This window comes from Aegilops tauschii, chromosome 1 (genome assembly GCF_002575655.3).
Source record: "Aegilops tauschii subsp. strangulata cultivar AL8/78 chromosome 1, Aet v6.0, whole genome shotgun sequence".
In the NCBI taxonomy this organism is placed as follows: Eukaryota; Viridiplantae; Streptophyta; class Magnoliopsida; order Poales; family Poaceae; genus Aegilops; species Aegilops tauschii.
In genome coordinates, this window is record NC_053035.3 from 265,611,123 (window position 1) to 265,683,211 (window position 72,089).

Genomic DNA, 72,089 nt, shown 5'->3' on the forward strand with positions numbered 1-72,089 from the left:
CCTGTCAGGCTAAGCCATGTTCCCACGACCGCCTGTCGGTACGGCCCGAAGACGGCGGGCCCTGCGGGTCAGCGAGAGCCCGGAAGACGGCGGGGCCCTCACCAGTCAGACCCGAGGGAGGCCGGCTCCCAGCAGTCGGCCCGTTCCTTCCTCGGGGCCCCACGCACCATTAACCAGATAAGACGCAGAGTGGCTACAGTGATCTCCCGCCAGGCGGCGGGACTGTAGCCACGCTCCCCTGACCAAGCAAGCGTCATTAGCGTCACAGCTAGAGTAATCAGCACCCGTCAAGACCCGCGAGCGGCGGGAGCGGCCTGTCGGCTCCGTACCAGACCAGTCGGCGGGGTCCACCAGGCGGCGAGCCCCAGCAGTTGACGGAGCAGCCGGCGACCTGAGAGACTGACAACTGGGTCCTACACCTAGCCAGATTACCATTGTACCCTTGGGGGTAGGCCTATATAAACCCCCCAGGGCAGCCATGCAAAGGGTTCCAACCTGTTAGAATTAGACTCACACCTAGGGGAGAGGAGAGCAAGCCTTGCCTTCTTCTACCTCTAGCATACAGCTCGAGGAGCGCCATTGTACTCACCAGTGCCTTAGTGATCATGCGGAGACCCCGCAGAGCAGGACTAGGGGTGTTATCTCCTAGGAGAGCCCCGAATTTGAGTAAACTGCGCCGGCGTTCGTGTCTACGCCTCGTCCCACTTCCAGGCACCGGCGACGTTCTACTCGCTCCCACCATGATAAGACATCGATTGGCATATGTCGCACCCAACCCCCGAAAACTGCTGAAACAGGCTTCCATAATTTAGCGCTCAAATCTGTTTGCTGAATTAGCTTTAAATATATTTTGTTACTTAGATCTGCTCGTCCAAATATCTTTCCATAGCTTTAGACATCGACCTAGGTATTTTTTTGGACTTCATAAAAAACCATATATGTTTTTCCTGTAATATCTAGTAGAAGAACTAATTTGTATGTCTAACAGATGGACATGACTTGGATAACTTCTGCTCGAAGATTCTCCACTGCATATGTCGAGGGGGTTGAAAACTTCATGAACTTTATTAGAGCTGAGTACGGTGGTCCGAAATCAGATGTGCTCTGCCCGTGTAGCAGTTGTATGAATTCAGTTACAAGACCCCAGTCAACTGTGCAAAATCATCTACACTTGTATGGGATGTCGGTCACATATACTAGGTGGGTTCATCATGGTGAAGTTGTGAATGTCAATGTTACTGAGTATGTGGAAGCAGCAGATCACCATCTTGATCTGCCAGATGCTCAGGTGGAAGAGGAGGAGGAGGTATTGGTGGCGGAACCAGTGAGTTTGACCAACATTGAAACAATGCTATGAAATGCTCGTGCATTTCATGAACTTTCACCTGCAGAAGAAAAATGGTGGGCCCGCATGTTGGAACAATGCAACCTGGCTGTCACCCGAGAAAATAAGCTGTCAGTATTCTCAGCTATGGTCACCTTTCTTCAGGTGAAGACATCTGAGTGGATGATCAACAAATCATTCGATGCAATGTTGGCTGCTTTTCGCAAAGCTTTCCCAGATGCGTCTGAGCTGCCACACACCTACAGTAAAATGAAGAATTTCCTTCGTGCAGTTGGAATTGGATATGATATGATCCATATTTGTAAGAATAATTGTGTTCTATTTTGGAAGGATTATGCCAACTTAAGTGAATGCCCGAAATGCAAATCATCAAGATGGAAAGTTGGCGATGCTGTCAAGAGGATTCCTCATAATGTTCTGAGACATTTTCCAATTACACCAAGATTGCAGAGGTTGTTTCATGATGCTGAAACAAGAGAGGATGTACTGTGGCATTCTAGGAACCAGGAGTACAGAGATCAGAATGTAATGATCCATCCATCACATGGTAGTGAGTGGAAAAGAGTCAATCAGAAACACAAAAAGTTTGCTGCTGACCCGAGAAACATTAGACTTGGCTTAGCTTCAGATGGATTTAACCAATTTGGCCACCAGAGTGCCACATATAGCATGTGGCCAGTGCTTGTTAGCCCTTACAACATGCCTCCAAATGTCTGCACCAAAGAATCAAACTACATGATGGCCTTGCTTATCCCAGGTCCAAAAAGTCTTGGAAAAGATTTTGATTTATTCATGGAGCCTCTTGTGGAGGAACTTCAACAACTATGGAAGGGTGTTCTCACTCGAGACCTATATAGCAGCCCACCAACTGATTTCTTTTTGCGTGCTGTTATAATTTGGTGCATCCATTATTATCCGTCTTTAGGCACTATGTCAGGGTGAACGACACATGGTTACAATGCATGTGTTCGCTGTGACAGGAATCTGCTGTCATGCGCAATACTTAGCAAGATTTGTTACATTGGACACTACCGTTTCCTTGCCAAGGACAAGCCGCGTCCTACAAAATACCGAAGACATGTGTTCAATGCACAGCATGAAAACCGTGATGCGCCAAAGAGGCTCGCCGCCGATGAGTTGCAAGTGGAATTAGAGAAGGCCAGGCATATTACACCAGGAAACCATCCTGGTAATGGTAGCGGGAAAAGGAAGCATGGCAGGGCAGAAGGGAGATTATTGTTTACCCGCAGGTCCACTTTGTGGGACTTGGAGTATTGGAAAGATTTGGATCTGCGGCATAATCTTGATGTGATGCACATCGAGAAAAATATATGTGACAACATTATTGGCTCACTTCTTAATATTGAAGGCAAGACGAAAGATACCTTAAAATCTAGGATTGATTTGACACACCTGGGTATGTGAAAGGATTTGCAGGTAGAAGATGAAGGTAAACCACGGGATATGGCACCAGCTGTGTACGTCTTGAACAAGGTAAAAAGAAAATAATTCTGCGAGGTCCTGCCACATGTGAGATTCCCACATGGATTTGCTTCCAACCCTGAAAGGAGAGTCAGTGCAGATGGAAACAAGGTAAAAGGGTTGAAAACTCATGACTGCCATGTCCTACTTCAAAGGGTTTTACCTGTTATCCTTAGAGGATTGGGCCGCCCTGACTTATATAGAGCAGTTGTAGAGTTGGGACAATTCTTCAGGGAACTCTGCAGTAGAAATATCAGGGTAGATGCTTTGGAGTGTCTTAGAGACAAGATACCAGCTATCCTATGCGACCTTGAGAAGATATATCCTCCAGCCTTCTTTGATGTGATGGTGCATTTGGCTGTTCATCTACCTGATGAGGCACTACGTAGAGGTCCAGTACAGTATGGCTGGATGTACCCTATTGAAAGGTGGCTAGGCACTTTCAAGGGCTATGTTAGGAACAGAGCTAGACCCGAGGGTTCCATTGCAGAGGCCTACATTGCTATAGAAGCGTTGACATTCTGCTCAAAATACATTGAAACAGCTGATTAGCTTAGCAAAGAGGTGGGTGAAGACAATCCCGGGCTCAATGTTTTCGATTATTCTATTTGAGTTAGAAGGAAGAGTCGACAAGAGGACAAACCTAAAGATTTGGACAAAGTGGTTTGGTATGTGTTGAATAATTGTCCTGAGATACTACCTTGTATCAAGTAAGTGCTAAATATTGCAGCTTATACATCGTAATCTACTAAACTTGCAGCACATTCTTATATATTTAGATGTTTGACGCGATCACTATGTTGTGCAGCATCTAAAAAAAGGAGTTACTGCCACAAAATCCAAGAAACATTGACAGACTGGTTATGGCAGGATTTGCGAAATGGTTCAAGAGCCATGTAAGCTTTTTAATTGCACTGTCATTTTTTTAATATATTGAGTACATAAGATGATCAGCTTGTCTATTTTCTAACCATAGGTTAAGAAGATGCGGGAGGATGGACAGGCAGTTGATGATGCCCTTTACGCACTAGCAATGGGTCCTGATACTCGGGTAAGACATTATGAATCTTGCGTTGTTGGAGATGTGCGCTACAACACCCTTGCACGCGACGAAGGCAGGAAGACACAAAATAGTGCCATCATGAGCACGGATACGTACGACGGAGAGACAACTGAAATGTATGCTAACATAACAAACATTGTTCAGTTGCAGTATATCTCCAGTTTCGAGGATCATCGGTGTGTGGTTCTGTTGTGCTGTCGTTGGTATAACCTGTTTTCTAGGATCGCAAAACCTAGAGCTGATAATTATTTCAAATCCATCAATGTCAAGACGGCGTACCAGACCAACGAGCCTTTTATTTTGGCAAATCAAGCAACACAAATATTTTTCTTGGAAGACACATTGGCACGTACGATGACTGGAGAGTATTGCAAAGGTTTGAGCAAAGGAATTCATTTAATGAAGTTGCACAACAAGATGATGCTTACACTGCTCCTGATGTACAAGATTCCACAGATGTTCCTAATATCTTTGAGAACCATCACGTCAATGACGCTGGCGAAAAGATTGACTGTCGTGCTGTGGACATACAAGAGTTGATCAAGAAGAAGCCAACGTTCGAGGACATTGAGGATGAAGAAGAAGATGACACTCTGGGGAATTATGATTCAGACTGATACACATGGCGAAGATGTTGACGCTGCTGCTGCGGATGATGATTAGATTGCTTTTGTCATATTTGCCTGTCAGAAGACGTTTTTGATGTACTATGTGAAATTGTGTTTGCTATGACAACTGAAACCTCATGAACGTGTTGTTTAGAATTTTACTATGAGAACATCACTTGTTATGTATGTTCATTTGTGTTTGGTGATTGTATGACGACTAAAACATGATGACATTGTTGTTATGTTGTACTCATATTTGGCTGTGAAACTTGAATTTGATGACATAGTTTGCTGTTGGACTACAATTTGCTCGACGTCTTCGAATGGGAACAAAGCTGACCCGACAAGGCCTCTGCTAATTTATTTATTTATTACCAAAAGGGCCTATGCTATTTATTTATTTATGAGCAAAATGGGATACCCCCCAATTTCTGTTAATAGAAATCATTAGATGTTCACAACACTACGCCCAGCCTGCTACACAGGTTTCATTCATTACTAGTTTCAGCAAAGTGCTGATGTCATAGCCACTGAATACATCACGAGTGCTACATACACTGCAAATAAAGAGACAATCATCCTACAGAGCACATTGATTTTGCCCATTATCTTCACAAGCTCTTTCATCTCCTCATTGCTGTCAAGGCCGTTCAGCAGCTGTTGCTTGGCCATGATCGGACGAACTGCATCTTTAACCTTCTGCTCTGCATCTTCCACTTGTGTCGTTCCTTCAGTTACTTTTCCAACACCCCAACCTACTGGTATTGGGATTCCTCGGCTAACCAAATAATCAGCGTAGTTGCGTTCCCCAACATCAGCAACTTCCCAGAAATACAAATCACATGAATCTTCCCTTTTCTGCACGAATAAAATTGGAATATCATCAACCAAACTATTAAAAAAATCAGCAACTGAAAGCAGCAGAACAACACTTAAACATATTATTACCCCATGATTCGGGCATTTGTAGAAGACTCGGCCAGGGTTGAGGATTGTGGTTGGGACGCGACGGATGACTCTGCGTGATTTGCAGCAGTGGCACCACACCAACGGCAGCGGGTTGCGATGAGCAACCGGCTACGGTGCGTGTGCCGGCGGGGGTGTGATGAGACCCACATGCGATGGTACGGGTGGCGACTTGGCGCATATCTGGTTGTTGCCTAATGAAGAGCAGGTGGACGAGCAGCCAGCGGACATGGTTGCTGCGGCCAGAGCTTCTAATGCTAGGCAGAGTAAGTAGAGAAGAGGAGAAGCGAACGTTGGACATGTCAGTTTCATTACTTGCAGAGTAGCATAACACCATATATAGTCATAGTCTAGGTTTGGATTCGAACCAGCTACAGGAGCACGTCTCTCTTTTTTCTAAAACTCAGCAACGTCACTTTACTGGTACACTAGCTTGTTCTGTACCCCTTCTAAAGTATTTGATTTTCTTTCTTTTTTTGCAAGGAAGGAAGGAGGACAAAATTGAGAGTTCCTGGGACTCGAACCCAAGACCTCTCGGTTGAAAACCAAGGGTGCTAGTCACTTATGTGGCGACATGCATTTTCCTCGCAGTTTTAGTTGCGACGCAAGATCAAACGGTTGCAGTTTCGGGAATGTTATCAGGCAAACGAGCTCAGTTTTTCTTTTGTTCCTATATATATAAAAAGTATGCTACTTGTTGTCAGCTTAGGCAACAAACGATTGTGCCAACCTTGACCATTGGATTGACATTCAACGTCTGTCGTGTTTCTTCAGTCTCTTCTTCCTCCAGCCGCCAAAGCCAAACCAGTGCCGGCGGGACCGCCTGCTCCCGCCTCCCACGGCTGGCTGTGCTGCCGCGCACGCATCATGGCCACATCGCACCCTAAAACTCTGCGCATCTTCCCAGGCTCCTGTTCATTGCCGTCCGAGGCCTCACCATCGTCCTGCGCCTTGCTTCGCTCGCCGCGGCGCCGCCCTCCGGTGTTGTCAACATGGTCAACAACCGAGAGGAATAAGGAGATGAATGTACATGGTGAGGATGACAGTAGGGACCCAGTAGCGCGCGCAGTAATTTTGTTTTTTCGGGACAGAGAGGGGTATCAACTGGGCTGTTCGGGAGCTGTGGCCCGTCTAGCACATGACCAGCCTAGTTTTTATTTCCTTTCTGGTAATGGCTAGCCCAGCTATTTTGTTTTTTGCAGAATAACCAACGTAGGCCTACTTGTTTTTCTACGCCCTGCTGGGCCGGAAATCTTTCAAGACGAGGAGGGATGCATTTTGCCCAGAAAATGGGCTATAAGTAATAAGAAATGGGTTATAATTATATTAAATGGGCTGGAAAATGAAAAAATACAGCAAACATGCAATTAGTTCCAAAATACTTTTTTCTTTCGGATTTTGATATTTTAAATTTCATTGTTTTTGTGCGAGTAAAATTTCATTGGATTTAAATTAAGGTATGTTTAGTTTTTAAATTAATTTTAAAATGGCTAGAAATTTCGGGCCATATGCTGTTTGGGACAGATTTGGAGGCTGACTTGTGGGTCTACTAGGTTGACGTGTACGAAAGCCTTTGTCAACTTAGTCCGCAAACGATGCTAGCAGCAGTGACCATTGGATGTTAATCCAACGGCCGTGCTGCTTCATCAATATCTGATCTTCTTGCTCCAGCCGCCCAAACCAGCACCGGTTGGACTGCCTGCTCCCGCCTCCCATGGCCGGCTGTGCTGCCGCACAGGCCGCACCGCCCCACTCTACCCCATTGTTGGCCAGGCCATTCCTCTACTCACCCACACCTCCTGTTATTTTCCGGCGACGGTAGCCGGACCAGTAAACCCTCGTACTCCCCACCACGTGGGAAACCACTGCAGAGTCTTCCCCGGCTCCGTGTCGTTCCCTTCCTAGGCCTCGCCGTCGTCCACCGCTCTGGTGCTCTCGGCGCGCCGTGGTCAACGTGGTCAATGAACGACATCCATCGAACATGGACCGTACGTGCAGAGGCTGACAGCTGGGTCCACGGCCACACACAAGGAAATGCCTCCTTATTACGCGCAAAATAATGATTCCTCCACCTGACATCTGGGACCCACTGGAAGGGCCTCTGTATTTCGCAAAAAAAAATTGTTCCCCTCGCTGACAGGTCAGACCCACCAGATATATCTTCGCACGCAAGGAAGTTCCTCCTTATTACGCACAAAAAAATGAATACTCCCCCTGCTAGCTGGGACCCTGCATAGTTGGAGGCTGACATGTGGGCCTACTAAGTTGACGGGGATGGAGGGCTTTGTCAAATTAGTCAATATGAACGATTCTAGCTCCGGTGACCGTACGATGTCCATCCAACGGCCGTAGTGCTTTTTCAACCTCTGGTCTTCTTGCTCCAGCCGCCCAAAGCAGCGCCGGTCGTGTCGCCTGCTCCTGCCTCCCGTGGCTGGCTGTGCTACCGCGGAGGCCTCACTGCCCCGTACTACTCCCACCGCTGGCTAGGCCCTGCGGCGATGGCAGCCTCACACCGCAACCGAACCAGTGAACCCTCGTACTCCTCTCCGCGTGGGCATCCATTGCCGCGTCTTCCCCGGCTCCGCGTCATCCCCTTCCTAGGCCTCGCCGTCGTCCACCGCCTTGGTGCTCTCGGCGCGGCGTGGTCAATGTGGTCAACAAACGACTTCCATCAGAAGAGTACTGTACGTCGAGAGGCTGTCAGCTAGGTCCACGGCCGTAGCAAGGAAGTGCCTCCTAATTACGCGGAAAATAATGATTCCTCCACCTGACAGCAGGGACCCACCGGACGAGCCACCGTATTTCACGAAAAAACGTTTCCCCCTGACTGCTGGGACCCACCAGCTATATCTTCGCACGCTAGGAAGTGCGTCCATATTACGGGCAAAACAAATGATTCGCCCCTGACTATTGGGACCCACCAGCTACATCTTCGCACGGAAGGAAGTGCCTGACAGTCGAGACCCACTTGGTCGAAGCGTACGTAGCGTTGTCATTCTGGTCGCGAACATGTACGTACATACTGGTCGATGTAGAGGCGCGCACGTAGCATGTACACGTACGTACAGCGGCCAGGGTGCAAGAAAGTATATACGGGCACGTACGTACATATGGGTGGGGTCTCGAATGCCTACTCGCGCATACGTATGGCCAGGGCTCGTGTACATGGCTGGGTCGGAACAGAGAAACTGCATCATTGTCGTGTTCATGGGGAGGCAACGGAGTGCGTCGTGTTCATCGGGAGGCAACGGAACACGTGCTGTTCATTGGGAGCCAGCCGGCTTGGACGGAACAGGCGATGGAAACGAGGCATGGCGTACCGCAGAACGGAGGAAATAGCCTTGTGTTTGACCGGCCACGGTCGAAACAGGGTCGTATTCATCGGGAGGGGTCTGGCGTACCGCAAAATGGAGGAAATAGACCTCCTACGGTCGAAACGGGGTCCTGTTGATCGGGAGGGGTGTGGCGTACCGCAAAACGGAGGAAACGGACTTGTGCTGGAGCGCTACGGTCGAAACGGGGGTCCTGTTCATCGAGAGGTGTGTGGCGTACCGCAAAACGGGACTCCACGGGATACTATTCATCTCCACCGTCGACTGCCTCCACGGGCTACTGTTCATCCACCGTCGACCTCCTCCAGCCTCCACCTGCGACTGTTCATCCACGGGCTCCTGTTCATCCAGCCTCCACCGCGTGCGCGCTCCTCCACCGGCTACTGTTCAGCGAGCCCTCTCCACGGGGTCCTGTTCAACCACCCCTCCACGGGCTACTGTTCATCCAGCCCTCCACCAGCTACTGTTCAACCAGCCCTCCACGGGGTCGTCCTGTTCATCCAGCCCTCCACGGGGTCCTGTTCGTCCACCGACTCGATCGCTCAGGGTACTGTTCATCCAGCGGCAACGGCCTCTACTACCACGGGGTCCTGTTCATCCAACCCGCCACCGGGAACTGTTCATCCAAACCCCCCAACAACACTCACTGTTCATCCAGAGGCAGCATCGATCGGCTTCAGTTAGCAGCAGTAGCGAAGGAATCGCTCGAGTTCAGTTAACAGCAAGGGATCGATCGCTCGGGGTAAGTAACGCGTAGCCTGTAGTGCAATCGCTCGGGTTCAGTTAGAGCCCAATGCCTCGCACACACGAGCATACGTACGAGAGAAACGCGCATCGCTCGGCCCCCGACCACCCACCGTAACCGGGAACTCCCCGATATTTTCCTCGCCCTCGCTTCTACCACGGTTTTTTCCGTCATGGACGGCCCAAAGAATGTCATGCAGCTGTGTCTCCGGCCCGCCCAGGACGAAAAGCCCATTTTCTGTCATGATTTTTTGTCATAGAAGTAGGACCCCACCACATCTATGATGATACCGGGTTTTGTCACAATTATCGTCATAGAAGTGTCATAAGTATGACATAATTTTTTTCGTTCGGCCCAAAACGTCACGTATGTGTCTTTTTTGTAGTGGTTCCTACTGCTTATATTGAGAAACCACCTTTCCCTGTTAGGACAAAGGAACATGCTAAAGTTTCAACTATGGTTAACACAAGTTATATTAGAACACCTAAATCTGATGAACAAATCAAAGTAGAACCTAGTGTTGCTATGGTTAAGGATCTCCTGGAAGAAAATATAGATGGGCATGTTATTTACTTCTGTAACGAAGCTACTAGAATTGTTAAACCTGATAAAACGGATAATCATAGACCCGTTTTTGGCATGCCCGTTGTCTCAGTTAAAATAGGAGATCACTATTATCATGGTTTATGCGACATAGGTGCTAGCGTGAGTGCTATTCCTTTTACCTTATATCAAGAAATTATGAATGACATAGCACCCGCAGAGATAGAAGACATAGATGTTACTATTAAACTTGCTAATAGAAATACTATTTCACCAATTGGGATTGTTAGAGATGTTGAAGTCTTGTGTGGGAAAATAAAATACCGTACTGATTTTCTTGTTCTTGGTTCCCCACAAGATGATTTTTGTCCCATTATCTTTGCCAGACCTTTCTTGAACACTGTTAATGCTAAAATAGATTGTGAGAAACAAACTGTCGGCGTTAGTTTTGGTGATGAGTCTCACGAGTTTAATTTTTTCATGTTTAGTAGAAAACCTCATAAAGAGGAATTGCCTAGTAAGGATGAAGTAATTGGTCTTGCTTCTATTGCTGTGCCTCCTATTGATCCTCTAGAACAATATCTGCTAGACCATGAAAATGAATGAAAGAAATGAAATAGATAAGATCTTCTTTGAACAATGTCCTCTGCTTAAACACAATTTGCCTATTGAAACTCTAGGAGGTCCTCCTCCACCTAAAGGTGATCATGTGTTTGAATTAAAATAATTGCTAGACACTTTGAAATATGCTTATCTTGATGAGAAGAAGATATATTTTTAATCCTGTTATTATTAGTGCTAACCTTTCAAAACTTGAAGAAGAAAGATCATTGAAAATTCTAAGGAAGCACCGAGCTGCTATTGGAAATACTCTTGATGATTTAAAGGGCATTAGTCCTACTTACTGTCAGCACAAGATTAATATGGAACCTGATGCTAAACCCGTTCTTGATCACCAACATCGGTTAAATCCTAAGATGAAAGAAGTGGTAAGACGGAAATATTAAAACTTCTGGAAGCAGGTATAATCTATCCTATAGCTGATAGTAGATGGGTAAGTCCTGTTCATTGTGTCCCTAAGAAAGGAGGGATTGCTGTTGTTCCTAATGATAAGAATGAACTTATTCCACAGAGAATTGTTACAGGCTATAGAATGGTAATTGATTTTAGAAAATTAAACAAAGCAACTAGAAAATATCATTACCCTCTGCATTTTATTGATCAAATGCTAGAAAGATTATCTAAGCACACACATTTTTGCTTCCTTGATGGATATTCTGGCTTTTCACAAATACATGTTTCTCAACCTGATCAAGAAAAGACCACTTTCACTTGTCCCTTTGGAACTTATGCTTATAGATGTATGCCTTTTGGTTTATGCAATGCACCTGCTACCTTTCAAAGATGTATGACTGCTACATTCTCTGACTTTTTTGAAAAGATTGTTGAGGTTTTTATGGATGACTTTTCCGTTTATGGGAAGTCCTTTGATGATTGTTTAAGCAATCTTGATCGAGTTTTGCAGAGATGTGAGCAAACAAATCTTGTCTTGAATTGGGAGAAGTGCCACTTTATGGTTAATGAAGGTCTTTTTGTGGGCCATAAAATTTCTGAAAGAGGTATTGAGGTGGACAAAGCTAAGGTTGATGGAATTGAGAAAATGCTATGTCCTAAAGATATCAAAGGTATTTGTAGTTTCTTAGGTCATGCTGGTTTCTATAGGAGATTTATCAAAGACTTTTCTAAAATTTCTAGGCCCCTTATAAATCTTTTGCAAAAGGATATTCCTTCTGTTTTTTATGATGATTGTTTAGAAGCCTTTGAAACACTCAAGAAAGCCTTAATTTCTGCACCTATTGTTCAACCACCTGACTGGAACTTGCCTTTTGAAATTATGTGTGATGCTAGTGATTATGTTGTTGGTGCTGTTCTAGGATATAGAGTTGATAGGAAACTAAATGCTATTCATTATGCTAGTAAAACTCTAGATAGTGCACAACGAAATTATGCTGCTAGTGAAAAAGAATTTCTACCAGTGGTGTTTGCTTGTGATAAACTTAGATCTTACATTATCGACTCTAAAGTTATCATTCACACCGACCATGCTGCTATTAAATATCTTATGGAAAAGAAAGATGCTAAACCTAGACTTATTCGTTGGGTTCTCTTGCTACAAGAATTTGATTTACATATCACTGATAGAAAAGGAGCAGAGAACCCCGTAGCTGATAACTTATCTAGGCTTGAAAATGTCCTTGATGACTCACTAACTATTGATGATAGTTTTCCTGATGAGTGGTTAGCTGCAATAAATGTTTCTCATAACACTCCTTGGTATGATGATTATGCTAATCACATTGCTGCTAAATATTTACCACCTAGCTTTACATACCAACAAAAGAAAAAATTCTTCTATGATTTAAGACATTACTCTGGGATGACCCACATCTTTATAAAGGAGTAGATGGTATTATTAGACGTTGTGTACCCGAGCATGAACAGGGACAAATCCTACGGAAATGTCACTTCAAAGCTTATGGAGGACATCATGCGAGAGACAGAACTGCTCACAAGGTATTGCAATCTGGGTTTTATTGGCCTACTCTCTTCAAGGATGCTCGTAAGTTTGTCTCATCTTGTGATGAATGTCAAAGAATAGGTAATATCAGTAAGCGTCAAGAAATACCTATGAATTATTCACTTGTTGTTTAACCTTTTGATGTTTGGGGATTTGATTACATGGGACCTTTTCCTTCCTCTAATGGATATACTCATATTTTGGTTGCTATTGATTATGTTACTAAGTGGGTAGAAGCTATTCCAACTAGTAGTGTTGATCACAACACCTCTATTAAAATGCTTAAGGAAGTTATTTTCCCAAGGTTTGGAGTCTCTAGATATTTAATGACTGATGGTGGTTCACACTTTATTCATGGCGCTTTCCGTAAAATGCTTGTCAAGTATGATGTTAACCATAGAATTGCATCACCCTATCATCCTCAGTCTAGTGGTCAAGTTGAACTTAGAAATAGAGAAATAAAATTAATTTTGCAAAAGACTGTCAATAGGTCCCGGAAGAATTGGTCTAACAAATTAGATGATGCACTTTGGGCTTATAGAACAGCATATAAAATCCTTTGGGTATGTCTCCTTATAAAATGGTTTATGGAAAATCTTGTCATTTGCCTCTTGAGTTAGAACATAAAGCATATTGGGCAATTAAAGAACTCAACTATGATTTCAAACTTGCCGGTGAAAAGAGGTTATTTGATATTAGCTCACTAGATGAATGGAGAACCCAAGCTTATGAAAATGCCAAGTTATTTAAAGAAAAAGTTAAAAGATGGCATGATAAAAGAATCCAAAAGCGTGAGTTTAAAGTTGGAGAATATGTTCTTTTGTACAACTCTCGTTTCAGATTCTTTGCAGGAAAACTCCTCTCCAAATGGGAAGGACCCTATGTTATCGAGGAGGTTTATCGATCTGGAGCTATCAAAATAAATAATGCCGAAGGTACTAACCCGAATGTTGTTAATGGGCAACGAATAAAACATTATATCTCAGGTACGCTCATTAATGTTGAAAGTAATATTATCCAAACTATGACAACGGAAGGACACATAAAAGAGACCTTCCAGAACACTGCAGAATCGTGAAAAAGAGGAGGTACATGATACGGTAAGTAAACGGACTCCGAAAAATCCGCATAAATATTTTCTGTCAGTTTTGGAATATTTAGAAAAATAGGAAAATAAGAAACAACCAGGAAGGTCACCCTGGTGGGCACAAGACACCAGAGCGCGCCCAGGTGGGTTGTGCCCACCTCGGGTACCTTCCGGACTCCATTTTTCTTTCGTTTGCTTGTTTCCCAAGAAAAAAATCTTTATATACCCCCCGAACCTATTGACCACCATATCGCGGAGAAATCTTATGTCTTCTTTTCTTGCTATTTTCTGTCAGATCTGTCAGGCCAAGTACCATGGATTCTCCCCTCTCCAACCATGAAGAAGGCGGTGCTTGGTTGCTACCGGGGGGACTAAGGAGAGAAGGAGTTGAGGAGGTTGCCATGGAGGAGGATGAAGAAAACTCTTCTGGAGTACACTCTCCGGCTTCCGAGAGGGGCACCTTGGCTGGTATCTCCACTTGTCCTAACCTTCACCTCGCCATACGATCATCAAACAGTCAAGAGAACCTGGAAGTTCAAGAAGAGCTCCCACCAAGGAGGCCTTTACACGGGTTACATTGTAACAATTTTCACAATTTGATTCACAATTATGGGTTCGAAAATACTCCTCGTGTGCACATACCATCCAATTGGGACATATCTCGTCCAAGAGAAAGTGATGCAGGATCAAGTTCTTGGGGACCAGAGAATAAGCATATTATGGCTGAAGTGAAGAAAAACACTACGTTGCTTCATAAAGCCCTTCGTGAGATTCAAGGCATGAAGGGGACGCTCATGGAAATATTGGGAGCTGTATCACCACCACCTCCTTCTTCATCACCAAAAGAAAAACTGAGTATCGGGTATGGGCACTCCCCTTGGCTTCCGCCAAGCTTGGGGGAGGTGCCCCAGTATCGTATCAACCCTACTATCTTTTGCCTTTACTTATTTTAGTTCGATCTTTTGCTTTAGATGAATAAAAGTTTAGTTCGATCCTTTCTTTTTGAGAGTTCGCTTAGTGATCTATCCTTGTAACCGTGTGCGAGATATATAATAAAGTTTAGTTTGAGTTTTTGCTTTCTTTACTTTCATGTTCCAATAAAAAGAAAGGGAACAAATGGAAAAGATCATATGCTAATCTTATGGTAGGTGATGACACCACATAAGAAAAAGTATAAGTAGAAAATTATATTGGAGATTGACAAACATGGCATTGGTCAATGATGCAACTCATGAAAGAATTAATAAGGGAAGAGAAGATTCACATATAAATACACAATCATGGAAATCTTTTGTGATTGTGAGCCCCCATCAAAATATTATATGCCAAAATTGTTGACGTTGGACAAGAAAGACAACTTAATGGTTCATGGTTGTTCATATTCACATAGAAGTTATACTGTCATAGATCCTTCAACATGTGGTGCTTGCCCCCCATCTTTGCTAGCCAAAAATTCGGCACTAAGTAGAGATACTACTTGTGCATCCAAAAACCCTTAAACCCAAATCTTATTTTCAAGAGTCCACCATACCTACCTATGGATTGAGTAAGATCCTTCAAGTAAGTTTTCATCGGTGCAATAAGGCAATAAAAATTGCTTCTACAAGTGTAAGATCATTTAGTGTAAGAGAAAATTGAGCGTTGTACGAACTTGTGATGGTAAAGAAATAAAAGCAACAGACTGCATAATAAAGGTTACCATCACAAGGGGCAATATAACATGATGTTCTTTTGCACTAAGGGGTTGAGCATACAAACAAATAAGCGCATGGCAACCTCTGCTTCCCTCTGTGGAAGGGCCTATGTTTTACTTTTATGTATTTATGCAAGAGTCAAAGTTCTTCTCTCTATTCCTTTTTATTTTTCTCCTTTGGCAAGCATCATGTGGTGAGGAAAGATCTAGGCACATATGTCCAATTGAATATGGGTAGCATGAGTTATTATTGTTGACATCACCCTTGAGGTGAATACGTTCGGAGGCAAAATTATAAGCCCCTATCTTTCTACGTGTCCGGTTGAAACGTTTTTCTCACGTGTATGCGGTGAGTGTTAGCAATCATAGAATACTATATGATGGTTGAGTATGTGGACCTGCCTAAAGGCTCCGATACGTGACCCTTCCTGAAAAGATGATGAATTGTAGTTGCAAAATTGACTGAAAACATAGGTCGTTGGTTTCCAATAGAGTTTATGCTTTATACTTCAATAGTGTGATGAATTGTTACTTATTCATGAGAAGTCTATGATAAAAGTTCTATGATAAAAGTTTTATGTTAAAGTTTGTTGCTGTTATAATAATTCATATGATGCTTCTATGTCCGTATTTTTTTTATCGACACCTCTCTCTCTAAGCATGTGGACATGTTTTTCGATTTTAGTTTTCGCTTAAGGACAAGTGAGGTCTAAGCTTGGGGGAGTTGATACGTCCACTTTCCATCATGTTTACCTACTGTTATTTATGATGTTTTATGCATAATAATGTTTTTTGGAGTAATTCTAATGCATTTTCTATCATAATATGCAAGGTACACACAAAGAGGGAGAATTCCGGCAGCTGGAAATCTGGACCTGAAAAAGCTACATCAGGCCATCTATTATGCACAACTCCAAATGAGCTGAAACCTCACGGTGATTTTTTATGGAATATATGAGAACTATTGGAGCCAATAAGTACTAGAGGGGGCCCACCAGGTGGGCACAACCCACCTGGGCGTGCCAGGGAGCCCAGGCGCGCCCTGGTGGGTGATAACCCACAACTATAGGGGATCGTAACAGTTTTTGAGGGTAGAGTATTCAACCCGAATTTATAGATTCGACACAAGGGGAGCCAAAGAATATTTGAAGGTATTAGCAGCTGAGTTGTCAATTCAACCACACCTGGAGATTAATTATCTGCAGCAGGTAATCAGTAGCAAAGTAGTATGATAGTTTTGAAAATAGTAGCAGTAGTAACGGTAACAGTAACAGTGATAGCAGTATTTTGTAGCAAGTGCAACAGCGATGATAGCAGTAGTTACTTAGCAGAAACAATATAAGATAAATTTGTAAGCATTGGATCGCTGACTTTTTGGATGATATTCATCATGTTACAGTTATAACCTAGGGCGATACGGCACTAGCTCCAATTCATCGATATAATGTAGGCATGTATTCCGTAAGTAGTCATACATGCTTTATTAAAAGAACTTGCATGACATCTTTTTTCCTACCCTCCCGTGGCAGCGGGGTCCATATTGGAAACTAAGGGATATTAAGGCCTCCTTTTAATAGAGAACCGGAACAAAGCATTAACACATAGTGAATACATGAACTCCTCAAACTACGGTCATCACCGGGAGTGGGCTCGGTTGTTGTCACTCCGGGGTTGCCGGATCATAACACGTAGTAGGTGACTATAACTTGCAAGATCGGATCTAGATCTGCCCTCCCGAGGAAGAACAGGGCTTGGCGGCGGTTCCGTCTTGTGGATCGCGATAATTCTTTCTCCCTGATTTTTTTCTGGAAAAGTAGGTATTTATGGAATTGGAATCAGGGTCTGCGGGGCCACCCGGTGGGGACAACCCACCTGGGCATGCCAGGAGAGGGGGGCGCGCCCTGGTGGGTTGTGCCGACCCAGGTGCCCCTCTCTGGCAGGTCTTGGCTCCAGAAGTTCTTGTTATTGATATAAAAAATCCTCGCAAAGTTTTGTTCCATTCCGAGAACTTTTATTTCTGCAGAAAAACAACACCATGGTAGTTCTGCTAAAAACAGCATCAGTCCGGGGTTAGTTTCATTCAAATCATGCAAATTAGAGTCCAAAACAAGAGGAAAAGCGTTAGGAAAAGTAGATACGTTGGAGACATATCAACTCCCCTAAGCTTAAACCTTTGCTTATCCTCAAGCAATTCAGTTGATAAACTGAAAGTGAAAAAGAAAAACTTTTACGAACTCTTTTGCTCTTATTTGCATAAATAGGCTTAAACAACACCCAGGTTTTCAGCCACATTATAAATAACCATGCCGACAATAACTCTTAAAGATTACAATGACTCATATCAATGACATAATCAGCTAGCGAGCAATAATAAGATATCTCAAACGGCAACACTTTGTGAAAACAACCATGATATAATATGACAATAGTGGTATCTCGCTAGCCCTTTCTAAGACCGCAAAACATAAATGCAGAGCACCTCCAAAGTTCAAGCAGCGACTAAACATTGTAATTCATGGTAGAAAGGATCCAGTCATGATGCACCCAACATTATCTACACACAATGCATAGATCATGACAGTTGTGCTCCCTCAGTTTCTAGCGCTTGTTTTAGAAGGTGATGACACAACATAAAAGTAAATAGATAGTCCCTTCGCAGAGGGAAGCAGTAATTTGCAGAGGTGCCAGAGCTTAGTTTTTAAAATAGAGGTAAATGATATTTTAAGGCATGCACCCTTCTCATTCACTTCACGACCATCAGTTATCAACATCTTCCATGCTAAGCATGCTAGTGGCGGTTCCCAAGCGATAAAAGTAAAGGTTTTGACTCCATTGGGAGTTTTTGTTTGATTATTTAAGAGATTAACTCTTTTTCATGTTTTCAGTTTGGGACTGGGCATCCCTATTACCGCCCTTTTCTCGTGCGATGGCGAATGAATAAACACTCGACCTGAGAATAACCCGCTTAGCATGGAAGATACCGACCACCTCCTGTCGTTCCATGAACGATCCAGGCACACAAAACGGATATTTTTTTAGAAGTTTTTAGTGGTGGCACATGCAAATTTACTTAGGATGGCAGGGTAATACCGTATATAGGTAGGTATGGTGGACTCATCTGGAATAACTTTGGGTTCAAGGTTTTTTATGTACAAGCAGAGTTCCCACTTAGTACATGCGAAGGCTAGCAATTAGATTGAGAAGCGGCCAGCCAGAGAGCAACAATAGTCATAACCATGCATTATGCATAAGTAACATTGGACAGTGGCATGAGTAGGATATGAACACCATGAACATAAATATCATAGAGACTATGTTGGTTTTGATTCAACTACATGCATGAACATGTGCCAAGTCAAGCCACTCGAACATTCAGAGGAGTACTACATCACAATCATTTTAACGCAATGTTGATATGCAAGATAAATCATTATCAACTCCCAGCTACTTATGCATGGCATGCGAAACTATAATCTCTAATTGTCATTGCAAACATGTTTAATCATAAGGGGCTGAATCATGGGCACTAGGTTAAACATATTTATACAAAAAGAACAAATCGAGTTCATACCAGTTTCTCTCTGCCACGGCCGGTTCATCGAATGTCATCATTATTGCCTTTCACTTGCACGACCAAGCGATATGAAAATAATAAAAGTGCAAGAGTGCTGTGGACTGAGCTAGAATCTGCAAACATTTTATTCAACAGGACAAGACAAGGTAAAATGTGCTCTTTATTAGTTCAACAATTATTCATATGAGAGCCACTCAACATTTTCATCGTGGTCTTCTCCTCGGTACAACTCGAATAAAAAGAAAAGAAATTCAGAGAAACACACTAAAATATTTTTGGAGTTTTTGGTTTTCTAGAACAAGCAAATAAAAAGCAAAAACAAAAAAAACTATTTACGGGAAAGCTCCCAACAAACAAAAGAAGAACAAGGAAATATTTTTGGGTTTTCTTTTTAATATTACTACTAAGCATGCATAGAAAGTAAACTAGCTACAACTAATTGTTTTGATTTTTCTAAAGTTTTTCAAACACACAAGAAGAAAGCAAGAAAATAAATTTAAGCATGGATGATACAATGAAAAAGTGTGAACACTGACAAATGGAATAAGTAAACATGAATGTAAAGTCGGTGGAAAACACGTACTCCCCCAAGCTTAGGCTTCTGGCCTAACTTGGTAATCAATCAATAGCCCGGAGGGTGGTAGGGGTGCTGAGGAGCGGGCATCCACTCGTCCCACTGCTGAGGCTCCTCCTGTGCTGCCTCCGCAGCAGCCTGAGCGTTCCGGTAGGCAATGATTTCCTCAGGCATAATCCTATATCCGCCCCTGGCAGTAGAATCAAACAAAGCAGGCGCATGCAGTGGAATAATATCACGAGTTTTAACGCTAAAAACCAGGTTGTAAGGAATGGGAATGTCAGGATAATCTCGTGCAAGAAAATGATGGTGTTCCATGGCTGCCCGGTCTAGGTAAACATTGGTCAGAGGGTAATCATGGGGGCGTATCTCAACCTCGAAGTGAGCCGCCAAACGAGTAGTAAAAATCCCACCATGTATTTCACCCTATGATTTATTAAGATGGAGGCGACGAGCCGCAATAGCTCCCAAGCTATGAGTGTTGTCGCCCTCTAGTGATCGGCGTAAAACAACAAAGTCTGGTGCACTGAGCGCACCTACTTTATTTCTAGCAAGCAAGCACTTAGCAACAAATAAAGCAGAATAATGTATGGAAGGAAAGTGTATGCTAGCAGCCGTGGTGGCTGACACCCCTCTCTCATCTCCCATTGTCAAAGTGTGATAGAAGTCCTCAAACCCAGCCAGCCTAGGCTCAGCTAAGCTCCCATCAGAAGGTATCATGCATATATTACAAAATTCAACAAGTGGTATCTGGTGTTTTTTAGCATATAAATCAAAGCTCACTTCAGGAGGATCATTTCTTGGCAGGAAAGTAAAACTCTGAATAAAGATGTTTGGGAGGATTTGGTGCTGGTCACACTCATCTGCGATGAAGTCGGTGAGGCCGGCATGAGCAACATATTGTGTGAACTCCTGAAGAATTCCAACCTCTTCCAGGAACGGGTGTGCGGCCATTCGCATGGTCGTACCTCCGCCAACCTCCGAGGGTGGAGCTCACTGTCAGAAGACTCCCCAATAACACCCTTGGAGTTCTTCTTAGAGCCAAACTTCCTAAAGATATTCATGTCCGCGTACAATTTTCTGAAAAATAAAATTTTTGGGGTGACAAAAATTTGTCAACAAAACTTTATAAAATTGATAGCAACTACTCATAAGGATGCATAGAGGCCATAACAAGCATTCAAACTACTTAGAACTCTAAGAATTTAACATGCAAACACATCTACAGCATCACCAAGAGTAGATAATTATTCAAAGTATAGACCACTAAAACAAAATCTAATTGGACAAACGGTGGAGTCACATACCAAGCAACAATCCCCCGAAAGAGTTTCGGAAATGAGCTTCAAGCAAAGAGATCAAAATCCGCAGGTTTGAGAGCAAGAACATGGGTGAGAGAGCAATGGAGATTTTTTCTGGAGGTAAGTGATGATGTGGGATGAAGAGGTAAGTGAGGGGGCCCACGTGGGGACCACAACCCACCAGGGCGCGGCTGGGGGTCCTGGCATGACCAGGTGGGTTGTGCCCACATGGTGCACCTCCCTCTGATATTATTTGCACCAGAAATTCAGAAATATTCAAAAAAATCGTTTAGAATTTTCAGGGCATTCTGAGAACTTCTATTTTTGGGTCATTTTTTATTGCACGGGAAATTCAGAAAACAGAGAAAACATGGCATTTTATTTTATTAACTAATAAAAACAGAAAACAAAAAGTAGGGACAGAAGGTAGTGCTTACTAAATTCATCAATTTCATACCGTTCAAAAATGATTCATTAATAAGGTTGATCAGGTCTTATTAACGACCACTTTCGATTAGTATGAAACCGAAGAACTTTCATAAATCACTAAGTTACCTCAATGGGGATATGCATTTCCCCAACAATAAGCATTTCATATTTCTTTTTGACAGTAGCTAAAGGTATTTGAAAACTTCCAATAGTGATTGTCGGAGATTTTTCAATAAGATTAATACCATTCACTTGGAATTGTTTCTTCGGAAAGTGCACCGTATGCTCATTGCCATTGATATGAAAAGTGACCTTGCTTTTATTGCAATCAATAACAGCTCCTGCAGTATTCAAGAAGGGTCTACCAAGGATAATCGACATGTTGTCGTCCTCGGGCATCTCAAGTATAACAAAGTCAGTCAAAATAGTAACATTAGCAACAACAACGGGCACATCCTCACAGATAACGATAGGCATGGTAGTTGATTTGTCAGCCATTTGCAAAGATATTTTAGTAGGTGTGAGTTTATTCAAGTCAAGTCTTTTATATAAAGAGAAAGGCATAACACTAACACCAGCTCCTAAATCACACAAGCAGTTTTCATATAATTCTTTTTGATAGAGCAAGGTATAGTTGGTATTCCCGGATCTCCAAGTTTTTTAGATATTCCATCTTTAAAAGTGTAATTAGCAAGCATAGTGGAGATTTGAGCTTCCGGTATATTTCTCTTGTTTGTGATGATGTCTTTCATATATACTTTGCATAAGGAGGCATTCTCAAGATGTCAGTCAAGCAAGTACGCAAAAAGACTGGCCTCAGCATTTCAACAAAGCGTTCAAATTCTTCATCATCTTTCTTTTTAGTTGACTTGGGTGGAAAAGGCATAGGTTTTTGAACCCACGGTTCTCTTTCTTTACCGTGTTTTCTAGCAACAAAGTCTCTTTTATCCTACCTTTTATTCTTAGGTTGTGGGTTATCAAGATCAACAGGTGGTTCTATCTCAACATCATTATCTGGTACTTTATCATTGTTTGGTTGAGTGTCTTCATGAACCTCATCATTATCTTTTTCATTATCACTAGGTGAGTGTTCATTACCAGATTGAGTTTCAGCATCTGAGATAGAAGTTTCATTATCATTATTAGGAGGTTTCTCTATTTCAGGTTCACTAAAAGTATGCAAAGTCCTATCATTTTTCTTGTTCTTTTTCTTTTTAGAAGGAGTAGGTGCACTAGCGTTATTTCTTTGTGAATCTTGTTCAATTCTTTTTGGGTGTCCCTCGGGATAAAGTGGTTCCTGAGTAATTTTACCTCCTCTAGTTACAACTCTAACAACAAAGTCATGCATATTATGATTCATTTCATCAAGCAATTCTCTTTGTGATTTAGCAACTTGTTCTAACTAGGTTTGTACCATAGAAGCATGTTTTCCAACACCTCTAACATCATTTGATATTCTAAATAACAAGTCACTCAATCGAGCAATCGTATCAAAATTATATTTCAATTGTTTCATAACATTTGCATTGAAGTGATCTTGTTTTCTAATGTAGTTTTCAAACTCATAAAGGCATTGACTAGAATGCATATTGTGAGGATTGTCATTATCATTGAACTTCATAAGAGAATTTACCTCTACCACCTTAGGCAGTTGTCGGATGTGGGGTTCTGGCAAACCCTTAAGGTTCAAACACTGGGGTGCGCGCGAAGTCTTTCCCTCCTACCGATCTACGCCCTAGCTCTCTAAGATCTCGCAGACGAACTCAACGAACTCGCAACACAGAAAGACACGGGGTTTATACTGGTTCGGGCGACTGTTGTGGTGTAATACCCTACTCCAGTGTGGTGGTGGTGGATTGCCTCTTGGGCTGATGAAGAACAGTACAAGGGGAAGAACAACCTCCTGAGGTTGAGGTGTTCTTGTGCTAGTGCTGGCTTTCGATCTGTTTGAGTTTTTCTACTACTGTGGTGGCTAGACCTATTTATAGAGGCCCTGGTCCTCTTCCCAAATAATGAGCGGGAAGGGAGCCAACAACAGCGGGTATGTTTGAAAGGGGACATCTAGTACAAGCTATCCTGACAAAAGTGGTCTTCGCCTGCGAAAAGCTCTGGTGGTGACGCCGTCTTGGGCTCCACGATGACCTCCGTCTTGCCGTCCTCCTAGTCTTGGTCTTGTTGCACCAATATAGCAACCTTTGCCTGATACCTCGGTACTCCTCGCCTGCGCTGGCTTCCTTAGCACCAAAGAGGAAAGAAGGATGCTGCACGCGCTGGCGCCCGCCTGGTGTCGATCGTCATGGCTCACGTCACGAGGGCCTCATGAGGTTTGCCCCGCCTTGATATCTCCGCTCCTCATGAGCCTTCCTGGCTTGGCCGCTCTTGAGGAGGTATTGCGTCGTCCGCCTCACGAGGGTCTTGAATGCTTTGTCGATGAAGATGGGCCGTACGGCCTGCCGGCTTAGCCATGCCGTGGGCCGCAGGCAGGCAAGTCTGGGGACCCCCGTTCCCAGAATGCCAACAGTAGCCCCCGGGCCCAAGGTGCGCTCGGGCTTGGCTTCGCGGCAAAGTTAAGGGTCAAGTTCGGAGCACCATAGGCTCCAAAAGCCTACAGCCTCGATTGACGCATGGCAGTTGATTGGACGTAGGCGTCTCTACTTCCCCACGCTGCCTCGGCAACTGCTTGACCTGACAAAAGGCTGGCGCAGGCAGCACTTTCCTTCATTGCTTCTTCCTTGCCTCGCTCCATATCCCCTTTCTTGTTCCTCGCCACCGCTACCTCCAGATCTGCTCCAATCTCATCCTGCACCCGCAATCCATGGCACCGCGCAAAGTCAAGACTTCCTCAGCACCGGCTTGGTATGAGCCAGCCCATGAGGCGCCCATCGTCATGGAGAAAAGCCTCGCCTCCGTGCGCCTGCAGACGGCGGGCGAGAGCAAGGAGTGGGGGGCGACCGAGCTCCGGCTTGCCTCCGATGTGCCGGAGCCCGAGGGAAGCACCTTCTTCCCCTTCTTCTCGAGCAGTGTCGCTGTCGGGTTGGTTCCTCCCTTCTCTGATTTCTTTTATGAAGTCCTTGACCACTACGGTCTGCAGGCGTTGCATCTTCATCCCAACTCTGTCCTCCTCCTGTCCATCTTCGCCTACTACTGTGAGGCGTACCTGGGCGTGATGCCGTCCGTGGCGTTACTGCGCCATTTCTTCTTCCTTCGTGTTAGCAAGGGTCACATCTCCGGATGCGCTAACTTCGTCGCATGCGGCAAGGCCAACTCGATCTCAAGCACCGGGAAGAGGGCCGACAACATTCGATCCAAATGGGTCATGATGGATGCCAAGCGTGCCGATCCGCGCCTGGCGTTGCCAACGGCGGCGCCCTCTTCCAATGGGGGGTGGCCCAAGGCGGAGCTCGCCGATGAGCGGGCATCACTAGTGTTGGGGCAGATGGTGACCGACCTGAAGCCGCAATGCGAGGGCGGCCAAGGTGACGGGGGTCATGCTCCTGAGGGAGCTCTTGACACTGCGAGTGGCCCCGCTCCAGGCGCGCACGTGCCCCCTGTGGGAGCTTGAAGAAGAGGGAAACAAGGCCCGCCTGAGGCCGGGGGCCCTGCCTGACGATGAATTGGCTGCTGTTCTGCGCCTCATAGTTGGGGACAACCAGGAGTACCCGCCAAGCGCCTTCGTTCCCCTGTTCCAGTGTAGGGATCGGGAGGAATTCGTCGCCTCCAGGCCGACCTTTGACGCGCGCGGGCTGGTGCCGCCGGCACTCCCAGGGGCTCCTGCGGCGCTGAAATCGGTGGAGGTGTCCTCTGACGAGTCCCGCGGGGAGGGGGAAGAGGAGGTGGACTCGGAGAAGACTCTGGAAGAGGTGGGGGAGACTTCCCCTCTGAGCAAGGCCGAGATCCTCCGCGCCTTGCCTGACGACGCCGAGGTCGATGCCCGCGAGGAGGTAAGGGAGCAACCCCTCATACCGACAAGGGGCAGGTCGCCGCTGGTGCCTCGCGATGCCGCCTCCGCCCCGACGCCTCCTGGCGCTGGCTCCGGCCCTGCCGCTGCTCCGCTGCTGCCGCCGAAGCCCGCACGCCTACTCCCCGGGTCCCGACGCTTTCAGGCTTCAAGCTCCCCAAGCGGAAGGTGGAGTACTTCGTGGTGGACCGGTAGGTGCCTCGAGCTTCGCTTTATCCCTGTTGGTACTCGTTATTTCCTGACGCTCGCCCTTGGTTGATCAGGCCGACATCTTCGGCGAAGAAGAGGAAGGAGGATACGGCGGCCGTGCCTCCCTCCGCAGAGAAAGGAGGCAGCAGCGCCCGCATCTCCCCAGCCCGGTCATCCTCGCGGGGCCAAGAGGAAAATTGCCGCGTGGAATCAGCCCCCATGGCCCCGCTGGCTCCGGAGGTGCTGGCGCTTGGCGCGGCTGATGAGGTCCCAGCTGCTCCGGAACCCGCGATCTCCCAAGCCCTGGTGACGATGTCGCTTCCTCACACTGCTGCACCTCCACTCCCTGGTTCTTCTGCTCCTGCTGCTGCTCTGGAACGTGCTCTTTCGGAGATGACCTAGTTGTAGGCGGATCTCCTGAGCGCGGACCCGCGCCTTGTGGCCGGGCGCCTGGAGCTGGTCTCAGGCTGGCTCCACTCCGACTTGGCTGTTCGCGCGGCACTGGGCCAGGCCACTGCGGCTTCTGAGAAGGAGAAGCAGAGTGCCGCCAATGCCGCAGTTGATCGTGAGACAGCGTTGAAAGACGCCAAGGCTGCCCGTGACCGCTGCCGGGTACTAGAGGACGAGTTGCAAAGCCTGCACGACAAGCATGCCGAAGAAGCGCACTGCCACCAAGCAAAGGAGGAGGAGATGAAGGCCTGGGAGGAAGCCGTCAAGAACCGTGATGCTGAGCTGGCGGAGTTGGGGAGGGCGCAGGCCGCTGAGCGCGACCGGTTGGAAGAGCTGGAGCGGAAGGCGAAGACGAGGGAGGCCAATCTCGACGCCAGGGCGCTAGTCCTGACCGAAGACTGCGCGGCTTTTGCCGACCTCGAGAAGAGATCTCGGAAGGCACTGAAGACGCTCTACGAGCACGGCCTGGAGAAGTCGCTGGCCACTGATGAGGACAGCCCCGCCCGGCTGCTTCCTCTCTTGGTGAAGGCACTTGAGGAGGTCGTTGATGGCCTCAGTCCCATGGCAGAGGCAGAAGCTCGCGTCCTGTCTTTGGCTGCACTAACTCGCGTCTTCAGCCATCTGCACCTCCGCGACCGCAATGCTCGCCTTGACGAACTGCTAGAGCCTGTGGCTGAAGATCACTGCAAAGCCGCCGCCGGAGCTGTACAAGGTCAAGTGGAGGCCTTGCTGAAGAAGTTCCGCGGCTTCGTCTCCGCCCCTTTGTCTGGCGATGCCGCCGATCCTGCGGCTGGTGGTGAAGGTGAGAACAACGTTGACCACGGGGGAGCACCTTCCGCAGGCGACGGCGATGTCCAGGGTTGACCCGCGGCTATTCTTCCCGTTTCGTTCCTGCAACATGTATCAGGCCTCGTGGAGGCGTTTAGACTTTTCATTTGATGTCGTGAGGACAATGTGTTTGTAATATTTGCTTCAAGATTTTGTGATTTCCTTCCTATTTGCTTCGCGTTCTGCGTCGGTAGAGCCCGGCCTCGCGCATACCTCAACCGCCATTGGGCCGACCGGAGACCAGGACGGACCAAGGAGTGAGGGGCTACATGACCAGTTAGGCTCCTGAGTCGTGATGCTCAGGAGTCCCCCTTGACGCGCAAACAGCATATAGGGAGAGTTCATGAGGATAGATTAATGTTCTACGTCGGCAGAGCTCAGCCCCGAGCATACCTCAACCGCCATTGAGCCGACCAGAGACCAGGACGGACCAAGGAGTGAGGGGCTACGTGACCAGTTAGGCTCCTGAGTCGCGATGCTCAGGAGTCCCCCTTGACGTGCAAACAATTTCCATACCTGCCATCGCTGAGGCCTCGGGAGGGGCGCGCGACGCCCAGGTCCGGGAGACCTGGTTGGGTGGTGTGCGCTTGGGCGTGACCCGAGCGCGGTCCCCATGCCCAGCCCCCTCGTGTGGCTCTCCCGAGGGGAGGCGTTGTGGTGAGGCTGGGCGCTGAGCTCTGGGCCCCCTGAGGTTGGTACGACCGTGGGGCCGCCCTCAGTTGTTTATCACCAGCGCGGAGCATAGTGCTTCCGCTTGTGCACGGGCATAGCCGCTCCTCGGCAGTGTCGACAGCCAGCGCGGAGCATGGTGCTTCCACTTGGGCGTGGGATGGGGGGCCCCTCCGGAGGAGCCCCCGGGGCGTGTACAGCCCCGCCCTGACACGTGGCTTGCACGGCAGGGCTGCGAGGTGTATCTGGGCACTCGTGAGCCAGCGCGGGACTCACGAGGCCCTACCTCAAGGTGGGTTGCGCCTGGTCTTGAGTCTTGGTGACTGTATGTTCCTGCAAGGCGGTTAGATGCAAGCACTCTACGTCCTCAGGGCCCTGCCCTCGAGCGAGCTTAGCCGCCGTTGGTATGCCAGGTCGCGATGCCGTGGTCAAGGCCAGGGGTGAGGGCTGGAGAGCCAGTAAGAGCTCCTGAGTCGCGGTGCTCGGGAGCCCCCCTTTTAACGCGCAAGCGAATTGCATAGGATGAGCAGACCCTTGGTGGGCGGCGATCGAGCAGGCGATAGCCGTGGGCAGGTTAAGTATGGAAAGCAGATCAACTTAGGTAAATGCCGGAAGGTACATGCCACTGGGTCCGGCCCGAGCGACTTGGGGATGATGCAGCCCATGGGGCGCCCCCAACAAGGTAAGCTAAAGACATAAGCAAAAGGGATACATGCCACAGGGACGGACCCATGTGGCCTGGGAATAATGCAGCCCGAGGGGCGCTCCCAGCTAAACAAGCTTTGAAGATGTCACCTGGTTCTGTAGACGAAGTAGAGTTGGTGCAGCTGAAGGCGTGCATCGAAGAAATGGCTCCTCATGAGCCACCGGAGCCCTGAGCCTCGGGAGGCTCTGGGGGCTCGGGAGGTTCCCTGAAGACCGTCTCCATCTCCTCCAGGACGGCGTGGTACCTGGCCTCCTGAGCCGCCAGGACACGCCGCATGTTGTGGTGATAGGTTGACGCCACGCTTGGCAAGCCGAAGGGCATGCGAACGTAGCTGTGTGGTGGGCCCTCGCAGCGGCCCACACGCGATGGCCAGAAGCGCTCCTGAGATGCGGCCCTGTTGAGCCCGGGGACATGGATGCAGACACGCAGCCCATCATCCTTGCCAGGATGGGGAGCTGCGCCTCGTGAGCGGCTGTCGCCGCGCATGGCTCTTGCTTCTTGCAGTTCCTGAGTGGTCTTGGTGATGAACTCCTGAGTGGTGGGCACTCCTTACCCTGTGCTCTCCTGAGGGACACGTGCCGCGAAGCACGCCTCCAAGTGGTGCCCAAGCGCCTCCCTCATGAGGTTGGCAAGGTCTGAGGCCCTCCAGAAGAGAGCCCCCGAGCCCTGTCCGAGGAGGGCGCCGGGCGCGCCTTCCTATGAGATGGAGGGAGCCGCCCCTGGGACAGACACTGATCCTGATGAGGCTCCTGCCGCGAGGCCATCCTCCTGAGGTCCTGCGCGGCGCAGCTGCTTCTTCTTGTGGATGGCCTCCGGAGGGCCCTCACTTCTGCTGTCGGGGTTGTCAATTGCTGCAGCTTGGAAGGCGCGCTCAAGGGAGCACACCGCATCTCTTTCTTCACACGGGACAGTGATGATTCCTCCGCTTCCCGGCATCTTGAGGACGTTGTAGCCGTGGTGGGTGACTGCCATGAACTTGGCCAGGGCCGGATACCCAAGGATGGCGTTGTACGGCAAGAGGATGTGCACGACGTCGAAGTCGATGAGCTCGGTGCGGTAGTTCTTGCGTTCTCCGAAGGTGACAGGCAGGCGGACCTGCCCTATCGGTGTGGTGGAACCGTCGATCACTCCTGAGAAAGGTTTGGTAGGCTGGAGCTACTCGTATGGCACTTGGAGGTTGTCGAACGTGTCGACGGACAGGACGTTGAGCCCTGCGCCGCCCTCGATGAGGGTCTTGGTAACCTGCACATTGCTGATGACTGGGGAACACAACAAGGGAGGGCGCCGGTGGTCGCCGTGCACTTGAGCTGATCTGCCGAGTTGAAAGTGATGGCGCATTGGGACCACTTGAGTGGGCGTGTGGCCTCGAGCTTGGGGAGCACCGTGTTCACCTCGCGAGCGAACTGTTTGAAGATGCGCTGAGAGGCTGGAGCCTGGGCGCCACCCAAGATGCAGGCGATTGCGCGCGGCTCCTGGAAGCCCCCAGCCCCCTCGTCCCGATGGTGGTCGTCGTTCCTCCTTGGTGGCGGCAGCGGGGGAAGACCGGCGTTGCCTTGGGGACGATCCTCACGAGGCTGGTCCCTCCAGGCGCCCTCACGAGGATGGTCCTGCCAGCGGTCCTCACGTGGCCTGTCGCGCCATTCCTGGCGTGGGCCACAGTCGTCCCAGCGTCCGCCACCACGTCCTCCTCCACGGCCGTAGCCCCGGTCGCTGCGCTCGGGGCGTCGACCGAAGCGTCCCTCTCGTATGGCTCTGAGCTCTTGATAGTCGCCGGTGTTGTGGGTGTTCAGGTTGTGAAAGGCGCAGAACAGTCGGCCGTTCTTGGATGACTCATGCTGATCTCTGCCCCGCTTGGTGTCGGACTCCGCTACGAACACCACTGCCTCATTGCGCTTCACATCCTTGGCCTTGGCCTTCTTCTCCTCCGCTCCTGCAGCTGGCAGCTCGAGGAGAGAGAGGCGCCCCTCCTCAGCTCTTGCGCACTTGGTCGCCAGGTTGAACATCTCCTGAGATGTGCAGAGCTCCTCGTGGATAGCGAGCTCTTCCTTCATCTTGACGTCGCGGACGCCATCGGAGAATACGGAGATGATGGCCTCGTCCGTGACCTTGGGGTTCTTGAGGCGAGTGTTGTTGAAGTGCTGTATGTACTTTTGGAGGGTCTCTCCCGGTTGTTGTTTGATGCGGCGCAGGTCACCCGCGGCCGGCGGGCGGTCGCGAGTGCCCTGGAAGTTGGCGACGAAGCGGTCGCGCATCTCGTCCCAGGAGGAGATCGAGCCGTGCTGCAGGTTCAGGAGCCAGGAGCGGGCCCCATCCTTGAGAGCCATGGGAAACCAGTTCGCCATGACTTTCTCATCGTCGTTGGCTCCTTCGATGCTCAGCTCATATAGCTGCAGGAACTCTGCGGGGTCGGCGGTGCCGTCGTAGCGAGGAAGCAGATTCGGCTTGAACTTGCCTGGCCAGGCGACGCTACGAAGCTCGGGGGTGAAGGCGCGGCAGCCAGCCGTGGTTGCTGGGGCCCGCTTTGGAGGGGGAGCTTGGCCTTGACGAGGTCCGCGTGGCGCCGCCGCTGGCGGTGCGCGGTCTTGACGAGGCGGCGCGGGAAGCGCGGGTGAGCTTCTCGCGGCCGAGGGATTTCCTGGCAGCTTCTTTCTTCGCGCGCGGGCACCGGGCATGGTGGATCACGCCGTGGGGCCGCGCGCCTTGGTGCCAAGGCACCGTCTTGGGGCAGAGGTGGTGGTGGCGCGCCATGAGCCTCATCGCCCGTGGCTGGCTGAGGGTGAGGTAGAGAGAGGGCCGGCACCGGGGAGCCCCCTGCGGCGCGGACGAGCTCAGCGATGCGGTCGAGCCACTCCTCGTAGACGTTGTCGACGGGGCGGTAGCGCAGGAGTTCTTTTGCGGCGAGGAGTGCGGCGAGGGTGAGACGAAGAACCGGCCGGGGTCAGCGATGGAGTGGCGGTGCGGCCGTCCTGCCGCACCGAAGGGTGCAGCGAGGACGCCTGCTGCTTGTTCCCCGCCGGGCCAGTGGCAGCTTTGGTGGCGGAAGACGGAGAACGACGAGGTTGCCCGCTGACGGGAGCTGTCTGAGCAACGCGGGCGGTGAGGGCAGCCCGACGCTCAGCTCGAGCACGGCGAGCGTCCGCCATGGAGACGATGGAGCGACGAACTAATGGAAGGGAATCGACGGTGCACCCCTACCTGGCGCGCAAAATTTTGGATGTGGGGTTCCAGCAAACCCTTAAGGTTCGAACACTGGGGTGCGTGCGAAGTCTTTTCCTCCTACCGATCTACGCCCTAGCTCGCTAAGATCTCGCGGACGAACTTGACGAACTCGCAACACAGAAAGACACGGGGTTTATACTGGTTCGGGCCACCGTTGTGGTGTAATACCCTACTCCAGTGTGGTGGTGGTGGATTGCCTCTTGGGCTGATGAAGAACAGTACAAGGGGAAGAATAGCCTCCTGGGGTTGAGGTGTTCTTGTGCTAGTGCTGGCTTTCGATCTGTTCGAGTTTTTCTACTACTATGGTGGCTAGACCTATTTATAGAGGCCCTGGTCCTCTTCCCAAATAATGAGCGGGAAGGGGGCCGACAACGGCGGGCAAGTTTGAAGGGGGACAGCTAGTAAAAGCTATCCTGACAAAAGTGGTCTTCGCCTAAGAAAAGCTCTGGTGGTGACGCCGTCTTGGGCTCCACGATGACCTCCGTCTTGCCGTCCTCTTGGTCTTGGTCTCGTTGCACCAATATAGCAACCTTTGCCTGATGCCTCGGTACTCCTTGCCTGCGCTGGCTTCCTTAGCACCAAAGACGAAACAAGGACGCTGCGCGCGCTGGCGCCCGCCTGGCGCCCACCTGGTGTCGATCGTCATGGCTCACGTCACGAGGGCCTCGTGAGGTTTGCCCCGCCTTGATATCTCCGCTCCTCGTGAGCCTGCCTGGCTTGGCCGCTCCTAAGGAGGTCTTGCGTCGTCCGCCTCGTGAGGCTTGGCCCCTCGCGAGGCTTGGCCCCTCGCGAGGGTCTTGAATGCTTTGTTGATGAAGATGGGCCGTACGGCCTGCCGGCTTAGCCACGCCGTGGGCCGCAGGCAGGCAAGTCTCGGGACCCCCGTTCCTAGAACGCCGACAGAAGTGGTGGTGTATTGAGGCCATGTATTTCTTCAATAGGAGGTAAATTTTTAACATCCTTAGCTTTAATACCTTTTTCTTCATAGATTTCTTTGCCTCTTGCATATCTTCAGGACTGAGATATAATATACCCCTCTTCTTCGGAGTGGATTTAGCCGGTGGTTCAGGAATAGTCCAATCATCATAATTTTTCAATATGTTATTCAGTAATTCTTCAACTTGTCCAACAGACCGTTCCCTGAAAACACAACCAGCACAACTATCTAGGAAGTCCCTAGAAGCATCGGTTAGTCCATTATAGAAGATATCAAGTATTTCATTTTTCTTAAGAGGATGATCAGGAAATGGATCAAGTAACTATTAAAGCCTCCCCCAAGCTTGTGGGAGACTCTCTTCTTTAGTTTGCACAAAGCTAAATATTTCCTGTAAGGCAGCTTCTTTCTTATGAGCAGGAAAATATTTTTCAGAGAAGTAATAAATCATATCCTGGGGACTACGCACACAACCAGGAGCAAGAGTATTGTACCAAGCTTTAGCATCACCCTTTAATGAGAAAGGAAATAATTTGAGAATAAAGTAATAGCGAGTTTTCTCATCATGAGTAAAAAGGGTGGCTATATCATTCAACTTAGTAAGATGTGCCACAACAGTTTCAGTTTCATGACCATGGAAAGGATCAGATTCAACCAAAGTATTTAACTCTGGGTCGACAAAGAATTCATAATCCTTATCATCAATAAAGATAGGTGAAGTAGCAAACTTAGGATCACATTTCATTCTAGCATTCAGAGATTTTTCTTTATACTTGCTTAATAATTTCTCGAGATCATCTCTATCATTGCAAGCAAGAATATCTCTAGTTGTTTCTTCACTCATAACATAACCTTCCGGTACCTTAGGCAATTCATATCTAGGAGGGCTAGTTCTAGCAGGTGTTTCAGGAGATTCAGTTTCAAGCTCATCATCAGATTCAACAACATCATGTTGTATTACTCTAGCAATTTGCTTATCAAGAAATTCACCAAGTGGCACATCATCATTATCAAGCAAGGTACTAGCATCATCATAAGCATTATCCATAGCAGAGGTAGCATCATCCATAACTTGTGACATATCAGAATTGATAGCATGTGGTGGTGTTGCAAGTTTACTTATAACCGAAGGTGAATCTGAAGCAGAACTAGATGGAAGTTCCTTACCTCCCCTCGTCTTTGAGGGAAATATCTTAGTCTTAGCGTCCTTCAAATTCTTCATAGTGATAACATGATAATAATCCCAAGTGACTCAAAAAAATATAGCTATGCTCCCCGGCAACGGCGCTGGAAAAATGTCTTGATAACCCACAAGTATAGGGGATCCCAACAGTTTTCGAGGGTAGAGTATTCAACCCAAATTTATAGATTCGACACAAGGGGAGCCAAAGAATATTTGAAGGTATTAGCAGCTGAGTTGTCAATTCAACCACACCTGGAGATTAATTATCTGCAGCAAGTAATCAGTAGCAAAGTAGTATGATAGTTTTGATAATAGTAGCAGTGGTAATGGTAACAGTAACAGCGATAGCAGTATTTTGTAGCAAGTGCAACATCGATGATAGCAGTAGTAACTTAGTAGAAACAATATAAGATAAATTCGTAGGGATTGGATTGGTGACTTGTAGGATGATATTCATCATGTGACAGTTATAACCTAGGGCGATACGGCACTAGCTCGAGTTCATCGATATAATGTAGGCACGTATTCCATAAGTAGTCATACATGCTTTATTAAAAGAACTTGCATGACATCTTTTGTCCTACCCTCCCGTGGCAGCGAGGTCCATATTGGAAAATAAGGGATATTAAGGCCTCCTTTTAATAGAGAATAGGAACAAAGCATTAACACATAGTGAATACATGAACTCCTCAAACTACGGTCATCACCGGGAGTGGGCTCGGTTGTTGTCACTCCGGGGTTGCCGGATCATAACACGTAGTAGGTGACTATAACTTGCAAGATCGGATCTAAAACATAGATATAATGATGATAACATAAACGGTTCAGATCTGAGTTCATGGCACCCGGGCCCAAAGTGACAAGCATTAAGCATAGCAAAGTCATAACAACATCAATCTAGGAACATAGTGGATACTAGGGATAAAGCCCTAACAAAACTAACTCGATTACATGATGAATCTCATCCAACTCCTCACCGACCAGCGAGCCTACGAAGGAATTACTCACTCCCGGTGGGGAGCATCATGGAATTGGTGATGGAGAAGGGTTGGTGATGACGAAGAACGAAGATCCCCCTCTCCGGAGCCCCAAACGGACTCCAAATCTGCCCTCCCGAGGAAGAGCAGGGCTTGGCGGCGGCTCCGTCTCGTGGATCGCGATAATTCTCTCCCTGATTTTTTCTGGAAAAATAGGTATTTATGGAGTTGGAATCAGGGTCTACGGGGCCACCAGGTGGGGACAACCCACCTGGGCGTGCCAGGAGAGGGGGCGCGCCCTGGTGGGTTGTGCCCACCCAGGTGCCCCTCTCTGGCAGGTCTTGGCTCCAGAAATTCTTATTATTGATATAAAAAATCCTCGCAAAGTTTCGTTCCATTCCGAGAACTTTTATTTCTGCACAAAAACAACACCATGGTAGTTTTGCTGAAAACAACGTCAGTCCGGGCTTACTTTCATTCAAATCATGCAAATTAGAGTCCAAAACAAGAGGAAAAGCGTTAGGAAAAGTAGATACGTTGGAGACGTATCTGTGGGTTGTGCTCCCCTTGGCCCACCTCCGATGCCCATCTTTTGGTATATAAGTCATTTTGACTTAAAAAATGAGGAGAGGAATTTTGGGACGGAGCGCCTCCATCTCGAGGCGGAACTTGGGCAGGTGCACTTTTGCCCTCCGGCAAAGCGATTCCGCCGGGGGAACTTCCCTCCCGGAGGGGCAAATCATCGTCATCATCATCACCAACAACTCTCCCATCTTGGGGAGGGCAATATCCATCAACATCTTCAACAGCACCATCTCCTCTCAAACCCTAGTTCATCTCTTGTGTTCAATCTGTGTACCGGAACTATAGATTGGTGCTTGTGGGTGACTAGTAGTGTTGATTACATCTTGTAGTTGATTACTATATGGTTTATTTGGTGGAAGATTATATGTTCAGATCCAATATGCTATTTAATACCCCTCTGATCTTGAACATGATTATCATTTGTGAGTAGTTACTTTTGTTTTTGAGGTCACGGGAGAAATCATGTTGCAAGTAATCATGTGAACTTGATATGTGTTTGATATTTTGATAGTATGTATGTTGTGATTCCCTTAGTGGTGTCATGTGAACATCGACTACATGACACTTCACCATATTTGGGCCTAAGGGAATGCATTGTGGAGTAGTTATTAGATGATGGGTTGCAAGAGTGACAGAAGCTTAAACCCTAGTTTATGCGCTATTTCGTAAGGGACCGATTGGATCCAAAAGTTTAATGTTATGGTTAGAATTTATTCTTAATACTTTTCTCGTAGTTGCGGATGCTTGCGAGGGGGTTAATCATAAGTAGGAGGCTTGTTCAAGTAAGAACAGCACCTAAGAACCGGTCCACCCACATATCAAATTATCAAAGTAGCAAACACAAATCGAATCAACATGACGAAAGTGACTAGATGAAATTCCCGTGTACCCTCAAGAACGCTTTGCTCATTATAAGAGACCGTTTTGGCCTGTCCTTTGCCTCAAAAGGATTGGGCTACCTTGCTGCACTTTTTTCACTGTTACCATTACTTGCTTGTTACAAATTATCTTGCTATCAAACTACTCTGATACTTACAATTTTAGCACTTGCAGACATTACCTTGCTAAAAACCACTTGTCATTTCCTTCAGATCCTTGTTGGGTTCGACACTCTTACTTATCGAAAAGGCTACAATTGATCCCATATACTTGTGGCTCATCACTCCTGCTTCGCGCCTTCGACGCCATCCTCGTCCCGAACTCTATGCCAAGAGATAAGCACGATATCACTAGTTCGAACCTATCTACGATCCATCACTATCCCCTCACATTGTTAACTCTCCAACCATGACCAAGAACGCCATGACCGCACCGACGTCAACCAACATAGCCAATATAATGTGTTATCCTCGCTTTACCACCATGTCCTTAGCTATGCCTTGTCACCATTAACCTATACGATGAAGACCGCTAGACCGGATGCCTTGAATCATTGCCATCGTCTGCTTCTTCGCTGTGTGCAACCTAGGACGCGGCTGTCTATTCGTTGCCTACAGCCCATCCCCAAGCTAGTTAATGTGCTCCACAACCTTATCGTGAGCTCCACATCTATTCCCGCTCTCCTTGTTAACATTTCGTACCGTAGTGTCATTAATCGCGCCCTTCCTTTGCTGATCTGTCCTGAGCTCATGAAGACACACCGGTGACCATTTGGTCATGTGACCGTGTCAAACTACACAGCCAGAAGCCGTAGAACAACACCAACACAAAAAGTTCGTTCGAATCCATGTTGTAGCTTTGTTGCTTACAAACATCGAACTACGACCACGATGGTACTCACCCACTACCTTCATTCCCGCCCGCCCCCGGCCACCCTGATGCCGCCCCTCGACGCGCACGAGCACTAGCTACCTGTAGAGGCCAAGGTATCGTCCAGCCATCACTAGAATAGGCCAGACGAGCAAAGACGCACTGCCATGCTATGCATCGGCGACTAAACACCGGCTGGCTAACGTGGTCGTACTTTACAGTGGCCCACGTGTCGTATTCTCATAGTCATGCATGTAACGGTCAAAGGGGTTGACCCAGCGGAAATGCTGCATTTGGCCATATGTGAGGTTCAACAAAACAGGGCAGGGCAAAAGTGAGCAAAAGTTAGAGGGTTGGGCAAAGGTGAGTAGAACTAAGGAACGAAGGGCATGAAAATAGAAATCCCTAAAAATAAACATGAATGAAATATTTTAACCTAAATATAAAACAAAATGTTGGTACCAGGAGATAGTGCAACTGCATGGTGCTTAAACAATGAAACAGAAATGGCAAACTAGAGAATCAATCCATTCATGCGTTTTGAATTAGCCACAAGGATAGAGACACATGGATTTGGGTCACTCTCATCACAAACCCTCCTACAGGCGCATGAGTCAAATGGGAAAAGGCAAACAAAACACAACGTGCCCATCTAAAATTTCCTGCTGGGCCTCGCTACTAATAACATCGCCAATATAATACAGCACGACAAGCGACATACCAGGAGAACAAAAAAAACACGAATCTTAGCACGTGGAAATCAATGGTGGAAATTCAACTAGGCCAAAAAAGTGCCATACTCAGTTGCGAGTCCAAGGTGGACTGGCAACTAAGGCAAGAAAAAAATCAGACCCAATTGCGAGTAAAGAGTGGACTTGCAATTGAGGCAAAAAAATCTAGTTGCGAGTCAATGGTGGACTTGTAAATGAGGTGAAAAAAGATCGGGCCTAGTTGTGAGTCAAATATTCAACTTGTAAACTAGGGCAAAAAAGATTAAAGAGCCCAATTGCATGTCAATGGTGGACTTGCAACTGGGACAAAAAATGGTCAGCCCAGTCATGAATCGATGATGGATTTACAAGGGAAAAGAGTCCAGCCTAGTTGCGATTCCATGGTGGACTTGCAATTGGGTCAAAAAAACGTTAGACCCAGTTGCGAGTCGAGGGTGGACTTGCAACTGGCGCAAAAAATCGGGCCTGGTTGCGAGTTGATGGTAGGCTTGCAACTGGGGCAAAAAGGGTCACGGCAGTTGCGAGTCCAGGGTGGACTTGCAACTGGGACCCAAAAAAGGTCGAGCCCCACTTGTAAGTCAAGGGTGGACATGCAACTGGAACAATAGAAGTTGGACTCCAGTTGCAAGTCCATCAACTCCAGTTACAAGTCAATGATGGATTTGCAACTGGGACAAAAAATGGTCTGATTGTGGGACAATGGTGGACATGCAAGTGGGAGAAAAAATGGCCCAGTTGTGAGTCAACGGACTTACAACTACAGCAAAAAAAATAGGTCAGAGCCAGTTGTGAATTGAGGGTGAGCTTACAACTTAGGGGGGAAATCAGGCCCGAACTGTGAGTAGACGTGGACTTGTAATTGGAACAAAAACAACATATAGGTCCAATTACAAAACAAAGGATGGGCTTGCACTACAAAAAGAATGCACTTCCGTGATGATACGTGTTTGTCATAGTAGGTCACGTTTTCTATCATGCATGTACATCCATGATGATTTTATGACAGAATCAAGATAGTCATACCTGTGCTGTCGTAGAAGTGTTCCATGACATTACCAAAATTATCATCACGGAAGTGTCCACTTCCATGATGATAAATCACGCGTCATAGAAGTGCTTTCGTCAAGGGTGACCGACACGTGGCATCCACCGTAACGGGTCGCCATTAAGCTATCGGGTTTGGATCCGATAACCCGTTAACAGCTCGGACCAATGGGGATTTTCCACGTGTAAAATTCTCATTGGCCGGAGGAACCATGTGTCGGCTCACCGTTGGGACAGATGTCATCCACTCATTGGACAGGAGGTGCCTATGATAGATCGACACGTGGCACGACCCAACAGTGGCCCATTCCGGTGAAAAAGGCTGGCCCAATAAGAATTAGCAGGCTAGCCCAAATAAGGCCTACTTGTGTCAGGTCCATTTAAGCCCACGACCCATACGAGATGTGCCAATTCGGCCCATTAACGATTTGACACCATTGCAGCCCATCGTCAGTTCGAGCCCGTTAACAGCCCGCTATATATTTGGGCTCAATATCGGCCCGATGTGGTTTCGGCCTATTAATGGCCCATTCAAGGGATGGGCCAATTTTCAAGATGTACATCTTTTGGCCTTTTAGCGACCCATTTAAGTGTTGGGCCAATTTCCGGCCCGGTGTGTCTTTCAGCCTGTTGACGGCCAATAAGTGAGTTGGGCCATTTGCAGTCGGACCTGAGTTTTGGCCTTTTAACAACCCATGATCTTCATGGTCCAATACAAGCCCGGTTTCTCTTTCGGCCTACTAAAGGCCCACAACACAGTTGGGCCATTTACAGTACGACCTGACTTTCGACCTCTTCGCGGCCGATGCTCTTCATGGTCCAGTACGAGCCCGTTGTCTCTTTAGGCCTGCTAAAGGCCCACAGTATAGTTGGGCCATATATAGCCCGACCTAGTATCGGCCTGTGATAATCCCCAAGTGCAGGGAAACATCGTAGCAATTTCCAAAGGTGGAAGTGATAAGTATGGAGTGTCGAACCCACAAGGAGCTAAAGGTAAAATCAATATTCTCTCAAGCCCTATCTGCCACTGATACGACTCTACGTGCACCGAACATTTGCTTCCAACTAGAAATGAGAAATAAAACTACGTTGTGGGTATGAAGAGGATAACTTTGTATGATATCAGAGAGCTAAAATATAAAAGTAGGTGCTGTTATCATAAAGTTAGAATATATTACTAAATAATACAAATAGCGAGTGTGGAATAATGGTGGATCGGTGTGCGGAATTGTCCTAGGCAATTGTTAACAAGACCGATAGTCTTCATTGCAATTTCATATGAGCGAGAGGCATAAGCTAACATACTTTCTGTACTTGGATCATATGCACTTATGATTGGAACTCTAGCAAGCATCCGCAACTACTAAAGATCATTAAGGTAAAACCCAACCATAGCATTAAAGCATCAAGTCCTCTTTATTCCCATACGCAACAATCCCTCTTACTCGGGTTTGTGTTTCAGTCACTCACCAACCCACTATAAGCGAATCATGAACGTATTGCAACACCCTACAGCGGGAATCCCTCACGCTTGCGCGACACGGAGGGCACCATAGGACAGCACCAATAATAAAACATACAACTGGTACCAATCTAGATCATCAATCAACCCAAAGACAAAAGATATCTACTCAAAACATCATAGGATGGCAACACATCATTGGATCATAATATGTGGCTTAAAGCACCATGTTCAAGTAGGGATTACAGCGGGGTGCGGGAGAGTGGACCGCGTAAAAGAGATGAGGATGGTGATGATGATGGTGATGTTGATCAAGACGGTCACCGTGGCGATGATTCCCCTCCCGATGGCACTCCGGCGCCACCAAGAGAGAGGAGGAGAGGTTCTCCCCCTTGTGCTTCCTCCTCCATGGCCTCCCCCCTAGATGGGGAAAGGTTCTCCCTCCGGTCCTTGGCCTTCATGGCGATGATGGCCTCTCCGGGATACTCCTCCATGGCCATCGGTGATGATGGCCCCCTCCGGCAGGGTGCCAGAGAGGGCCTAGATTGATTTCTCGTGGCTACAGAGGCTTGCGGCGGCGAAACTTCCGATCTAGGTTAATTTTCCGAGGTTTCTGTATTTATAGGAATTTTTGGCATCGGTGTCATGTCAAGGAGGTGCCCGAGGTGTCCACGAGGCAGGCCCACGCGCCTGGGGGGGTGGGCGCGGCCCCCACCCTCGTGGGCACCCCGGGACTCTCCTGGCCCAACTCTTTTACTTCGGGGTCTTCTTTTGGTCCATAAAAAATCGTCAAAAATTGGCTCGTCAATTGGACTCCGTTTGATATTCCTTTTCTGTAAAACTTAAAAACAGGGAGAAAACAGAAACTGGCACTGGGCTCTAGGTTAATAGGTTAGTCCCAAAAATAATATAAAACCACATATAAAAGCCCATTAAACATCCAAGATAGATAATATAACAGCATGAATACTTCATAAATTATAGATACGTTGAAGACGTATCAGCATCCCCAAGCTTAATTCCGGCTCGTCCTCGAGTAGGTAAATGATAAAAGAAATAATTTATGAAGTGTGAATGCTAGCGGGTGCACAAGTTTGATCAATGATAATTTCAATCACCTTTTCTAGCATCATTATATGTCATAACAATAGCTCATCTCATAAAACTTTTCATGATCAAGTAACAAGCTATTCACATGTTAAAAGTATAGATCATAAACTTTCTTGAAAACTAACAAACAATATTCTCAGTCATCAAACAATTGCAATTCATCTTATTTTCAGGAAGAGTCTATGTCAGAGCTTTGATTTAGCAAACTCCACATACTCAACTATCATTTAATCTTTCACAATTGCTAACACTCACGCGATATTAATTGGTTCAAAGTTTTAATCAGACACAGAGAAAGATAGGGGCTTATAGATTCGCCTCCCAACCTTTTACCTCAAGGGTAATGTCAACAATAATAGTTCATGATGCCTTACATCCAATTGGATATATATATCAGAATCTTTCCAACACAATGCACTTGCCAAAGGATAAAATGTAAAAAGGAAAGGTGAAAATCACCATGACTCTTGCATAAGGGTAAGAGATAAAAGTAAAAGATAGGCCCTTCCCAGAGGGAAGCAGAGGTTGCCATGCGCTTTCAGGGTTGGATGCACAAAATCTTAATGCGAAACAACGTCACTTTATATTGCCACTTGTGATATGAACCTTTATTATGCAGTCCGTCGCTTTTATTTCTTCCACATCACAAGATCATATAAAGCTTATTTCCTCCACACCAATCAATCATACATATTTAGAGGGCAATTTTTATTGCTTGCACCGATGACAACTTACTTGAAGGATCTTACTCAATCCATAAGTAGATATGGTGGACTCTCATGGCAGAATTGGGTTTAGGGGTTTTTGGAAGCACAACTAGTATCTCTACTTAGTGCAAAGAATTTGGCTAGCATGAGGGGGAAAGGCAAGCTCAACGTGTTGGGCGATCCATGACAATATACTTTATTTCAGATATAAGAAAACATAACCCATTACGTTGTCTTCCTTGTCCAACATCAACCTTTTAGCATGTCATATTTTAATGAGTGCTCACAATTACAAAAGATGTCCAAGATAGTATATTTATATGTGCAACCTCTCTTCCTTCAATATTCTTTCATGAATTGTTCAAGTGACCAATTCCACGTTTGCTAACTTTCAATAAGTTTACTACCTATACTTATTATGTTTGAAGTCATTACTCCCCATGTTATAAGCATATGAAACATATATAAATTCAGATTTATGACATTCAGTTTATCCACCGTTTACTCATAGGATATACGTGAAGCACATGAGTAAATGACAAACTACTCCCAAAGATATGAGTGAAGAACACTGAGTAGTCAAATAATGAACTAGCCATGGGAGGATCCTTTTTCACTCAATATTTCAGATCCAATGATTTTATTCAAACAGCAAGTAAAATTGTAAATACGCTCCAAGCAAAACACATATCATGTGACGAATAAAAATATAGCTCCGAGTAAGGTATACCGATAGTTTTGAAGTCGAAAGAGGGGATGCCTTCCGGGGCATCCCCAAGCTTAGGCGCTTGAGTCTTCCTTGAATATTACCTTGGGGTGCCTTGGGCATCCCCAAGCTTAGGGTCTTTCCACTCCTTATTCTCCTCATATCGATATCTCACCCAAAGCTTGAAAACTTCAATCACACAAAACTTAACGAAACTTTGTGAGATAGGTTAGTATGATAAAGAGTAAATCATTCACTTTGGTACTGTCAAAGACAAGGTTCATAATTGTTCTCACACAATGCCTACTGTTTCATATCATTTCTACAATTTATATTGATAAATATAAGTCATAGAAACTAGAAAACAAGTAAACTATGCAATGAAAACAGAATCTGTCAGAAACAGAACAGTCTGTAATGATCTGAACAATAACCTTACTTATGCTACTCCAAAAATTATGAAGTAAATTTGTGGACGTGAGGAATTTGTCTATTAATCTTCTGCAAAAAGAATCAACTCAAAAGCACTCTTCTGTAAAAAATGACATCTATTCTCGTGAGCGCAAAGTTTCTGTTTTTTACAGCAAGATCACATTAACTTTCACCCAAGTCTTCCCAAAGGTCTTACTTGGCACTTTATTGAAAAAAAGCTATAAAACATGATTAATACAGTAGCTTAATCATGTAAACACACAAAGACAGTAAGGGTAGATATTGGGTTGTCTCCCAACAAGCGCTTTTCTTTAATGCCTTTTAGCTAGGCATGATGATTTCAATGATGCTCACATAAAAGATAGGAATTGAAGCACAAGGAGAGCATCTTGAAGAATATGACTAGCACAATTGATTCTAACCAACTTCCTATGCCTAGGGATTTTGTGAGCACACAACTTATGGGAACAAGAATCAACTAGCATAGGAAGGCAAAACAAGTATAACTTTAAAACTTTAAGCACATAGAGAGGAAACTTGATATTATTGCAACTCCTACAAGCATGTATTCCTCCCTCATAATAATTTTCAGTAGCATCATGGATAGCAACTTTGTTCTCATACTCAATTGGAACCTCTTCCGAAATAGTGGAATCATTACTAGCTAAAGTTGACACGCTTCCAAATCCACTTTCATAAATACCACACTAAGATTCAACACCCTCCAAAATAGTGGGATCACTAATTCCTAAAGTTGACACTCTTCCAAACCCACTTTAAATGATAGTATTATTCATACTCCAAAGATATAAGTGAAGTTCATGGATCATTCTACAATTAACATAGACTAACCAATATCCAAGCTTAAAATATATAAGTGAAGCACACGAAGCATTCTATAAAACCATACTCAAAAGATTTAAGTGAAGCACATGAAGTATTCTATAAATCAATGAAGGGCTATCTCATGCTAGCATGGTTCTTAAAGGAAAAACAAAAACACAAAAGACACAAATCATGTGAACAAAGCAAAAACCGAGGCATACCGATATTTGTTGAAGAAGAAAGATGGGATGCCCACCGGGGCATCCCCAAGCTTAGATGCTCGAGTATCCTTTGAAATATTTACTTGGGGTGCCTTGGGCATCCCCAAGCTTGAACTCTTGCCTCTCTTTATTCTTCTCACATCGGTAACTCCTCGTTCTTCGAACACTTCATCCACACAAAACTTTAACAAAAACTTGTGAGATCCGTTAGTGTAATAAAGCAAATCACTACCTTTAGGGTACTGTAATGAACTCATTATTTATTTATATTGGTGTTAAACCTACTGGTATTCCAACTTCTCTATGGTTCATACCCCCCGATACTAGCCATAGATTCATCAAAATAAGCAAACAACACGCGAAAAACAGAATCTGTCAAAAAAAGGACAGTCTGTAGTAATCTGGAAGTTTGGTAAACTTCTGTAACTCCTAAAATTATGAAATAAATATGAAAATTTGAACAATTTGTACAGAAGTAATGTGCAAAAATTTTCAGACCCATTTGACTTTCCAGTAAAAATGTAAATTCACGCACTACAGCCAAAGTTTCTGTTTTTGTTCTGCACATAGTAAACACGCAATCTAATCACCCTAAAACCAAAGCTTGGCACATTATTTTTATAATAAAATGGATATACACACGGGGATAATTATTTACAGAGAAACCTCCATGAAAAATTCTACATTGTTTCCGTGAGCATGAACACAAGTGCTCAAGGTCGACCCTCACTTCTTCAATGGATAACTTTCCAATCACTTCTCTTTTTGAAAAACTTTTTAGGCATGAGAGGCAAGTAAATTTTTTTGTATTTTCATTCTTTAATTTTTTTTTGTATGTTTTCACCCACAACTAAATAGAAACAAAAAGGAAAAACAGAATCTACTTAGTGAAGAAAGCAAACAAGCACACACGAGAATGTCAACCCCACGCTATTGCTCCCCAGCAACGGCGCCAGAAAAGAGCTTGATAATCCCCAAGTGCAGGGAATCATCATAGCAATTTCCAAAGGTGGAAGTGATAAGTATGGAGTGTCGAACCCACAAGGAGCTAAAGGTAAGATCAATATTCTCTCAAGCCCTATCTGCCACTGATACGACTCTACGTGCACCGAACATTTGCTTCCAACTAGAAACGAGAAATAAAACTACGTTGTGGGTATGAAGAGGATAACTTTGTATGATATCGGAGAGCTAAAATATAAAAGTAGGTGCTGTTATCATAAAGTTAGAATATATTACTATATAATATAAATAGCGAGTGTGGAATAATGGTGGATCGGTGTGCGGAATTTTCCTAGGCAATTGTTAACAAGACCGATAGTCGTCATTGGAATTTCATATGAGGGAGAGGCATAAGCTAACATACTTTCTGTACTTGGATCATATGCACTTATGATTGGAACTCTAGCAAGCATCCGCAACTACTAAAGATCATTAAATAGCGAGTGTGGAATAATGGTGGATCGGTGTGCGGAATTGTCCTAGGCAATTGTTAACAAGACCGATAGTCGTCATTGCAATTTCATATGAGGGAGAGGCATAAGCTAACATACTTTCTGTACTTGGATCATATGCACTTATGATTGGAACTCTAGCAAGCATCCGCAACTACTAAAGATCATTAAGGTAGAACCCAACCATAGCATTAAAGCATCAAGTCCTCTTTATTCCCATACGCAACAATCCCTCTTACTCGGGTTTGTGTTTCAGTCACTCACCAACCCACTATAAGCGAATCATGAACGTATTGCAACACCCTACAGCGGGAATCCCTCACGCTTTCTCGACACGGAGGGCACCATAAGAGAGCACCAATAATAAAACATACAACTCGTACCAATCTAGATCATCAATCAACCCAAAGACAAAAGATATCTACTCAAAACATCATAGGATGGCAACACATCATTGGATCATAATATGTGGCTTAAAGCACCATGTTCAAGTAGGGATTACAGCGGGGTGCGGGAGAGTGGACCGCGTAAAAGAGATGAGGATGGTGATGATGATGGTGATGTTGATGAAGACGGTCACCGTGGCGATGATTCCCCTCCCGATGGCACTCCGGCGCCACCAAGAGAGAGGAGGAGAGGTTCTCCCCCTTGTGCTTCCACCTCCATGGCCTCCCCCCTAGATGGGGAAAGGTTCTCCCTCTGGTCCTTGGCCTTCATGGCGATGATGGCCTCTCCGGGATACTCCTCCATGGCCATTGGTGATGATGGCCCCCTCCGGCAGGGTGCCAGAGAGGGCCTAGATTGATTTCTCGTGGCTACAGAGGCTTGCGGCGGCGAAACTTCCGATCTAGGTTAATTTTCCGAGGTTTCTGTATTTATAGGAATTTTTGGCATTAGTCTCATGTCAAGGAGGTGCCCGAGGTGTCCACGAGGCAGGCCCACACGCCTGGGGGGGTGGGCGCACCCCCCACCCTCGTGGGCACCCCGGGACTCTCCTAGCCCAACTCTTTTACTCCGGGGTCTTCTTTTGGTCCATAAAAAATCATCAAAAATTGGCTTGTCAATTGGACTTCGTTTGATATTCCTTTTCTGTAAAACTTAAAAACAAGGAGAAAATAGAAACTGGCACTGGGCTCTAGGTTAATAGGTTAGTCCCAAAAATCATATAAAACCACATATAAAAGCCCATTAAACATCCAAGATAGATAATATAACAGCATGAATACTTCATAAATTATAGATACGTTGGAGACGTATCAGCCTGTTAACGGCCCGTGAAATCAAATGGGCCCGCCTGTTGCCCGCTTTGATGTCGGTATGTTAATGACCCGGGAGGTAAGAGGGCTGACCATTAACTTTCGGCCTGGTAATGGCTCATTAAATTAATGGGCCCATTAACTTAATGGGCCCACTACAGTTCATACATGTCTTTAGGCCCAATTAGATAATTTGAGCCCATTACGACGAGCAATTATTCATAGGACCAAAACCGATCAAGCAAAGGTACGGCATACAGGGAAAAATGTTGCACATCCAGCATATATTACAGGAAATTACTTCCACTGGGCAATCAAAGATTGATGCGAGTGCAAATAAATGAACAGAACCTAATGATCTAGAACGTCACAATCTGCATCCTCAGTGCGGATGACGCCCATAAGCATGTGGGCAAGTTCTTGCTGCTTTGCTACACTGTCTCTGAAAAAATTGATCGGTTGTTGTTGCGCACGAATGTGCACCTCTGATTCCTCCACCATTTCCATCATTGCTACAGCCATTAATTGGTTCACAAACAAACTTTTTCTGTTGCATTCGAGATAGAGGAAACTTAACAGATTCAAATGGCGATTTTCGCAGGCTTGTATTATTGATAGTGGAGAGTGTCTCGACCACTGCATCATAACATAAATTAGGAGGGGAACCGAACAGATTAATCAAGAGTTATTGCCATATTACCTGGCCTAGATTTATTGGAAAGAAACAATGGGGTTGCCTTGCTGTTTTTAGAGTTTGTCTTCTTATCTTCAGCAGCCTGCACCAAATTAACACACTAGCATTGCTATCATTGGCCAGGTCAGATAATAGGAAAGCAACATTAACACAATGAACGTTTGGGCAACCAGACCACACCAGCCTACACCAAATTAACACAATATGTCACACCTATCATCAGCCAGGTAAGGTAATACGAAAGAAACATTGACACAATGAATGGATGGGCAACCACAGCAGCACAACAATTCAGTAATGTGCATGATATGAGATAGTACACTCATGTAGCTCAGTATGCAAAACTACCAGGCAGTTTTCCTTACAAAAATCAACATTGTCGCCTTTAACATTTTGCTACAACTAATTTTAGATCAGATAAAGGTTGGATTCATGCCGATTAACAAAATACATGCTGATGTAAAAATATAGTGATATACAACAGGTACTTACATTAGCATTGGAGCACAGAGAATTCCCGCAAGATACTTTCCTCGAATACGATTCCAATGGAGGAAGTCTTCTCTCGTTTAACCTTATTTTCTAAAAGAGAGATGGGTAAGAAACATGCAGAAAATATGATTAGAATGCTATAAAATTTCATGATGCGAGGATACGCACACGCTTCTTAGAATGGAGTTGACATATTTTTGCTGGACTAGAGCGGACTAGTTCTTTGGCCACTGGAATCTACTATCAGTGGGAGTTGGGTTTCTCTGTGTTGGAGCAGTATTTATGAAAACTGGAGTTGGTTTATTATCTCCTGGCGTTTGGATCTTTTGCAAAGACCTGGTTTGTAACCCTTCAGATTCTAACATAGCCGTCTTCCCCTTGCATGCCTTATATAGAAGAATGGTGCTTCAATTATAAAACATGCTACAGCAGAGATGGAATAGGTACTGAGAAAGGCATGACATATTGACATGCATTCCCTCCATCCGGAAATAAATGGATGGGTCTAGGCATATTTTAGTTCTAGATACATCCAGTTTTATCCATTTCTGCGACATGTAATCCGGATGGAGGGAGTATGATGTAAGAGCTAGGGATACGACAGGACAAAAGTGTATAAAAACACTACTTGAATGTAAAACTGTATGCTAGCGGAATACATACAGAAAAACACTAAGGCAACATATGCGTGTATGACTGGGAAACTAAGATGGCATTGCAACAGACCACTAGAACATCACTTCGATGTAAAAAAAGAACATGGTATGGTAGACAGATGAAGTACATACTGATGAATAACAATGCATAAGATATTGAGAAGCATGATGTCCAAACTAATCAGATGGCATTACGATAGAGTAGAATGACAGTACTTGAATTTGAAAACATGTTGTCATGTACGGAATAGGTACTAAAAAACAGGAAGGCATCCCATATTTACATGCATGATCAGGAGGCTAAGCACAAGGCATTGCAATAGAGTAGATGCACTCCAGGACATTATATGCATGCTGTACCCATATCAAGGGCCAAGTTAGAGCAAGGACCTTGTGGGGTGAATAGGATTCATCATCTTTCTGCAAGTCTTGTGAAGAACTGCCTTTACATGTTCCATCATATTGGGTATCATTGACGTCAAGTTTGTTGGCCGTAACATTGCTCCCTGAGGTTCTTGTGGATAAATCAGTGTGTGCAATTATATCTGACATGCATGGAAGACAACTAGTTGTTAGATTTATGTAATGAGTGCCTGTAGGAGACGACATAAATAGCAGGACTGGGGTTAACTAGCAGCAACAGGTCTCAAAAACTAAAGGGAGAACACAGATGAAAGCTATAGAATATGTATCATTTGTACTCGAGATTAACTAGATGGCACACAAAAGTATTAAAGAACAACATAGGTTATACTAGAAGTGGTATAATACTATAATCACCAGCTTGTGGGATAGCATCGGCTGATGGATGATAACTATGGAACAACGTTACCTAAAGAACAAGTCTCTTAGTTGAACCATGGAACAACGTTAACTCCTGAACAAGACCCGTAAGAGATCAGCATGAATATACAGTGAAATGTGATAATCTATTTCCATGCTTAGATGAATAACAAAGCCATAAATGTTGCACACAAGTAAGATAAGGGCACAACCTATCTAGCCGCCATCCATAGGAGTGAGCATCATGTGTTGACTTGTCGATGGCCCTGCAGTTGTTGTGGCTGTCCATGTCGGGCACGCACATTCGATGCAGGGAACTGTTGAGTGGGGACTATAGCTCCTTTCGGGTGTATGCTTCCGTTGTTGGAGCATCTACGGCGAGTCGGAAGACGGTGTGGTTGAAGATGCAGAAAACGCATAATGTTAAGAACGACACATCTCTCTAATATGAAGAAATACCCTAAGAGATCAACAGCAAGGTACGAGAGTGGTCACACCGTCTGTTGACTGAAGACTAAATTGGGGTCACACGGTTTTATTTTATTCTGGTACTGTCCGATCTACGCCGGATGGCTTGATGACCGTCTTGTGCCTCCCGGCTGACACTATTCAGAATCTTCCCCGAAGAGCCAGCGACCACCGGCAGAGCAGCCTGCCTCTATCGTCCGTGGCCCCGACCAAAACCCCGCTCCCCGCCCCACCGCACTGCCGTGGTTGCGCCCCCCGGGCCAATCCACAAAGACTCGCCGTCATCCAGATCCGGCGACGGCAGTGCCTTCAACCCACGCAACTCTAAGATAGCCATCTAAGCGCTGCTTCCGTGGTGAACTTGTGCCCCCGCACCCTTACGTTAGACACCAGCCGGCAGCCTAGGAGCTCCACCGGCTCGAGGGGTGCTGCTTCCCATTGGGAATCGATTGGCCCAGAATAAAAATTCAGACAACTGATGCCTAAATAAAGTGATTTCAGATGAGGGTGCGACCTATCTGGCGTCCCGGTTAAGTACGCAGCTCCACCTGCCGAGTCGGTGAGGCCAGCGCGGTTGCGGTGGATACCAGCGGCAGGGAAGCAGAGATGTCACGATGGTCGACGGCTACGGGGAAGCAGCGCCAGGGCTCTGGACAGATCCAAACTTGGAGCCGCTCCGGCGCCGTGAACAACGGCGGGGGTGAATCGCCTCTGGTACGGTTCACGCGGCCGTCGTCAAGGCAGCTCTGGCAGCATAGAGTAAGAGGCACATGGCCCAGTGCACGACGACAAATGGACAGTGTCTCCAGGGTTAGAGAGGAGGGTGGCTGTGAATTTGGTGCGGTGGGGGCGCCATGGAGGAGGGGCTGAGGTTTCGCGGCTCGGGAGAAGGGAGCTTCCGGGGAGAAGGTGATTTCGCGCCCACGAGGTATGAATGGGGAATCTTATGGACGCATTTGTCTGAAATATGTGTGTGTGTGTGTGGGGGGGGGGGGGGTTATAGTTCTACCCCTGCCTTTAGGCTTCTCAGCTTGGGTCTATGTATTGAGGGTCGGGGATAGTAGAGTAACTTTGCTTCTCCCAAATAGTGGGCGCGAGCGATTTTGGGCGAGGAGGGCGTGTTTTGAAATATAGTGGGCGAGAGCGATTTCGGGCAATTCCGGGCGTGTTTTGAAATATAGTGGGCGCGAGCGATTTCGGGCGAGGAGAGCGTGTTTTGAAATAGTGGGTGCGAGCTATTTCGGGCGAGGAGAGGGTGTTTTGCCGACCATGGTTTATGAATTATTCGGCACATGTCATTTCGGCCGAGAAGAAGGCGCGCTTGGATGAAGTTACAAACCTATCCTCGATGTACAACGGGCCAATTGATGCGTGTCCGACATAGGCCGGTAATTTTGCGTCTCCCATTTATTTTCTCGGGTGAATTCCACCAAGCAGAGGGTGTTTAACGGTTCGTTCAAATTTTCGAAGAACGAGCATCCACGTCTACCTTACCAAGTCGATTCAAATCAAATTTTGAAATATTAGCTTGCCACTTCTTTTTTAGATGGAGAGATGATGCTCGGGAGTAATGTGTTTCTACATGCTTGTTGCTAACGATTTACTATATGACAAATAGTTGACACACTGAAAAACGGAAATCAAACCCAAAATGAAATATCTCGATTCAATGAAATAGCTCATTCACCAGGTCAAAATAGTGAACTAAATCCAAAATTGAACACCTCAATCGAGTAGCATGTTGTATAGTATTGTAGTACTCCATGAACATGTTGAAAGTCAAATTAATGAACTTGTTTGATATACGCATATCTCCGTTCATGTGTGGATTGCAGACAACATGTTCTCCAATTTAAATATTTGAATGCAAGTTTATATCAAAACATGGTTTATATCAGTCTTTGATGCATAAAACGCGACCTCCCCCTCTCCCGGATTCATGCTCTCTCTCTCTCTCTCTGTCTCTCTCTCTCTCTCTCTCTCGTCGACAATCTTCAATTTTGTCGCACGCATCCAACACACAAACCTTGTTGATCCCCTCTCCCTCTCTCTCCATCTCTCTCTCTCTCTCTCTCTCTCTCTCTCTCTTTGTGTGTGTGTGGGGGGGGTCTTTCTAGTTCGCATGCATATATACTCCATTTATAGCTCTCTCTCGCACACTATGTATGATTCTCTAGTCCAAGCTAAATATCTTGGGTGCACTCATCATAAGCACACAAATTCCTTGGCTCGTTGCCCGTAACTCTCTCATGCACCACTCTGTCGTCTTGGAGCTCTTCCCTCTCTCTCTCAAACTCTCCATCTCCCTGGGTCACACATACACATGCATATCTCACTCGCACTCGATAGACCCATCTAAAAATCTATCTCTCTCCCTCGTTCTCTCTCCATCTCACACGCACACACACACAATCTCATGCCTAGCCAAGTATGATGGTCTCTCACTCAATTGTAGGCACACACAGTCCCCCCATATGTAAATGACTAGCTAATCTTAGTCTCCATCACAAACATGTGCATGGTCTATCTCGATTACTCTCGGGGCATCTTTCTATCACGCACGCACCTCCCTCGATCTCCCACCCATATAGTCCCCTCATGATCTCGAGGGGATCTCTCTATCACAAACACACCCTCTCTCCCTCCCCATGCGTCCATGTTCTCCATGCGTCCCTCTCGACCTTTGTTCCTTGTTGGCTAGACCTCTATTGGACATGTGCTATAGGGGTGTCTCTCTCTGTTGCAAACAATCACGCACTAGCTATCTTTGTGTATCTTCTCACCTCGCTTTTCTATCTCGGAGATGCATGTGTGATACGTTTGCATAAGAAACGAAAACACACACTCTCTCTGTAATTTGTCGTTTGTTGTCCCTTTCTCTTTCACACACATACTCTTTTTGCACACTCTCTTATTCTCCTCCACACGCACTTGATCTCTCTCGACTTAGGCACTCTCTTCGGTCCATAGCATATAGATTTATTGAAAAGTCAAACATCACAAAGTTTGACCATGTACGTGGAGAAAAACATTTACATCTAGGACGGCGAACATATACCACTAGATTCATCATGAGATGTAGTTTCGTATGATGTACCTTTGGTATTGTAGATATAAATAACATTTGCGTAAACCTCATCAAAGTTTCCAAAGTTCGACTTCTAAAAAATTTACATGCACTGCATTATCGAGCGGATGGAATATCTCTTTCCCCCTCTCAGCTATCTGACGCACCACTCAGCCTTATCGGGGCTCCTCTATCTCTCTCAAACTTTATATCTCCCTGGTTCACACATAAACATGTCTCGCTCATGCTACATAGACCCACCTAACACTCTATGCCCTTGTTCTCTCTCTATGTGACATGCACCCCCCTAAGTACCATAATCCCTCACTCCATCATAGGCGCACGCACTCCCCCCTAAGTATGATTATCTCTCGCCAAAAATGCATCCGGTGAGCCTGGACTTCACCAGCAGCCTCCCCGGCGACATGCTGCTCGTCATCATCGGCCTCCTCCCCACCAAATCTGCCGTGCGGACCGCCCTTCTCTCCCAGTGGTGGCGCCCCCTCTGGCGCCGCGTCCCCCTCAACCTCACCGTCGACAGCTGCCTCTACGACGGGGATTGCAAACGCATGGCCGCAGTCTCCAAGATCCTTTCATCGCACCCTGGTCCAGCCAGACACCTTGACATCCGCATGTTCAGTACCAACTGCAAGGTCCAAGCCAAGTTCGATGAGTGGTTCTTATCCCCCGCCCTAGATCAGCTCGAGGAGCTCAGCTTTGATGCTGGACGATGTCGCTATCTGCCGCCGTCCGCACTCCGCCTCACGCCAACACTGCACCGCGCCAGCTTCAGCTCATGCTATCTTCCCCAGATTAATGTCGCGCCCACCCGTCTTCTCCCTCAACTCAAGCAGCTCGACCTCTTCGACATTGTCATCTCAAAGAAGGCTATGGAGGACCTGCTCCGCAGCTATAATGCGCTCGAGTACCTTCGTCTTGAGCAGATCCACGGGTTAATTAGCCTCCACATCTCCTCGACGAATCTCTGATGGATTTATGTGTCTTGCTGGCCCCGCAACAAAACATCAATTGGGAAGAGATCACTCCAGCTGTTCCACGTTATGGTCATTGAGAATGAGCCTTTCCTTGAGAGATTGCATTTATCTGATCTAGAAGGTCCAACAAAAATCAGGGTCATTGACGCGCCGAAATTGACAGCATTGGTGTACTCGTCTGCCAAATTCACCGAACTCTTTATTGGATCCGTAATCGTTCAGGTACAACACTCATCTTCTTCTTCGTCTTCTTGAAATTCATATTTTTTAATTTCTTCTTGATGTATTTACGACCGTCTTCCAGAAAATGATTCCCACAAGCTTGACCCAGTATATGCGCATAGTGAAGATCTTGGCAATAAAATCTATCGGCCCCAATCTGGATCAAGTTGTTGGATTCCTTACATGCTTTCCGTGCACGGAGAAGATACTCATTGAGGTGAAACTTCTTTCCTATTAGTAAACGATAATCACAACGTAGCTCAGTTTTTTTTGTAATTTTCCCAAATTACGATGACAAGTGTAGTGTTCAAAACTGCATCTACGCACTGCACCGAAAGAAATTTTTTTAGTATTTTTTCTCACGTGATCACCTGCATCATTTTTTTGTACTACTATAGTAGCCGAGGCTAGTCATAGTGGAAAGTAACTTAGACTAGTAACTCTATGGTAACCCTAAGAGCAAGTACTACCTCCGTCCTAGTTTACTCTTCCTATTTTGTACTATCAAAATTTGACCATAGATTTAACTGACAAAATGTTAATACATGTCACTAAAAATTATATCGTTGGATTCGTATTTGAACATAACTTCAAATGGTATAATTTTTGGTGACATGCATTGGCATTTTCATAGGTAAATCTACGGTCAAAATTTTACACTAAATACGAGGTAGACCAAAAGTGGGCTATAACGGCCCTCCACTATGTAGGCCAAAACACATGCCAAATTCACTTGTGATGCATTTGGCATCGATGCCCCTCCATTGCTCACCTGGTGCCCCAATCTGGATCACCTACTTTGCTTTGGTGCCAAATTAACTCACGCAATGAAAAAACACTTGCGTGGGAGAGAGAGAGGATTGAGGCAATAAAAAACACTTGTTTGGGAGAGTGAGAGGTTGGTGTAGTTGGTTTGATTGATTTGTTTATACATGTGGGTCTGTGTGCACAGCGGTGCCAACTCTCTCACATCGCGAGAGCGGTGGCAAAATCTTTTGATTTGACATCGATGTGTATTATGTGGCATACTTTTGAGAAATATGGCATCGGCCACATAGTGGAAGGCAACAAATGCCCAAGCTCTACACGTGCTCCTAGGTAAATGAGAGGAAAGAGAAAGAGAGGGAGATTGAAAAAATATCACTAGCCAGCCAACCCTATCGTATGAGCGAATGATATTGGTACCTCTTGATGACATGACAATCTTATACAACCAGCTGCTCTAATATGTTCTCTTCTTTTGCAGATAAAAAGACCCAAAAGTGAAAAATGTGTTGCACTATAACAATCTCATCGAATGCCTTGAACTCCATCTTACAGAAATTGATTTGATCGACTACCGAGGCAGCACATCTGAGATTAAATTGGCGAGGTTCTTTGTTCTGGAGGCAAGTGTGCTCAAGAAAATGAGGTTTGGAGTTCTCTCGCGCAACAATGAATGGCGTGCTGATCACCACAAGCGTCTAAGCCTAAATGGCAAAGTCACCCCAGAAGCTGAATTTGTTTTTGAAACATCAAGTGGCTAGAGACTAAAAAAATTATTTGCCCATTAGTGACTTGTCAGGGCGGTGGATTTTAGTTTGTACGATAATGCTGCATCCACCTATAGTAACGAAAGTTCTTACGTCCTAGTAATTCCCTCTTTGTAGGTGCAGCATTACTCCTAACATTTGTAATATCAGTTTGAAACTTGTAATCTTGTCGTGCCCTATTCCTGCGTTTTCAAAATCCTGCGAATCAAAGAGGTCCTGTGTTGGTGATGATGTTGTGCCTGCCATCTTTCACCAATAGCCGTCGGATCTAGATTTGACGCATACAAACCAAATGTGACGCCCCCGATTCGACCGTACACTAATCATGCACGCAAATGTGTACGATCAAGATCAGGGACTCACGGGAAGATATCACAACACAACTCTAGACACAAATAAAATAATACAAGCTTCATATTACAAGCCAGGGGCCTCAAGGGCTCGAATACAAGCTCGATACACAAGAGTCAATGGAAGCAACAATATCTGAGTACAGACATAAGTTAAACAAGGATGCCTCAAGAAGGCTAGCACAAAAACTCAACGATCGAAGAGGCAAGGCCTCCTTCCTAGGACCTCCTAACTACTCCTGGTCGTCGGCGGTCTCCACATAGAAGTAGGCACCCTGGGGGTGGTAGCAGTAGGCGTCTGGGTTGGCATCTAACTCCTGGGGGCCACCATCTGGTTGCATCAACCGGAAAGGAGAAGGAAGGTGGAAAAGGGGGAGCAAAGCAACCGTGAGTACTCATCCAAAGTACTCGCAAGCATCAGATCTAAACTAAGTATGCAATGGTATCAAATGGAAGGGTTGTATCTGTGGACTGAACTGCAGAATGCCAGAATAGAGGGGAAGGCCTAGCCTATCGAAGACTAGCATCTTCAAGCAGCTCCAAGCATCTTGCAGCATGTAGAAGAGTAAAGAATAGCAGTTTTTATTTAACAAACATGTTGTAACATTAACGCCCAGAGATCCTTCCTCGACTCCCTGCGAGAAAGCAATCCCGGGGCCACATATCCATCACATATCAAGTATCCATTTCTAGTTGTATAAGATCAGGATACAAGTCTAAATGTCCATTACCGTGGACACGGTATTCGAATATAGATCTTCCCTGCAGGGGTGCACCACGTTTTCCCACACGCTCGATCACTCTGGCCGGACACACCTTTCTGGGGTCAATGCCCGGCCTCGGAAGATCAACACGTCGCAGCCCTACCTAGGCTCAGAAGAGAGGTCCCCGCCGGTCTACATCCTAAGCACTCCGGGGTCTGGGCCCATCGCCCGTTGCACTCTGGGTCGTTGTGTGGAGGGTGGATACCAGCACCACCCGTGTAGTGGATGGCACGATCTGACCGTGCCACAATGCTGAACTGGACATCTGACAAAGCTTCGGCTGATACTGCGACGTCGAGGCCCATAACTATTCTCGCGTGGTGGTTAGTGCGTAAAGGCCAGATGCCAACTCAGAACAAATACCCAAACCTGTTAGTGCATTATTAAAAGAAGTGACGGCTATCGGGACATGTCCGGAGCTATCACCCCCTCCTGGGTGATACCGCTAAACAGCCAGCCGCCACCGTCACATCGCACGGGTGCTCTCCGGGCCCGCCCGGCTTTCACAACGGTCTCAAGTAAAGTCAAGGTAACTGTGTGTCCAGACATCAAGGGGAAAACCCGAGGAATCACCCCCGGTGGATTCCACTCAATGTAATCATCAAGGTGAACGTAAGAGGGACCACCCTCGAGGTTCACACTTGAGGTGTTGCACAACAGAGCCATATCAGGAATGGTGAAAGAGGAAATCACCCTCGTTGACCACGAACGAATAGCTACACTACAGAATTATCATCAGGAGTGCCTTATGAGGGATCACCCTTGGCACTCGATAGTAGCTCTACAGAGTCGAGCAACTAAAGGGGCGTGATGTGATGTGAGGTTTCAGGCCCTGGTCATCGATCACGTTGAAAGAGTCATCGAAGATGAAGCAGGGGCAACAAGGACAAGGTGGGGGTCACTGATGGATCACTAACCAACCTATACTAAGCAGTTTAGGATAAGCAGGTAGGTAACAATAAGCAGGTTACAAAAGCAGGCTATGCATCAGAATAGGAGCAATCAATTACAGTAGCAAAATCTAATGCAAGCATGAGAGAATGGAATGGGCGATATCGGGATGATCAAAGGGGGGCTTGCCTGGAAGCTCCGCTGAAAGGGAAGAAGGGTCGTCGTCGACGTAGTCAATCTCAGGGGCATCGGCAGCAGTCTCGGGGATTACCTGAGAGAAGAGGGGGAAGAAACAGTAAATATAAGCAAACATAAAGCATGACATGACCATAAGAAGCACTAGGCGTGTTCTAACATAGTACTACGCGATACCGGCGAAGGGGGATAACATTCGGAAAGTTTTCCCGGAGTTAGGCATTTTCGGACAGACGAATCGGAGGGGAAAAGTTCTATGTTCGCCATGCTAGGGGCATGTGACAGATGAACGGAGAGCGTATTCCGATTCCTCTCGTCGTTCTGAGCAACTTTCATGTATAAAACTTTTTCATCCGAGTTACGGATTATTTTATATGATTTTTCAAAGTTTTAACAATATTCTGCAATTTTAATTTAATTCAAATTAAAATAGCTAAAATGCTATGTGCACCCAGATCTCTGTACATAGAGGTGCACCAGAGGGTGACAAGCGGGTCCAGGGGGTCCCAGTTGACCAGTCAACGTTGACTGGTCAACAGGGGGTGGGGCCACCCTATCATGGACTAGGTCTAGCTAATTAATTCCAGTTTCAACTAATCCAGTGATTAGGCTAATTAATCCCTAGTTAATTAAGTTAAATAACAATTTAACTAATTAATTAATTTCTATTTATTTTTTTATTTTTATTTTTTTAAAGGGGGCGTGGGGCCCCAACGTCAGTGGCCCAGGGGGCCAAAACGGGCGGCGGTGTAGCGGGGCTTCGGGCGGGGTTGCCCGTCGGGGTGGAACCCGGGCGACGGCGCGGCCGGGTGCCAGACGCCGGAGCGCACGGCCGCGGGGGGTGGGGAGCAGCGGGCGGCACCGAGCGCAGGGCAGCGCGCGCGTGGCACACGAGCGGGACGGGGTTGTGCGGATGCGGCAAGGAAGCAAGGCGGGGCTGTGCGGAGCGGCCAGGGGAGGCGCGCGTGGGGGCGACGGCGAGCGCGGGGGCGCGAGGCGACGGAGTAGCAGTCAGCAGGACGGCGTGGGTGTGGGCGCGCGGGGGGGGGGGGGGGAGGGGTGAGGCCTTGGCCGGAGCGGGACGGTGCGAGGCGCGGCCGTTCAGCCAGGGGCATGACGAGGCGAGGCTGTGGCGGCAGATGCTACGGCGGCAAGCAACAGCAGGCGCGGGTGGCGGCTCGGCAGGTATGGCTAGGCAGAGCTCGTGCGCGCGCAGCAGCAGAGCAGCAGCACTTGGCAAGAGCAGCAGCGGGGCTGCGGCGCAGGGCGAGTCCTACGACGCCAGCTACGGAGGGGTAGGAGGCGGGGGCACGCGGTGCTCACCTCCGTTGCAGGGGAGGCCCGAGGGAGAGTCGAGCGACCGGAGACGGCGGCTGCGTGCGGCGATCCGAGGAAGGAGCCGAGCTCGGGGTGGCGCCGTGGGGGCGTCCGGGTCCTCGTGGCTTAGCGTAGAGGGAGAGGGGGTCGCGGCGGAGCCCGTGAACTCGTCGAGGAGGCTCGTCGGAAGCGGTCGCCGCGGCTACGGCACGGACATGGCGATGGTGGTGCTCGGATGCACGCTGGGGAGAAGGGGGACCTGGGTGAGATGGTGTGGGGGAGCCTGCGGGTGAGTGGGTGGAGTAGAGGAGGCGAGAGGAAGTGGGAGAGGGGATCGAGGGGGCGCGAGCTGCCGCCCTTATCCCCTCCCGGCGCTGCCCGCGAGAGGGGGCGGTGGAGACCGTGGGCGCGGTCGGGTGCGCCCGAGGAAGAGGGGAGGGGAGCACCTGGTGCGGGGGGAGCTGGGCCGGCCCAGGTGGGCTTGGCCCAGGGGAAAGGCGGGGCCTTATCTTTTTTTTCTTTGCGTTTCTTTTGTTTTCTCCTTTTCTCTTATTGCTCTAACTTAGTTTTTAGCTTTTGTAAAATATAGCACTAGCCCCTTGAGGGAGTCCTGGATTAGGGGGTCCTCGAACAGCCGGACTATATCCTTTGGCCGGACTGTTGGACTATGAAGATATAAGACTCAAGACTTCGACCTGTGTTCGGATGGGACTCTCCTTGGCGTGGAAGCCAAGCTTGGCGATGCGGATATGTAGATCTCCTCCCTTGTAACCGACTCTGTGTAACCCTAGCCCCCTCTGGTGTCTATATAAACCGGAGGGTTTAGTCCGTAGGACGACAACGATCATACCATAGGCTAGCTTCTAGGGTTTAGCCTCTACGATCTCGTGGTAGATCAACTCTTGTAATACTCATATCATCAAGATCAATCAAGCAGGAAGTAGGGTATTACCTACATCGAGTGGGCCCGAACCTGGGTAAACATTGTGTCCCCCGCCTCCTGTTACCATCCGCCTTAGACGCACAGTTCGGGACCCCCTACCCGAGATCCACCGGTTTTGACACCGACATTGGTGCTTTCATTGAGAGTTCCACTGTGCCGTCACCATAAGGCTTGATGGCTCCTTCGATCATCGGCAACGACGCGATCTAGGGTGAGGTTTTCCTCCCCTAACAAATCTTCGTATTCGGCGGCTTCGTACTGCGGGCCAACTCTTTTGGCCATCTGGAGCAGATCGAGAGCAATGCCCCTGGCCATCAGGTCAGGTTTGGAAACATGAACTATATTGCCAACATCCGCGGAGACTTGATCTTCGACGGATTCGAGCCCTTGTCAGGTGCGCCGCACAATCACGACGAGCATGATTTAGCTCTGCCGTCGGGCAGTGTTCGGGAGATCACACCTGCAACTACTCCGGCCCTCAATCTGGAACAAATTGCGCCATCTGAGGACGGGTGGATGGACCCCGCCACGGAGGCCACACACTCAGCGGCGATAGAGCCGAATACTGACTTCACCTCCTCCAAGACCCGTGTTGCCGAACCGTTGGATTCGTCCCCGGCCATGGACTCCGAGCCACCTACGTCCGTGCCTATCGAATCCGATTGGGCACCGATCATAGAGTTTACTTCCGCGGATGTCTTTCAGCACTCGCCCTTTGGCGATGTGCTAAACTCGTTGAGGTCTCTCTCCCTGTCAGGAGACCCTTGGCCGAACTATGTCCGGCTAGAATGGGATGCGGACGACGAAGAAATTCGCTCCCCACCCACCACCCACTTAGTAGCCACTGTCGATGATTTAACCGACATGCTCGACTTCGGCTCCGAAGACATCGACGGTACGGACGACGATGCAGGAGACGAACGAGAATCACCGCCCACAGGGCGCTGGACCGCCACCTCATGGTATGACATATACATGGTGGACACCCCCAAAGAAGGGGATGGCGACAAGACAACGGAGGATAATCCCTCCAAGAAGCAATCCAAGCACCGACGTCAGCGGCGCCGCTCTAAGTCTCGCCATAGCAAAAGCAGCGATACCGGCACAAGAGACAATAACGCTCCGGATAGTGCCGAAGACGACGATAATCCCCTCCAGCCAGACCTCGAGCGGGTGGATGAACAAGCTAGCCCTCTGGAATAGGCAGCAGACGGAGAATCAGAGGATGACAATTACATGCCTCTCTCCGAAAACGGGGTTAGCCTCGGCAACGAAGAATTTATCGTGCCTGAGGATCCCGTCGAGCAGGAGCGCTTCAAGCCGGCTTATAGCCACAGCAAACAGCCTGAAGAAAAAGCAACAACAGCTTCGAGCTGATCAAGATCTGCTAGCGGATAGATGGACTGAAGTCCTGGCAGCTGAGGAATACGAACTTGAGCGCCCAACCAAGAGTTATCCAAAGCGTAGGTTTCTTCCCCAACTCGAGGAGGAAGCATTGAAACCTACATCACCAGCGTATGATGCGGCCGATCTGCCACCTCGTGGCCGAGATAGAGAGGCTTATCAGCCCGAAGTACAGCCCGCACCCCGGCGCCATTCAAACAAAAATACCAAGGCCCGGGGTAACACGCGGAACCTGCGAGACGTATTGGAAAACAAAGCAAAACATGCAAGATCGATCTACGGATCACGTGGGCGCGCCCCAACGCGGGACGTTGACCGTCACGCCGGATATGCTAAAAGCAAATCCGGCCGGGCTGAATACAGCAAACCAGACTCGTATGAACTGCGTCGTGATATAGCCCGGCACAGAGGCGCCGCACACCCCCTATGCTTCACTAATGAAGTAATGGATCACGAATTCCCAGAAGGGTTTAAACCCGTAAACATTGAATCATATGATGGTACTACATATCCCGCGGTATGGATAGAAGACTTCTTCCTCCACATTCACATGGCCCGCGGGGATGATTTACATGCCATCAAGTATCTCCCGCTAAAACTCAAAGGGCTAGCTCGGCATTGGCTTAATAGCTTGCCGGCAAACTCCATCGGAAGCTGGGAGAGCCTGGCAGATGCATTCCTGGACAATTTCCAAGGCACTTATGTGCGACCGTCAGATGCTGACGATTTAAGTCATATAACTCAGTAGCCAGGGGAATCGGCCAGGAAATTCTGGACCCGGTTCCTAACTAAGAAGAACCAAATTGTCGACTGTCCGGATGCAGAGGCCTTAGCGGCATTTAAGCATAACATCCGTGACGAGTGGCTCGCCCGGCACCTCGGCCAAGAGAAGCCAAAATCCATGACTTATGACCCGCTTTTGCGCGGGCGAAGATAGCTGGTTGGCTCGTAGTAACAATACAGCAAGCAAACCTGGCATATCAGAAGCCAGGGATAGCAACGACAAACCACAACGCAACAAACACAAGCGCCGCAAATATGGTGAAAACGCCAAAAATACGGTAGTTAATGCCGGGTTCAGGGGCTCAAAGTCCGGTCAGCAGAAAGGGCCACCCAAAAATAACAATCCGGGTCCATCCAGTCTGGACCGCATACTCAATCGCCAATGCCAAATTCATGGCACCCTAGGAACGCCATTCACCCATACCAACAGAGAATGCTGGGTCTTCAAACAAGCCGGCAGGGCAGGCGCCAAAGACGGAGAAGGGGGTCTCAAAGCGATGATGGCGACGAAGAGCCCAGATCACCGAACACAGGAGGGAAAAGGAAATTTCCCCCGCATATTCAATCGGTGAATGTGGTAAATACCACCAAAATTACCAACTCGGACCGGATAGGCACCCTTATTAATGCCGACTTAACAGAACTAGTCGTCCCACAATATAAACTAGGGCCGGTCACCTTCAACCGCACGGATCGTCCAGTTAATGCCAATCAGGGCAATCCAGCCGCACTAGTCCTTGACCCAATAATTCATGGGTTCCACCTCACTCGAGTCCTTATGGACGGAGGCAGCAGTCTAAATCTGCTTTACCAGGACACAGTGCGCAAGATGGGCATCGGTCATTCATCGATCAAACCCACTAAAGCCACTTTCAGAGGCATTATACCAGGTGTGGAAGCCAGCTGTACAAGCTCCATTGCCCTTGAGGTAGTCTTCGGATCACCAGAAAATTACCGTACCGAAGAGTTAATCTTCGAAATCGTCCCTTTCCGCAGTGATTATCAGGCACTGCTCGGACGAACCGCGTTCGCTCGATTCAACGCGGTGCCACATTATTCCTACTGTAAGCTCAAGATGCCCGGTCCACGCGGCGTCATCACGGTTAATGGCAAGGCCGAACCTTCCCTTGGCACCAACAAATACACCACTGCCTTAGGACCAGAAGCAACGAGCAGCACCTTGCAGCCGAACCTCGAGTCAACGTCCAGGCTCCCGGACACCGTCAAGGGACTCCAAACTACTTCGCGGAAGGATAGCCCGGCTCATCCAAAGCTCAACTCAACACTCCGGCGAAGGCCAGGACAGGCCAAACTCAGCGGCTCAACCGCCCTCCGGCACGCAAATATTTCTTACATTTCCTTCGCAGGTTCACCTTTGCGCCGACCAGGACGGGCTATACGGAGGCAGCTTGAACGCGTAAGGGAATCCTTAGACATTCCCCGCAATGACCATCCAGCTATACTACGGATCCGCACTCAGCTTCTTCCCCCCTGGTCTCAGCAGGTTCCGCAATCATATTCCTTTTTTTATCACATTACTTGTACTCATACGCATAGACGTACTATTCAAATACAACATGTGGATTTATACGATGTTTACCTGCTGTTATTTCTTATCATAATTCTTTTGTCAAGCGGCATCCGTACACAGCGATATGCCTGAAAATATGCCAGGGGCTTCGTTTTACCCATAACACGGCAGTAAAGTCCGAACACCTTCATGGAAGTTCGGCACCCCGAACCTATAGCATTATATGCATCAGCTCCGAATCATGTCTTGGGTCAATAGTTGGGTTTGCCCGGCTCCCATGTTTTGGTACCTTACGTTCTGCTATATCGGCTAAGGTAGCACTGGGAGAACTACTGCGGTTATGTCCCGGTTCTTCCGGACGAGCACCTCAGTAGAGAAAGCCGAAAACTGACTGTCATGATACGCCGAGAGCTGGTCAGCTATTCAAGAGGTCACAAAATCTTTAAGGATTTCTCCCGCATAATGCCATAACCAATGCAGCGTGCGATGGATCGGTTTTTCCTCCGATCAGGTGCTTACAGAGCCCCTAGTACGGTCGTTCGAACACCAGGGGCTGCGCCTACCTTACTAAAGCTCCTATGGCTAAGTGAGAGTGATAAAGCCCTATAGTCCGATTGCCTGGTTCGTTGTGCTGAGCACCTCCTTCGAAGGACCCAAAACTGGGATAAAGAGTGCTCAGGTTTATCCCGAACACCCCCGTACTTCTTACGTGGGGGCAGAAGCCGACGACTGGCCAAATCTCAGGTTTAACATATAAAACGGCCGCATAGGAGGGTAAACTTTTATATAACAGGCAACAAATAAATGACCTTGTTCAAACATTACAAAGGACAACATGATTGGCATTCATGGAAATATAATGTCCTTGGTGCATAGCTCCGCTGCAAGGTAGGATCCTTTTAGGACACCCTCATAATATAATTCGGGCTTGCGGTGCTCCTTCCCCTCTGGCGGTCCTTCGGTCATCAGCTTTTCGGCATCCATCTTCCCCCAATGCACCTTTGCGTGGGCGAACGCCATTCACGCACCTTCTATACAGACCGGCCGCTTGATGACGTCAAGTCGAGGGCAAGCGCTTACGAGCCGCTTCACGAGCCCGAAGTAGCTGCTTGGAATCGTCTCGGCAGGCCATAGCCGGATAACCAAATCTTTCATGGCTAGTTCCGCCGCCTTATGCAGTTCGATCAGCTGTTTCAGTTGATCGGTAAAACGCACCGGATAATTCGGTGCCAAATACTGCGACCAGAAGAGCTTATCTGCAGTGTTCCTTTCTTCGGCTCGGTAGAATTGGGCGGCATCTGATATGCTGCGAGGTAGCTCGGCAAATACCCCTGAGAAATCTGGATTCAAAATTAGAAACATAGTTTTCCCCTCAAATACTTGCTTTACATGGAAAAAGCCTTACCCGCCACGATCTTTCTCACCTCTTGGATCCCCTGCAGGGCGCTTTCGGTTTCCCCCGGGCATCGCTCGTGGCTTGATGCGCCTTGGTGAGTTCGGATTCTTTCTCCGTTAAACTCTGCTCCAAGGTCTCGCATTTCCTCACGGCCTCTTGCAGCTCCTGCTCGGCTTTAATAACCCTGGCCTCGTGCTTCTCACGAAGAGCCTGCTCTGTGGCTGCCTTTTTCTCGGCCTCGGCCACGGCCTTCTTAAGGGCCTCGACTTCGGTCACAATCCCTAGCACAAATCATGAACCTTATTTCATACTGAAAAATTCATTTGCAATAAACACGAGCAAGGCTTGTGCATACCTTGTTTATCTCTCAACTGCATTCTCAATTGGCCAAGTTCTTCTTTGGCCCACTCCAGACTTTGATTCCGTCCGGAGATCTCCGCAGTATGAGAGGCAGCAGCCGCTACAGACGCCTGCTTATAATAGAAGAGAAATCGATGTCATTCAATGAGTCTTCCTGCGATCATAAATTCGATCCTCTGTCCGGTTCTTTCTTTCACCGAACAGTGTATCAGGGACTACTATCTATACTGTGACACTCTTCGAAAACTCATAAAACATACCTCAAAGCCTCTTATAAGGCTGATACAGGCTTTGTTCAGTCCACTCTCAGCTGACTGAATCTTCTCAATCACCGCACCCATAAGGGCACGGTGTTCATCAACGATGGAGGCGCTTTTCAGCGCCACCAACAAAGCATCCGACACCTCTTGTTGGACAGAGGTCGCCGATGGAACAGGCACGCCCCCTCTAGCCGAGGGAGGCTGCCTGCTTGATTCTGGAGCCGTATAGATCTCCGGGATCGCATCCGGCTGGGAGCCGAACTCAGGAAGGCCCCCGCCGTCAGCTCCCATGGGAATCTTTTCCCCCATGTGTCCGGCCCCTGAGGTTTGACCTCCAGACGTCGCCTTCATGGTTTTTTCCTCTCCTCCTTGGCTGGGGTCCTTCTGGGACGAAGCCTCGGTGTTATGCACCTGTTTGGAGGAAGGGGCCTTTGGGGGCGTCCCGCTCTCCATAGCATCTGAGCTCAGCGAATCCTCTGATGAGGATTGTTTGGTACGGGACCTCGCCGGACTACAAAAAATATGGCTTAGGTTAAAATACTATGCCATGATGAGTCTGGACGCCTAAAACGTACTCGGATTTTATATACTTACGAGTTCACCAGGGGCTGGGCCCTGGGATCCCATGCCAGGCGGCTGTCGGCGGTGGCAGTGGACTCCTCCGGAAGAGGAGCCTTTCCCCTTTTGGGCAGCTCGGCCTCCAAGTGTACGGAGGCCGTCCTCTTCTTTCTTCCCCCCGCAGGGGATTCATCTTCCTCCTCCTCGTCGTCCTCTTCGGAGGCAGAATGGGCATCAAAGCCTTCGGACATTGTGTCTGAAGTACCGCGGCGACGATGGCCGCCCCGGGTCTTTTTGGCCCCCTTCTCGGTCGTCTTCTTCGGCACCTTGTAAGGCGCGGGGACCAGCATCTTCGTCAGAAGTGGGACGGCCGGTTCTTCGGGCAGCGGGGCCGGACAATGTATCTGCGCCGCCTTCTTCGTCCAGCCCTAGGAGAGTTGTATAAAACATGTTAAGCGCTTCCTTTGGGTTACGCGAATAAAAAGTTTTGATGACTTACCGAACTTGAGGGCGGGACAGTTGGTACCCGCGGTCCTCGGCGGAGTCCGGCCATGATTTGCTGGACTTGAAAAGAACCTTCCAAATGTCCTTGTGCGAGGAGCCGAAAAGCTCTCGCAAGGATTGGTGTCTGGTCGGATCGAATTCCCATAGATTGCAAGTCCAGTGTTGACAAGGCAGGATCCGGCGAACTAACATCACCTGGACTACATTGACAAGTTCAATGCTCTTGTCTCCATTATCTTTAACGCGTGTCTGGAGCACCGACAGTTCGTCGGACAAGGACCAGTCCAGGCCTTTCTTGACCCAGGATGTAAGCCGCAGGGGCGCATCGGATCGAAACTTGGGAGAGGCGGCCCATTCCGTGCCGCGCGGCTCATTGATATAAAACCACTGCTGTTGCTACTCCTTGACAGAATCATTAAAGGTTCACGTTGGCCATATGACGTTGATCATCTTGGTCACCATAGCGCCCCCGCACTCGGCGTGCTCGCCGCCCACCACCTTGGGTTTCACATTAAAAGTCTTCAGCCATAAACCGAAGTGCGGCGAGATGCGAAGAAAGGCCTCGCACACGATAATGAATGTCGAGATGTTGAGGAAGGAATTGGGGGACAGGTCGTGAAGATCGATCCCATAGTAATACATGATGCCGCGAACGAACGGGTGGAGGGGAAACCCTGGCCCGCGGACAAAGTGAGGGAGGAATACAACCCTCTCATGGTGTAACGCCCACGATGCGGCTATATCTCCCACGTGTCGAGGCACGACTTAGAGGCATAACCGCATAGTGGTTTTTCGCAAGAAGGGTCATCTTCACACAATCCCATGTAATGAATAAGAATGGGATAAAGAGTTGGCTTACAATCGCCACTTCACACAATACATAAATATAATTCATACATCATCCAAAGTACACACATAGACCGACTACGGTCAAGATCCAAATGAAAATAAGATAACCCCAAATGCTAGATCCCCGATCGTCCCAACTGGGCTCCACTACTGATCATCAGGAAAAGACACATAGTAACGACCACGTTCCTCGTCGAACTCCCACTTGAGATCGATCCCATCATCTGCACTAGCATCGTCGGCACATGCAACTGTTTGGTAGAATCTGTGAGTCACGAGGACTCAGCAATCTCACTCCCGCGAGATCAAGACTATTTAAGCTTATAGGAAAGGAAGGTGTAATTAGGTGGAGCTGCAGCAGGCAATAAGCATATATGGTGGCTAACTTGCGCAAATGAGAGCGAGAAGAGAAGCAATGGAACGGTCGTCATCTAGCAATGACCAAGAAGTGATCCTGAACTCCTACTTACGTCATTCATAACTCAAACCATGTTCACTTCCCGGACTCCGCCGAGAAGAGACCATCACGGCTACACACACGGTTGATATATTTTAATTGGGTCAAGTGACAAGTTCTCTACAACCGGACATTAACAAATTCCCATCTGCCTCATAACCACGGGCACGGCTTTCTAAAGATAATACCCTGCAGGGGTGTCCCAACTTAGCCCATCATAAGCTCTCACGGTCAACGAAGGATAAACCTTCTCCCGGAAAACCCGATCAGTCTCGGAATCCCGGTTTACAAGACATTTCGACAATGGTAAAACAAGACCAGCAAAGCCGCCCGAATGTGCCAACAAATCCCGATAGGAGCTGCACATATCTCGTTCTCAGGGCACACCGGATAAGCGAAGCGTACATGTACCAACATAACCCAAGTTGCCAAGGGACGGTCCCGCACGGTGCTCTAGTTTGGACCAGCACTCAGAGGAACACTGGCCCAGGGGTTAAAATAAGATGACCCTCGGGCTCGCGAAAACCCGGGGGAAAAGGCTTAGGTGGCAAATGGTAAAACCAAGGTTGGGCCTTGCTGCAGGAGTTTTATTCAAGGCAAACTGTCAAGGGGGTCCCATAAATCACCCAACCGCGTAAGGAACGCAAACTCAAGGAACATAATACCGGTAAGACAGAAACTAGGGCGGCAAGAGTGGAACAAAACACCGGGCATAAGGCCGAGCCTTCCACCCTTTACCAAAATATATAGATGCATTAATTAAATAAGAGATATTGTGATATCCCAACATATCCATGTTCCAACAAGGAACCAACTTCAGCTTCACCTGCAACTAGCAACGCTATAAGAAGGGCTGAGCAAAAGCGGTAACTTAGCCAAACAACGGTTTGCTAGGAAAGGATGGTTAGAGGCTGACATGGCAATATGGGAGGCATGATATAGCAAGTGATAGGTAGCGCAGCATGGCAATAGAGCGAACAACTAGCAAAGCAAAGATAGAAGTGATTTCGAGGGGTGGTCATCTTGCCTGCATGGTTCTCAGAGTTGTCGAAAGCTTGATCCTCGTAAGCGTAATCAACAGGTTCCTCGTTCATGAACTCGTCTCCCGGCTCTACCCAAGACAAGAACATAAGCAAAGGAACCACAATCAATCACGAGAAATGCACAAGCAACATGATGCGAAACATGTATGATATGCGAGATATGATATGCGATGCATATGCGTGCTCCGGAAGGAAAATGATGAACAAGGCAGTAACTTGGCAAACCAAGCATGCCACTGGAAAGATGAGATGATTTCGGTCGAAATCGATATAAAGATCACCGGAAACGGATGCACGGTTTGCAAATGACAAGCAAAACAAGAATGACACGAATCTGCGATTAACAGCATGATAGCACTTAAAATGCAACAAGTAACAATACTTCAGCACTCCAACATAGCAACAAAGCATATGACAGTAATCTACAGGTGATTCTTGACAAAAGATGCACACTGAGCTACGGCTAGATCACAACATAACAAGCTCAAACAAGCATGGCAAAAGTGCAAAAGATAACAGGATCACAGACTTGGTGAAATTACTGGACATGGCAGAAAATAGCATCAGGTAGCAATGTTCAGAGCATGAAACAACATGGTACAGGAACTTAACATGGCAAAACAAGGCATGGCAGTATTCTACTAAATTCATATGACAAAAGTCCCTTACTGACCATAAGCCAAAAAGGGACAGAAGATATGATGGCAACCATGTAAACATAGCAAGTTTCGTTAACAGGTTTCAGAACTTAGCAGAAAACAGAGCATGGCAGAAACAATAATATGAAGGCATCTTGGTGAGCTTGATGCACTCAGCACAAAGCAATGTATGACAAAACAAGCATACCTACAGTAAGATGGCATGTTTATGAAGCTATCCATGGCAAGTACAAATACATAGCATGTATTGATCAACTACAACAAGCTTGGCAAAAATGAATATCATGTTAAGAATCTGCCAGAAATATTTTATAGCAAAAGTAGAGCAAGATGGAGTCATGCTATGGCACTCCATAATTGCAATCAAGGGCAGGAATGGATCAATTACAACAATATCTACAAAACATCCTTAGTGAACATCTCCAAAATATGCATGGATCTCTCTGTAGCATCAAGTTTACATGGCAACAAAATAACAGCAGACAAAGACTTGGAGAAATTACTAAGTCTCTGAAATCAGAAACATCACGGAGCCTACTTTGCATGCTTGTGCTAGTCACCACAGAGAACACAAAAATACATGGCATACACCATTGGAAAGATAGCATGGCATACAACAAAACACATGAAGAGCTCATACCCATAAGATGCACAGATTAAATGATACAAAAATAACACATCTCCAAGTTCTGCTAAGAACCAGTAGATAACAGCAACTAGCACTCTTGCAACGGAAATTTGGGCATCAAGATGGCCTCTAATGAACATGGTGCAATTGAACAAAATGTAGAGCATCACGAGACGAACAATTTGACATATTACACGCGTGAAACGGAGCTATATCCACAGAGTTATGCAATGATGAACGGCGCGGGCGGCGGCGTCGGTGCGGGCTCCGGCCGGCGGCGAGGGTCGGACGCGGCGGGGCTGCGGTGGCGCGAGGCGCCGGCGATGGCGAGGCGATGGCCGGCGGGCGGTGTCGGCGCGACGGAGGAGGCGACGCGGCGGGCCAGGCGCGTGCGGGGGCGCGGCGACGGGCCGGGAGGGCCGCAGACGGGCCCGCGGGCTTCGGCGGCGGCGGCGTACGGGCTGCTGACGTGGCGGTGGCGCGATTTGTCCGGCGCCGGGCGGACGTGTCCGGCGCGCGGAGGGACGAGGGTTAGGGTTTGGACTGCATACGTTTTCGGGAGGGCTCACATATAAATAGGTAGAGGGAGCTAGGAGGCTCCAAATGAGGTGCGGTTTTCGCCCACACGATCGTGATCGAACGACCTACAACATGGAAGAGAGTTTGGTGGGTGTTGGGATGGTTTTGAGGGGGGTTTTGCTGCAACACACAAAAGGACTTTGCGGATGCCCGGTTAACCGTTGGAGTACCAAACGACCTCCAAATGGAACGAAACTTGACCGGTGGTCTACTGGTGGTATACTAAGGCCGCTTGACAAGGCTCGGTCCATTCCGAGAAAGTTTGACACCCGCTCACGAAAGAAAATAAGTGGGGTGCGTCGGAGGAGATGGGAGCGCCGGATTGCAAAACGGACAACGGGGAAAATGCTCGGATGCATGAGACGAACACGTATGCAAATGCAATGCACATGATGACATGATATGATATGCATGACATGAACAAAATGCAAAACGAAAGACAAAACCCAACTACAAAGGGAATATCATAACACATAGCCGAAAATGGCAAGAGTCGGAGTTACAAATATGGAAAGTTACATCCGGGGTGTTACAACACTCCACCACTACAAGAGGATCTCGTCCCGAGATCTAGGACTGAAAGAACTCCGCATATTCGGAACGGAGGTGGTCCTCGCATTCCCATGTGGCTTCCCGGTCGGAATGGTGCGACCACTTCACTTTCCGGAATTTGATTAACTTGTTGCGAGTCTTGCGCTTAGTTTCTTCAAGAATAGCAACGGGGTGCTCATGATAAGATAGATCTTCTCGGAGGTCAATCTCTTCGAAGTTGATAGTGCGCTCCGGCGTCTTGAAGCACTTGCGAAGCTGTGTCACGTGGAACACATCATGCACGTTCGCGGAGTTGGAAGGAAGCTCAAGTTGATAGGTGAGGTCGCCTCTTTTGCCAATGATCTTGAAAAGACCCACGTATCTAGGGGCAAGCTTCCCTTTGATACCGAAGCGACGAGTGCCTTTCATTGGAGAGACGCGGAGGTAGACATGGTCTTCGATC